The sequence below is a fragment of the Salmo salar genome, chromosome 07 (genome assembly GCF_965601325.2).
Source record: "Salmo salar chromosome 07, fSalSal1, whole genome shotgun sequence".
Classification (NCBI taxonomy): domain Eukaryota; kingdom Metazoa; phylum Chordata; class Actinopteri; order Salmoniformes; family Salmonidae; genus Salmo; species Salmo salar.
Genome location: NC_138297.1, coordinates 63,585,138 through 63,657,226, shown reverse-complemented (window position 1 = coordinate 63,657,226; position 72,089 = coordinate 63,585,138). Strand labels below are relative to the sequence as shown.

The 72,089-nt window shown below is 44.0% G+C and overlaps 3 protein-coding genes across 6 annotated transcripts in view; 2 read left to right on the top strand and 1 right to left on the bottom strand.

Moving 5' to 3' along the window:
* Positions 1-2,615, top strand: part of LOC106598438 (THAP domain-containing protein 5) — a 3,075-nt gene extending 460 nt beyond the window's left edge. For all 3 annotated transcript variants that reach the window (XM_014189479.3, XM_014189477.3, XM_014189478.3), the window contains exons 2-3: positions 109-295; positions 849-2,615. In XM_014189479.3, the coding sequence (XP_014044954.2) occupies positions 155-295; positions 849-1,676 (969 nt within the window). In that variant the 5' untranslated portion in view covers positions 109-154 and the 3' untranslated portion in view covers positions 1,677-2,615. The remainder of the gene's footprint in view (positions 1-108; positions 296-848) is intronic.
* An 8,921-nt stretch (positions 2,616-11,536) lies between these two features.
* LOC106593407 (arg8-vasotocin receptor-like) lies at positions 11,537-14,422 on the bottom strand. Its single transcript, XM_014184741.3, has 2 exons — positions 12,866-14,422; positions 11,537-12,495 (listed from the first exon to the last, which is right to left on the bottom strand). Exons 1-2 carry the CDS (start codon positions 13,719-13,721, stop codon positions 12,416-12,418), a joined length of 936 nt encoding a protein of 311 aa, XP_014040216.1. The 5' UTR covers positions 13,722-14,422; the 3' UTR covers positions 11,537-12,415.
* Positions 14,423-21,698: 7,276 nt separating this feature from the next.
* LOC106596512 (calcium-independent phospholipase A2-gamma) lies at positions 21,699-61,973 on the top strand. 2 transcript variants are annotated; one of them, XM_082977881.1, is made up of 9 exons: positions 21,699-21,787; positions 23,068-24,337; positions 24,543-24,692; positions 24,891-25,137; positions 25,986-26,157; positions 29,994-30,051; positions 30,570-30,764; positions 56,016-56,211; positions 60,408-61,973. In XM_082977881.1, exons 2-9 carry the CDS (start codon positions 23,276-23,278, stop codon positions 60,680-60,682), a joined length of 2,355 nt encoding a protein of 784 aa, XP_082834007.1. In that variant the 5' UTR covers positions 21,699-21,787; positions 23,068-23,275; the 3' UTR covers positions 60,683-61,973. The 2 variants fall into 2 exon arrangements, with proteins under 2 accessions (XP_082834007.1, XP_082834006.1); XM_082977880.1 differs by having other exon boundaries at positions 21,723-21,818.
* The last annotated feature ends 10,116 nt before the right edge of the window (positions 61,974-72,089 follow it).

Here is a 72,089-nt window from a genome sequence, read left to right as displayed (position 1 = left end):
ATGCTTTGTATGTAATGTTGAGAATTTGGATGGGGCTGACAAATCGAATTAGGGCATGTCAACAATGTAGCTGTCTTAACAACACGTTCGTATTGTCTCCTCCCACAGGTTCCCCTTGCAAGATGAGGTCAGGCTGCAGATATGGGTAGACAACATGAAGCGAGAGGAGTGGACCCCCAGCAGACACCAGTACCTGTGTAGTGAACATTTCACTGAGGACTGCTTTGACCTGCGATGGGGGATCCGGTACCTGAAACACACAGCCTTCCCCACCATCTTCCCTCACACACACCATGTAAGTAGACAGACACCCTTCTATGACACACAACACAATTAGCAGAAGTCTTAATGCACATTTCAATAATAGTGACTGATATTAGAGTTTCACATTAGTTTGATCATGCATTTTACACTGATCGTCATTGCAGTGTACAAAGCATTGTGTTAGGATATTTTCAGGAATTTATTTTAATTTAAAATTCAACAATGGAAAAAAAGTTTAGAAATAAATAGCTTCTACTCCTCAGTTTATTGAGAAGTCATTGAAAATAGATGCTGTTTTTTCACATTTTGAATTGTTATTTAAGTTTACCTGAATTGACTGCCTTGATTTTGAATTGAACCATCCCTGGAATTTGTTAAAGTGCAACATCAAATTGTATTGGTCGTGCAGCATATTTTGCAGCGAAACACTTTAATTTCTAGATCCAACTATGCAGTACACCTAATAATACAAAATAATACACACAAATCCCCCAAATAAAAATAAAGAAATTACAGCACTATACATGGCTATATTATGATAGCATGATTTCTGTTTGTGTTTTACCATCACTCTTTCCCCTCAGGATGAAGATAAAGCAGTTTCCACCAGTAAGAACACCACCAAGCCCAAAACCAGGATATGCGACTCCAACATTGAACTCATCCGCTCCCCCTCCCCTCCTGGCAAGAATACACCTCTGATTCTGAAAAGGACTGTCAGAGTGGAACCAGTCGTGGTGAGTGTCACTCCTGTCCCTAACCCTGAGGATGCCAGTGAATCTACGGTCACTACACTGTTATATGAAAGACCGCTTGTTTCAGACACAGAGGCCTCTACTCCTAGTGAAATGGTCCTGGGAGAGCTGATGCTCTCAGAGACCCAGGCTGCAGTGTGTGAGGTGAACAGAGAACTATCTGGAGACAGTGGTGGGATACTGACAGCCTCATGCTTGAACCTGTCTGGTGAGACACAGACACTGCAGCAGCTGGATACACTGGACTCCACTGTGACCGTGCTCTGCTGTGAATCCGTCGTCCCTGTCGGCCATTTCTCTGAATGTGAAGCCACGGTGGACGCCCTCCATGTGGCCCTCGGTCAGACGTTTAGGATCTTCCCTCTGGAGCTGCGGAGGGAGGAGTGGGTGGGAGACCGGGAGGAGGGCCCCGGGGAGGGGGAACACATCTCTGTGTACGAGCACTCCTACTCCAAACAGGACACGGACAAGGAACAGCTGTGGAGGAAGATAGCCAGCCTCCACACCAAGATCATGGAGCTGGATAGGAGAGAGGAAAGCACCATGGCTAAAATACGATCGCTTGAGAGCGAGATGGCACATCTGAAGAAGAGCAACATTGTTTTGAAAGAAGAGCAGAAATTACTAGAGGACTATATTACTTCTGCGTTGCTCTGATGTCTTAACCGTAGTGCTTTGTTTCCATTAACAACCGTCTTTCTAATGAGATGGATTTTGTGTAGTTATTACAGGGTTATTACAGTCTCAATCACTTGTACTTATTTATTATCTGTTTACATGTTTCACAAGAGTTATATTACTTACTTGTAGTGAGGCCCTTCTCAAAGAGCGTTCTAGGCAGGGGCTCCCTGTCCTTCCATTTGTCTCCGCTAGGTGGCACTGTGTCTTTAGGATAGGCCCTGGCGCTCTGCACTACTGTTGCCTGTTTAGACATCACTGACTGACATAGATTGTCAGTATAAGTGGTGTAATTTGGAGCGTTTTAAGGTAAGTGATATTCCCTATTCTTGTGCTACAGATGGCTGCTTGTTTTATTCAATGATATAGTATATCATATCAAATCTACTGTGCGGTCATACAGATCCTTACTTTGCTTGTTATTAATGTATAAAAAGGCATGTGTTTTTCACTAATGTTTTATATCTGAGTAATTGAGACGATTACACCGTTTTAGGTGTATCTTCTTGGTTCTAATTAAATGGTTCAATAGGAAAAGGTGCAATGCTTGATCACTATTCAAAATATATTTTATTCAAGCAACTATTAAAAGCTTGATGTTTCGGACTTCATCAATGGCCTTCATCAGAACAGGTTCTGATGAATAAACAGGTTCTGATGAATAAACAGGTTCTGATGAATAAACAGGTTCTGATAAATAAACCGGTTCTGATGAATAAACGGGTTCTGGTGAATAAACAGGTTCTGATAAATAAACAGGTTCTGGTGAATAAACAGGTTCTGATAAATAAACAGGTTCTGATGAATAAACAGGTTCTGATAAATAAACAGGTTCTGGTGAATAAACAGGTTCTGGTGAATAAACAGGTTCTGATGTATAAACCGGTTCTCATGAATAAACAGGTTCTGATGAATAAACCGGTTCTGATGAATAAACAGGTTCTGGTGAATAAACAGGTTCTGGTGAATAAACAGGTTCTGATAAATAACCAGGTTCTGATGAATAAACCGGTTCTGATGAATAAACCGGTTCTGATGAATAAACAGGTTCTGGTGAATGAACCGGTTCTGATAAATAACCAGGTTCTGATGAATAAACCGGTTCTGATGAATAAACAGGTTCTGGTGAATGAACGGCGGTGTGCCGGTCGGTGAATAAACAGGTTCTGGTGAATAAACAGGTTCTGATGAATAAACAGGTTCTGATGTATAAACCGGTTCTCATGAATAAACAGGTTCTGATGAATAAACCGGTTCTGATGAATAAACAGGTTCTGATAAATAAACAGGTTCTGGTGAATAAACAGGTTCTGATAAATAAACAGGTTCTGATGAATAAACAGGTTCTGATAAATAAACAGGTTCTGGTGAATAAACAGGTTCTGGTGAATAAACAGGTTCTGATAAATAACCAGGTTCTGATGAATAAACCGGTTCTGGTGAAGGCCGAAACGTCAAGCTTTTAATACTTAAATAATATAATATATTTGAATGTTAAACAAGCTTTGCACCTTTTTGATGATGTAACTGTTTGGCTGCTCCTTGACTCCCATTGGTTGGGCGTCCTCTACTTCTTTCCACAATGTAATTAAATGGTCAACTGATTTCTCATCAATGAAATGCAATACTGCGGTCCTCTTTCTTGATGGAAATGGCGTACATTACAAGCAACCCTTTTATCAATGCACTGGCAATGATATCACACGTGTCATGATGAAACTGATGGTGCTTTCAAGACAACTGGGAACTCGGGGGGACGAGGTCAAATCATCACGTCAGTGATCTTCATGATGGAGCTTTATGCAGCTGGGGGGGGGGGGACTGGGGGGAAATCTAGCTCCGACTGGAAAAAATAGAATTCCAGAATTCCAACTTGGAAACTCGGGCTTCTTTCTGGAGCTCCGACCTTCCCACCTGTAGATCGCTGACATGATTTGACCTTATATTTGATGGAGTTCCCGGGCATCAGAGGCCCGAGTTCCCGACTTGGAATTCCGAGTTGAACGACCGTTCAAAACTACTTTTCCCAGTCGGAGCTCGTTTTATTCCGAGTTCACAGTTGTTATGAACGTGGCGTAACCTCGAACCAGAACTGACCGTTTCAATTCTCATCACTTGTAGTGAAACATAATGTGAGCAACCACTAGAATTCCATAGGAGCAATAGTAGAGAGATAAATAGCAGCTACATAAAGCACAACAGCATTGATAAAAGGGCTGCTTGGAGGCTATTGTGAGATGAAGGAAGGTCTAGTCCCAGTGTAGACTACATGCTGTTATTTTGACCTGAGATCTATAAGAGAAACGTCACACGCCTCACAGAGCCACTCTGAAGACAAACTTACCACATTGTCACTTTCCCAGTTTATTGATCTCAGGTAAAGAGAACAGCATGTATACTGAGATGACTGATTGATTACTAGTCTGCAATGCTACAAAGTGAACTTCACAGCAATTGTATTGATATCCGAGAAGACCTTTTGAGCAGTAATGAAGAAGATGGGGGACTTCACTGACGATTTCAAATCATATAGGTTGACTTTGATAATGTAAAGATAGGCCTGTAGGTCGTGTCTTTGGCTCTAGATGATTGGCCCACACCCTTGTTCTGTGTCTGTCCAATAGAATGTAGCAGCAGCACAAATACAAGGACACACACAACACCCAATCATGTCGGTCATAGGAAAACAATATTTATTCAATTACAGATGTTAATTGCTGTGCTTGTGTGTTTCAATGCAGTACCTTTGTGCTCGCAACACATCTAATGAACTTTATATTACATTAGAACATGGCCCTCAAAATGGCGATCTGAGTTTGCTCCTCACTCTGCCTTTAGGCTCTCTCCTAGTCATCTGACTGCAGCTCTGTCTGTTGCCAAGTGATAGTCTAATCCTGTTTGCATTCTGCATAGGATCTAGGATTCAAACTGCCATGGGGCAGGCTTTATGTCTGCACTGCACCAACCCAGTGGGTATTTCAGGAAGCAGGATTATTAACTTAGCCAGCTAACTTTGATTAGCAGCCACATTTAACTATTGATGTTCTGGTTGATTAAGAAAGCAATTTTTTTATTGCTTGTTTTTATTGGAAATATTGTTTTTATTGGAAACTTCAGAACTATGAAGTTATTTCAGGCAGTTTTGGACAGTTAGCTGGCTAACTCCTTGATCCAGGTTTCTGGAGCAGCAGCCTATTCACAGTTTGTGTGGATACAGGAATAACTCCAGTTATGGTTGAGCTGAACATCTAAGCACTGACTTTTGCCTTAGAAAAGCACTTACTTTAATTGTACCCGTAGTCATAACAAAAGACAAGTGGTTGTTAGGTGCTACTGTCTAGACCATTTCAACTGGGGGGGCCAAGCTGGGGCCAGTTGTACTGTTAGAGGGGCCAGTTACATTAGACGTTATTGTTGTCATATCGTTGTCTTCACTGCATTGCAGGCATTAGCAGGCAAAATACCATGTTTATAATCATTAGTGTTCCGCGTTGCCACTGTCAATAACGGATGTAAAAAAAGAACGATAGCAAAAATTAGTTATGTAAAAATTATTTCATACTCCACATTTAGGGGGGGCCACAAGGGGGTCCAAAATTGTTGTCACAGGGGAATCGCCCCCCCCCCCCCCCCCAGAACCACTAGTGCTACTGCCAGTCCATTTTCTTCAATGATAATTATATGCTGATGCATTCATCATAACTGACCTTTATAAAGGCTATCATTAGATGCCAAATGTTCACTTAGTTTCCCGTTGATATCACTGCATGACTACGTCAACATGTTAGGATTCACCCCTGCATCTTTCTGCAGCCAGAAACGCTTTCCATCCCTAGGAACCGAGGCCCTGGCTGCTTCCCAAAGGGCACCCTGTATAATACACTACTAGGGCCCATTTGGAACGCTCTCCCTGACTGCACTTGCCTGAACGACTCATATGAATGAATGAGGTGTTTAGCATGATTCCAACGCATTAGTCAAGACTCTAAACAAACAGACTTCATGGGGCCATTGTTTGTTCTGTACTTAGAGTCTAATTTCATTTCAGAGTAATAAGATTCTTTTGATGGTATTATTATTGTTGTTTGTGAAAGGCTAATGCTAAATGAAGCATCCATTCCCTGTGTTATGTCCATTCAAAGATAGAGTATACTTCTAGTAATTGAAGGCAAGCTACTAATCACCTTGAGTCTAAAGTATTAACATGCATTATGCATGGTATTGTCAGAACAGGTCAGTAGTTTCTGCTTTTCATTTGAGAAAAATGACTCCAGAAAGAAAAAACGTGTTTCCTGGAAGTATTTACACAATCATTATTGGTTTAATTGAGTCACATGGTGCTGTTCCACGTGTATCGTTTCTCTCTTTCTGGTCCTGACGAGAAAAATGTCGGGGAGGTTCACTTCTGCACTGTTGAACCAATCCAACTAAAGAAGGGTCTGAGGACCACTACAGTCTCTCTCTCTCTCTCTCTCTCTCAGAGGGACTAAAGAATGGTCTGAGGACCACTACAGTCTCTCTCTCTCTCTCAGAGGGACTAAAGAAGGGTCTGAGGACCACTACAGTCTCTCTCTCTCTCTCTCTCTCAGAGGGACTAAAGAAGGGTCTGAGGACCACTACAGTCTCTCTCTCTCTCTCAGAGGGACTAAAGAAGGGTCTGAGGACCACTACAGTCTCTCTCTCTCCGAGGAACTAAAGAAGGGTCTGAGGACCACTACAGTCTCTCTCTCTCTCAGGGGACTAAAGAAGGGCTGAGGACCACTACAGTCTCTCTCTCTCTCTCAGAGGGACTAAAGAAGGGTCTGAGGACCACTACAGTCTCTCTCTCTCTCTCAGAGGGACTAAGAATGGTCTGAGGACCACTACAGCCTCTCTCTCTCTCTCAGAGGGACTAAAGAAGGGTCTGAGGACCACTACAGTCTCTCTCTCTCTCTCAGAGGGACTAAAGAAGGGTCTGAGGACCACTACAGTCTCTCTCTCTCTCTCAGAGGGACTAAAGAAGGGTCTGAGGACCACTACAGTCTCTCTCTCTCTCTCTCTCTCTCTCAGAGGGACTAAAGAAGGGTCTTATGACCACTACAGTCTCTCTCTCTCTCTCTGAGGAACTAAAGAAGGGTCTTAGGACCACTACAGTCTCTCTCTCTCTCTCTCTCTCTCTCTGAGGAACTAAAGAAGGGTCTTAGGACCACTACAGTCTCTCTCTCTCTCTCTGAGGAACTAAAGAAGGGTCTTAGGACCACTACAGTCTCTCTCTCTCTCTGAGGAACTAAAGAAGGGTCTTAGGACCACTACAGTCTCTCTCTCTCTCTGAGGAACTAAAGAAGGGTCTTAGGACCACTACAGTCTCTCTCTCTCTCAGAGGGACTAAATAAGGGTCTAAGGACCACTACAGTCTCTCTCTCTCTCAGAGGGACTAAAGAAGGGTCTTAGGACCACTACAGTCTCTCTCTCTCTCTCTCTCTCTCTCTCTCTCTCTCAGAGGAACTATAGAAGGGTCTTAGGACCACTACAGTATCTCTCTCTCTCTCTCTTTCGCTCTTGCTCGCTCACAAGCACACTTAGAACCACTACAGTGTCAACAGGGAGGAGTGGCCATAACCACTCCCAAGACATACTAATATAGCTTAGCCTACAATTGCCATAGAGACACAAAAACCCCACAGTAACCACTCTGATCCATAAAAGCCAACGAGGAGTCCAAATTGAGTGTTTGTTTGCAGTACAAGATGAGCCAAGTAAACAAACCTGTGGTTACTGACAGGTGTTCCCACCATTGTTCATTAGAAATCATCTATAATTGGGGCTGATTGGCTGGGAGAGAAGTCTCTTAATTGATTTTGTATTGAATGATCAGTAGGTGTCCATCAATGCTAATTAAGGCTTGTTCATCAAGTAAATGAACAACATGTTCTTCAGTTAATTATATAAATTCAGGGGAATGACAGGCGGGGTAATCTAACTGTAACTTGTAGAATAAACCCAACAGTACAGCACATACAGTTCCATGTAGGACTCATGTCTTTGGAACAGTGGGTCTTTAAAAATCTGCAGTTCAAACTATAACAAAGCGGCACCCCACCACTGTTTTGGTAAAAAGCTAAGGGATAACTATATTTTTAACCATGTTTTGAGGCTATACACTGTTTACAATTGCATTGTTTACAAATATTGGAGTAAAACAAGCTTTTCGATTGGGTTCTGATAGGGTACGACAGTTAAACTAAACTCATGGGGCATTAATAAGTAATATTCTTCAAGAATCTATGGGTAGATATAATTAATTTCAAAGTCCAAAAATGGATGTAGGAAACGCAGACTGCCCCCTTAAAGACAAAGTACAGTAATTATGTGAATGCAGGTAATGGTTATGAAACCTGTTGGACAAGCCATACTACATATACTATATTGGCATGAGGGGGTGTGGTATATGGCCAATATACTACGGCTAAGGGCTGTTCTGAAGCGCAATGCACAACAGAGTGTCTGGATACAGCCCTTAGCCGTGGTATATTGGCCATATACCACACACTTGCTTAAGTATGATAATAGCTTTCAAAGTGAACATGAAAGGAATTTCCCTTCCTCACAGGCAATTTGCAATCAAGTCCTTTGTTCTTTTGTCTGAATGTTTGCAAGATGGATAAACATTTGTGAAGAGAATAGATCGTCTTGTGTTTTTGTCATTTCATGGTCTGTTATTCAGGCAGTCTGAAATTCACATTAAGTGACAATGAAGCAAACCACAGCCAGGAGCAATCATAACAACATTGTTATAAAGGAGTTATTGTCAACTCATACGATTAGTTATAAGGCATTTGTTAATGGTTGATTAATGGTTTGACTCACCATTTATATACATATTTATCAATGTATTTATATACAGTAGCAGTCAAAAGACTACCTCATGAAGCTGGTTGAGAGAATGCCAAGAGTGTGCAAAGCTGTCATCAAGGCAAAGGGTGGCTACTTTGAAGAATCTCAAGTATAAATTATATTTTGATTTGTTTAACACTTTTTTGGTTACTACATGATTCCATATGTGTTATTTCATAGTTTTGATGTCTTCACTATTATTCTCCAATGTAGAAAATAGTAAAAATAAAGAAAAACCCTTGAATGAATAGGTATGTCCAGACTTTAGACTGGTACTGTATGTTACTGTGTTTAGTTAGCCAAGACTCAACTTGAAGTTCAGTCTGCCTTCAAGTCAAAACTGTCCTATTCCAATATGCTTTCACCGCAGTGACGGATGAGGGATATGGCTTGAAACACGTATGTCAATCCGTGAATAGAAGGTGTTGCTTGTACTCCTAATTATCCCATTATCCAAGCCACAAAACCGAGAAGATTTAAATACTGCTCGTTTTTCATTAAACTGCTTTTTTTCGTCAGCATGCTAGGCTAGGTAATGCTAAAGCAACACATTGGATTCACAACATTTATTATATTACAGTTTATTAATAATTAGTAAATGGTTTATAAGGATCTAAATTAATCATCAACTGAGGTATTAGTAAGTAACTGTTCTCACATTTATAAATGTACTCATTAACCATGAATAAATATACCATTCATGACATACTGTATATAAATACATTTATAAATATGTAAATACATGCTGAGTCAAACCATTAATCAACCATTAACAAATACATTATCAATAATCTTATGTTGACAATAACTTATGTTGACAAATAAGTACATTAGTTGTATATTATTAATAATTTACAAATTGTTAACATACTATGATCAAACAATTTATGAAGGATCTCATAAATCATTAATAAATCATTTAAAATAACATTTATAAATGTGTAAATGACTATTTAGAGATTGCTTAATGACATTTACAAATGTAGGAATAATGATGAATAAGTGATAAGTAAACTCTTTCCAAACTGTTTATATTGTTTATTAAGGGTCCTTAATATAAAGTGTTACCACATTGTCAATAACATGCATGCAGGGTTAGGTAGCTTACTTTCTGAATGTAATCCATTAGAGTTACTAGTTGTCTGTCCAAAATTGTAATCAGTAATGCAACTTTGGATTGACCAAACTCAGTAATGTAATCTGAATACATTCCCTTTACGAGGCATTAGAAGAAGACAAAATGGATCCATCAAATGTGTGTTATCATAGTGGTCTCTGATTGGTGGTCATCATTTGGTGTGTCATCATAGTGGTCTCTGATTGGTGGTCATCATTTGGTGTGTCATCATAGTGGTCTCTGATTGGTGGTCATCATTTGGTGTGTTATCATAGTGGTCTCTGATCGGTGGTCATCATTTGGTGTGTCATCATAGTGGTCTCTGATTGGTGGTCATCATTTGGTGTGTCATCATAGTGGTCTCTGATTGGTGGTCATCATTTGGTGTGTCATCATAGTGGTCTCTGATTGGTGGTCATCATTTGGTGTGTCATCATAGTGGTCTCTGATTGGTGGTCATCATTTGGTGTGTCATCATAGTGGTCTCTGATTGGTGGTCATCATTTGGTGTGTCATCATAGTGGTCTCTGACTTGTGGTCATCATTTGGTGTGTCATCATAGTGGTCTCTGATTGGTGGTCATCATTTGGTGTGTCATCATAGTGGTCTCTGATTGGTGGTCATCATTTGGTGTGTCATCATAGTGGTCTCTGATTGGTGGTCATCATTTGGTGTGTCATCATAGTGGTCTCTGATTGGTGGTCATCATTTGGTGTGTCATCATAGTGGTCTCTGATTGGTGGTCATCATTTGGTGTGTCATCATAGTGGTCTCTGACTTGTGCTCAGACTTGCTCAGGTCGAACAAACTTGAATGTCTTTTTACAATTGAATGTCATTGAGAAAACAGAAAAGTGTCATAATGTATTTTATCACGCAAACATCCTTTCAGAATTTAAAAGTAATGGAAGACGTAACCATCTAGTATTTCAACAGCATCTGTAATCTGATTACAATATTTTTGCTGGTAACGTAACTGATGGTTATCAGATTACATGTAATCAGTTACTCCCCAACCCTGCCTGCATGTGTCATAATTACTTGGCTGGAAGGAAATCAGCTCTGAGAGTCTGCTATTGGAAAAGTATTTTCAAAGGAAAACCATAGGACTATTGTTGAATGTAACAATGGTCTTAATTTCTTTGAAATGTTTACCACGCGGTACCATTTTGTTTGAAGCTAGACGGGAGAGAGCCCAAGCATATGTAAGTCATTGGAGTTATTACTTTGATAGTGTGCTTTCCCAGAAAACACTGAATTATTTCACTTCCATATGGAACTTTTTATTTTACCTTTATTTAACCAGGAAAAGACAATTGAGACACAGAGTCTCTTTTGCAAGGGAGGCCTGGCCGAGAAGGCAGCAGCAATCAGCACAACAGAACAGTAATGTTAAACATGAAAAACAATCAGCACAACAGTACAGTAATGTTAAACATGAAAAACAATCAGCACAACAGAACAGTAATGTTAAACATGGAAAACAATCAGCACAACAGAACAGTAATGTTAAACATGAAAAACAATCAGCACAACAGAACAGTAATGTTAAACATGAAAAACAATCAGCACAACAGTACAGTAATGTTAAACATGGAAAACAATCAGCACAACAGAACAGTAATGTTAAACATGGAAAACAATCAGCACAACAGTACAGTAATGTTAAACATGGAAAACAATCAGCACAACAGAACAGTAATGTTAAACATGAAAAACAATCAGCACAACAGTACAGTAATGTTAAAAATGAAAAACAATCAGCACAACAGTACAGTAATGTTAAACATGAAAAACAATCAGCACAACAGAACAGTAATGTTAAACATGAAAAACAATCAGCACAACAGAACAGTAATGTTAAACATGAAAAACAATCAGCACAACAGTACAGTAATGTTAAACATGGAAAACAATCAGCACAACAGTACAGTAATGTTAAACATGAAAAACAATCAACACAACAGAACAGTAATGTTAAACATGGAAAACAATCAGCACAACCACATGACCCCAGCTACAGGAAACATTTACACTCCTCCTGAACAGAGTTTTGCACCAGGGTTTTAAAACAATGTGAGTATTAGTAGATAGATACATTCAGACTTGTTCAGGGAATTATTCAAATCATGTACAGACGTGTTTTATTGTTGCATTACACAAAACAGAGAAAATACAGATATATCTATGTAAAGATATGTCAAAGCTCAAACACATCAATAAATATATGGACCAGATAGTCATAATAAATATACATTATACTCACAAAGCAACCATTCGTTGTTCACTGATGCCCATATCCTTCCTCACAATAGTTTTTCTGGTAGATAATCAGTGATTGGTTTGGGCAGGAGCTCACCTGAACTGACTACCGCCACCTCAAATGTTCTACTGCTCGAGTTCCTGCACCTCTTATAGAATATTAGCTTGAAAGAATATACATTCAATTTGCTTACTGCTGAGAGCTAAAATGGTCGGCTTGACATACCAATCTTGATGTTGAATCAACGAGGATATTTACATGTGTCTAAACCATGGGTCTTCAATGACATCAAAGAAATGCTATATACAGTACAAGGTGAAGCAGTGGAGTTGGGGGAGTTTCCATATTGCCCATATGGTCCATCAATAGCTCTGGTCCATGGTGTTATGTGTGGCTTGCTGATGCTGAGCCTTCTGTGAAGCTGAAAGTAGCACCCTGGACCAGAGCTAGTCCAACATAGTGTCTCCTAGCTGTAGTAAAGATAGATCCAGGGGTTGGTACAGCTGTTCAGACTGGCAAGCAGCATGATGATGACAAACAGTGGACCTGAGAGAGAGAGAGAGAGAGAGAGAGAGAGAGAGAGAGAGACAGACAGACAGAGGATATGGCATGCTAAAAATAGCACTACAGGTTTCCACAGAAAGAATGGGAAAGGTCATGCAAATCAATGGAACTGGAGTCCAATCATTGTTATTAAACTAGATACCTGTGGCTTCTAGATACCTGTGGTGGCACAAGGGTATAAATGATTTATGTCATAACTGACAGTAAACCACATTGATTTCTAATCCCAAAGTGTATTGGTCGCGTACACAGTTTAGCAGATGTTATAGCAGGTGCAGCGAAATGCTTATGTTACTAGCTCTTAACAATGTAGTAAAATGACAAGCAGATACACAAATAAAATCTAATTTACCATTTGTGGGCGCTGTACTGGGACTCCATGCAGACCACAACTGGACCACAAAGAAGGGGCTCCAGCATATCGAGTAGACCATAATGATGACGAATGTCATTTTGACCGTCTTCAACATCGCGCTCGAGACCCCTTTGGTGCCCGTGCGCCCTTCGCTCGTGGAAGCCTGGAGCGCCTTTCTCTTCATGTTAAAGTATATCCCCGTGCATATTTTAATCTGGCAGTACAGCAAGATGATAACCGGGAGAACAAACACTGATAAAGTAATCCAGCTGATGTATATCTTAGAACCCCAAGGTTCAATAAATGTCGCCCAACAATCATACAGGTTGTCCTCTAGTTCTTGGAGAGAGAAGATGAAGAGTTGCGGAGTGCTGAAAGCCAGAGAGATCAGCCACGCTGCGCCTATGGCGACGTACCTCTTAAAGGAACCCTTCAAGAACGACACCATGGGTTTGCAGACCGCATGGTACCGATCAATGGTCATGGCCACTATCATGTATGTGGAGGCGAACATCCCAACCACCTGAAGATATTTCACCGACCTACAGACGAAATCTGAGCCGCGGAACCGGTGCGTAATCTCCATGCAGAGCTGCGGTAGGACTTGGAAGAAAGCGACCACTAGGTCCGCGAAGCACAGGTGCAGAAGGAACAGGTGGGTCCTTGTATTCATCTTGCGCTTCCTCCGAAGTGCACGTAGAAGACACAAATTCCCACATGTGGCTAAGACAAAAATCAATCCCAAAACTCCAGCTTTTAGAAGCGCAAAGTCGTGTTCACCTGTTTCATCAGTTCCTCCCGCGTCCTCCCGCTCTGAACTGCCATTGCCACTATAATTGAGTTGTAAACTCATTGTCCCTTACAAGATTTTTTTGGTTACTATTTGTTTTTTCATTGTTAATTATGTTCAGTAAATTAGGTCCAATACTTTCCTATTGGCAATTCGGCCACTATCTCTCGCCTATGATGCGCAGTAGCTCTGCGCAGCAGCAACAAGTGCTTTAGCTGGTAGTAGCGTCGTATTTGCCTGACGACTCAACCTGAATTTAATTTGCTGCTCCATTGATCGCAACATACCTTCAAGAAACGTCAGTTTGGCCGCCCGGCGCTATGTGGTTGGGTAGCCCTGCAAGCATCGTCTGACTGAGACATTTTGTACGGGCCATCAGCGTCTGAGAAAAGATGGGCTGCAACGACAGGTGCACCAGAGCTGTAGGCCTGTTTAAATATGGCTCTGGATGCACCAATGAAATCAGAATGTGCTGTATAGGTAGGTGCGCAGTGCGCATTCCCAGAGTGTAATGAACATCTAGGCTACATGTTCAATATGAACACCTCCCCTGGCTTCACACGTAAGTGCACATTCATTTCCTTCAATGTCCCTCATTTCCATTTCTTCTCAATATTAATTGGAGACATAGACCTGTACTTTGTCACCATCAGCCACATGGGCCTAATGGAAAGCCTTTCTTCCACAAAATACAAAAGGAACAGACTACATCCACCCCTAAACAAGACTCTTTCAAATGTAATCCATGTTGAATATGATTGATAAAAGTCAGGCATAAGGACTTGTATCCTTTACAATTTAATGTAAAAGAACATTGGTAGTGCATTTCTCCCTCAGCATCCATGTATCAATACGGCCCATGTTTACTTAAAAGCATCAAGTCAACAACTGTTTTGACTGGTCACGGCATATTCTTGGAGAAAGGGATTTTCTAGAGATTCAGACTGTGGTAAATGTCATATTGTGAAATGATGTGTTTATACCGTTACTCTGGCCTCTGTGAGAGCACTTCTCTGAGTCCTGTTTCACCTAGTGCCTTTGTGACAATCGTGAAGAAAAGGTCATTTGTACAGTACTTATCAGCAGGAAGGCACATATCTGAAAGGATGTATTGAATATTGAAGCTGAGATTTGTGTCTAGCAGTTTGCAGAGCCTTCTGAGTGTTACTGTGTGCTGAGTGCTGTTATTCATTATCCACCTTTCCACACCATGACTGTCTCCCAAATGGCACCCCATTCCCAACATAGTGCACTACTTTAGACCCTATGGGCCCTGGTCAAAAGTAGTGCACTATATAGGGAATAGGGTGCCATTTGGGATGCACACCACATCATGCTAGAATAAAAGGCTGTTTTGCTTCAGTGTGAGGACACACTGACACTGTTTATGGCGCTGTTAAGTACCACATAATAGTATTTTCCAACTATACAACTGCATATCTATTATGCAGTTCATGCCACCCGTTCATGCCACCCGTCCATGCCACCCACCCATGCCACCCGTCCATGCCACCCGTCTATGCCACCTGTCCATGCCACCCACCCATGCCACCCGTCCATGCCACCCGTCTATGCCACCCACCCATGCCACCCGTCTATGCCACCCGTCCATGCCACCCACCCATGCCACCCGTCCATGCCACCCGTCTATGCCACCCGTCCATGCCACCCGTCTATGCCACCCACCCATGCCACCCGTCTATGCCCCCCGTCATGCCACCCATCTATGCCAACCGTCCATGCCACCCGTCCATCAATCAATCAAATTTATTTATTTATAAAGCCCTTTTTACATCAGCCGATGTCACATAGTGCTGTACAGAAACCCAGCCTAAAACCCCAAACAGCAAGCAATGCAGATGTAGAAGCACGGTGGCTAGGAAAAACTCCCTAGAAAGGCTGGAACCTAGGAAGAAACCTAGAGAGGAACCAGGCTCTGAGGGGAGGCTAGCCCTCTTCTGGCTGTGCCGGGTGGAGATTATAACAGAACATGGCCAAGATGTTCAAACGTTCATAGGGTCAAATAATAATAATTACAGTGGTTGTCGAGGGTTCAACAGGTCAGCACCTCAGGAGTAAATGTCAGTTGGCTTTTCATAGCCGATCATTCATGCCACCAGTAATGCCACCCATCATGCCACCTATCCATGCCACCCATCATGCTCAGTGACAGAGAGCAATATGATCAGGGCAACATACATACAGACGTAATGTGCATACATTAGTGATGCTCTAAAGCTTGCTGTCGTAAAGCAAGTCAGAAATAGACCCTTTTAGATTATTCATCCAGTGTTTATTACGTTTCCATTGCTGCATCTTCTGTCTTCAGATATCAACTTTTACACAGCATGTACTCTATGCCTAAAATATATATATATAGTTTTTGTTTCCCAATGGCTCTTAGCTACACTGCTATATACTTTAAATGAATCTGGAGTGGTGCAGTAAAGCTGTATCTAGCTACGGTATACAGTAGATCTGAGCTACATTAGCCACTTTGAAATGATTCTGGAGTGACGCTGTAACACCACTTAGCAATAACTGCAATTTTGTCTTCTATGATCCCTTGGGATTCCCAATATCCCCACTCGGTGTGATTCATCTTTAGGTTGTGAAGCATCGTGCACTGTGTACGATAGACTTTAAAATGAATCTGGAGTCATACAGTAAATGAGTGTAATTGACTTCTATATGACCTCATGGGATTCTCTATATCCTCAGTCTCTGTGTGAATCATCTATCGGTTCCAAACATCTGACCATCTCACTCTGAGTCTTGTTTACCCCTATCATCAACCTTACCTATACGGTTCCAAACATCTGACCATCTCACTCTGAGTCTTGTTTACCCCTATCATCAACCTTACCTATACGGTTCCAAACATCTGACCATCTCACTCTGAGTCTTGTTTACTCCTATCATCATCCTTACCTATACGGTTCCAAACATCTGACCATCTCACTCTGAGTCTTGTTTACCCCTATCATCAACCTTACCTATACGGTTCCAAACATCTGACCATCTCACTCTGTGTCTTGTTTACCCCTATCATCATCCTTACCTATACGGTTCCAGGGAGCACGGTGCAAGACCCGGTTGCTATGGGGACTTGTCATGGTTAAGAGCGAAGGGCAACTTGAATTGGATTGCGCCACTAATATATGGAATTATCTGCTGCCCTTCATAGAAAGGAACATAATTTCAACAACGTTTACTATTGAGTCAGTTCAGAGCACTGTGACAGGAATCTGGATACAGTGTATAATCAGAGAATGCTTTTCTTCTATGGATGATAGAACAATATTGACATATGACATAATAATGACATATGACATAATAATGGGTTTGCTTCTGCTGTATGTTTTTGATTATCTCTATTAAAACTGTTATTACTGTTTGAATGGAACAAAGGGGAAGGGGTTTTGCTATAAAACATCCATACATACACAAACACAAAAATGTAATTGTGTTTAATTTTGGCAGCTAGGATCAACAGGAGTATCCAGCAGCACTGTGCCTCTGTGGGTTGTTACTGTGCTTCTCCAGCAGCACTGTGCCTCTGTGGGTTGTTACTGTGCTTCTCCAGCAGCACTGTGCCTCTGTGGGTTGTTACTGTGCTCCTCCAGCAGCACTGTGCCTCTGTGGGTTGTTACTGTGCTCTTCCAACAGCACTGTGCCTCTGTGGGTTGTTACTGTGCTCTTCCAGCAGCACTGTGCCTCTGTGGGTTGTTACTGTGCGTCTCCAGCAGCATTGTGCCTCAGTGGGTTGTTACTGTGCTCCTCCAGCAGCACTGTACCTCTGTGGGTTGTTACTGTGCTCTTCCAGCAGCACTGTGCCTCTGTGGGTTGTTGCTGTGCTTCTCCAGCAGCACTGTGCCTCTGTGGGTTGTTACTGTGCTCCTCCAGCAGCACTGTGCCTCTGTGGGTTGTTACTGTGCTCGCATGTTATTACACGCTGTACCAGAGAGTCATTTATTCAACTGGTCTATGCCCACTACTGGTGAAGCAGGCGTACTGTTTGTGTCATGTAATAGGGTGGAAATCCAATAAACACGTTGAGAACTCTATGGCCCTTTAGAGCGGGCACAGGGAACCGGCACAGGCACAGGAACAGACACAGGAACAGGAACAGACACAGGAACAGACACATGAACAGACACATGAACAGGAACAGACACAGGAACAGGAACAGACACAGGAACAGACACAGGAACAGGAACAGACACAGGAACAGGAACAGACACAGGAACAGACACAGGAACAGACACAGGAACAGACACAGGAACAGGAACAGGAACAGACACAGGAACAGACACAGGAACAGGAACAGGAACAGGCACAGGAACAGACACAGGAACAGGAACAGACACGGGAGCAGACACAGGAACAGACACAGGAACAGGCACAGCAACAGGCACAGACACAGGAACAGGCACAGGAACAGACACATGAACAGGAACAGACACAGGAACAGACACAGGAACAGACACGGGAACAGGCACAGGAACAGGCACAGGAACAGACACAGACACAGGAACAGACACAGGAACAGGCACAGACACAGGAACAGACACATGAACAGACACAGGAACCGGCACAGGCACAGGAACAGACACAGGAACAGACACATGAACAGAAACAGACACAGGAACAGACACGGGAACAGACACAGACACAGGAACAGACACAGGAACAGGCACAGACACAGGAACAGACACATGAACAGACACAGGAACAGACACAGGAACAGACACAGGAACAGGAACAGACACAGGAACAGACACAGGAACAGGCACAGACACAGGAACAGAAACAGACACAGGAACAGACACGGGAACAGACACAGGAACAGACACAGGAACAGACACAGGAACAGGCACAGACACAGGAACAGAAACAGACACAGGAACAGACACGGGAACAGACACAGGAACAGGAACAGGAACAGACACGGGAACAGACACAGACACAGGAACAGACACGGGAACAGACACAGACACAGGAACAGACACGGGAACAGACACAGACACAGGAACAGACACAGGAACAGACACAGGAACAGGCACAGACACAGGAACAGGCACAGACACAGGAACAGACACAGGAACAGAAACAGACACAGGAACAGACACAGGAACAGGCACAGACACAGGAACAGGCACAGACACAGGAACAGACACAGACACAGACACAGGAACAGACACAGGAACAGACACATGAACAGGCACAGACACGGGAACAGGAACAGACACAGGAACAGACACAGGAACAGACACAGGAACAGGCACAGACACAGGAACAGGCACAGGAACAGACACAGGAACAGGAACAGACACAGGAACAGACACAGGAACAGACACATGAACAGGCACAGACACGGGAACAGGAACAGACACAGGAACAGGAACAGACACAGGAACAGACACAGGAACAGACACAGACACAGGAACAGACACGGGAACAGACACAGACACAGGAACAGACACAGGAACAGGCACAGACACAGGAACAGACACAGGAACAGGCACAGACACAGGAACAGGCACAGACACAGGAACAGACACAGGAACAGAAACAGACACAGGAACAGACACAGGAACAGACACAGGAACAGGCACAGACACAGGAACAGGCACAGACACAGGAACAGACACAGGCACAGACACAGGAACAGACACAGGAACAGACACATGAACAGGCACAGACACGGGAACAGGACAGCACGGAACAGACACAGGAACAGACACAGGAACAGGCACAGACACAGGAACAGGCACAGGAACAGACACAGGAACAGGAACAGACACAGGAACAGGCACAGGAACAGGCACAGACACAGACACAGGAACAGGCACATGCACAGACACAGGAACAGGCACAGACACAGGAACAGGCACAGGAACAGGCACAGACACAGGAACAGGCACAGACACAGGAACAGGCACAGGCACAGACACAGGAACAGGAACAGACACAGGAACAGACACGGGAACAGACACAGACACGGGAACAGACACAGGAACAGGCACAGGAACAGGCACAGACACAGGAACAGACACAGGCACAGACACAGGAACAGACACAGACACAGGCACAGACACAGGAACAGACACAGGAACAGACACATGAACAGGCACAGACACGGGAACAGGAACAGACACAGGAACAGACACAGGAACAGACACAGGAACAGGCACAGACACAGGAACAGGCACAGGAACAGACACAGGAACAGACACAGGAACAGACACATGAACAGGCACAGACACGGGAACAGGAACAGACACAGGAACAGACACAGGCACAGACACAGGAACAGGCACAGACACAGGAACAGGCACAGGAACAGACACAGGAACAGGAACAGACACAGGAACAGACACGGGAACAGACACAGACACAGGAACAGACACGGGAACAGACACAGGAACAGACACGGGAACAGACACAGGAACAGGCACAGGAACAGGCACAGACACAGGAACAGGCACAGACACAGACACAGGAACAGGCACAGACACTGGAACAGACACAGGAACAGACACAGGAACAGACACAGGAACAGGAACAGACACAGGAACAGGCACAGGAACAGGCACAGACACAGACACAGGAACAGGCACATGCACAGACACAGGAACAGGCACAGACACAGGAACAGGCACAGGAACAGGCACAGACACAGGCACAGACACAGGAACAGGCACAGGAACAGACACAGGAACAGGAACAGACACAGGAACAGACACGGGAACAGACACAGACACAGGAACAGACACGGGAACAGACACAGGAACAGGCACAGGAACAGACACAGGAACAGGCACAGACACAGACACAGGAACAGACACAGGAACAGGAACAGACACTGGAACAGACACAGGAACAGACACAGACACAGGAACAGGCACAGGCACAGGAACAGACACAGGAACAGACACAGGAACAGACACAGGAACAGGAACAGACACAGGAACAGACACAGACACAGGAACAGACACAGGAACAGGCACAGGCACAGACACAGGAACAGGCACAGACACAGGAACAGGCACAGACACAGGAACAGGAACAGGCACAGGAACAGGCACAGACACAGGAACAGACACAGGAACAGGCACAGGCACAGACACAGGAACAGGCACAGACACAGGAACAGGCACAGACACAGGAACAGGAACAGGCACGGACACAGGAACAGGCACAGACACAGGAACAGGCACAGACACAGGAACAGGAACAGGCACAGGAACAGACACAGGAACAGGTTCCATTTGGGACACATCCAGACAGTGGTTTTACATTGAGGTTTGAGAGAATTCGTGGGCACCCCATTGTGAGATTTGAATGGACCTTGTCCAATTACCTTTGTTGAAATCATAGAAAACAATGTTCCTCCCAACCATGTTGTATCAAGATAAGAGACAGGCAAAAACCACTGAGCTCATTTGACATTTGCACACCTTCATGACGTTTCACACTGCATGTTGTTGAATGAGACTGCACGGAAGAATCCATAGTAGAGATAGATAAATCCTCAATGGGATGATCAATGAATGATCTCTAAATCATCCATATTTAATTTGCATCACATGTTGATATTGTATTTTATCAATTGAACAATCCTCCTCTTGTGATTGGGTTAACAACAAAAATAATAATGTTATTGCTAAGCCATTAGCTACTTTCGGTGGTGGGCTGTATGTGGCAATGCCGCTCTCCATGATGCTGGAATGTTGTAGATTACAATCGGATGCACACTCCATCTAGATTTTATCAAATCATTAGTTCATACTCAAATTGGTGAAATAAACATTTGTGCCAAACATAAATAATACAAATGAGTCATGCGGAATGATTTTTCGCCTATTTAAATTCAATGAAATACTGTAGCTGTTCCAGAATGAAATCTAATGATTCACACAGGGAGGATGATCTCACATAAAATGCTGCCCTCTAGTGTTAGAGAGCAGTCAATGCATGCCCTCTCGTGGTTGGTGGTTAGCGGTTGACGTGCCTATGAAACAGCCAATCGAGAAGCAGAGCACCGTAACGTGATCTATTGTATATTTACACATTTCCTGTTTTCCTAAGCGAGCAGATCTGTCAATGAAACGCTGATTATTCTGGTAATTTCCTTGGATGACATGTTACATTTGTGTAGGTTTTATCATAATTTACAAAACACCTTTTGAAATGGGCTGTCGTAAACTCAATGATGATTAGCGAGCTGATGCTGCATTGCTAGTTAGCTAACCCAGCGTAGCAGGCGTAAAATACATTAACGTTAGGTACTAGCTGCTGGGTTGTATCGCTAGTTAGCAAGCTAAGCTAGCTAGCAAAAAACGACCGAGTTGTTGTAAAACAAATATCTATGCTGATATGTTTTTTTCCAACTCTTCACAGTGAAGGCAGTGGTCCCTTTATTGATACAAGTCCATGTAAAGACTCGTGTGTTCCCCTTTGGCCTGGATATGTGCTCGCTAGGTAACGTTAGGTGTCTCGAGATGAATATTCGCCACAGAAACGTTAGCAATGTAAACATTGGAATGGACAGCTAAAAGTCTACAGTATTCTGGAGCAACGTTTTGCTCTCGATTACGTCTTTCAACCACTTCTCCCTGAACCTCGTTTGCCCTGGCCTGTGTGTCAGCCTGTTCGACTCCACTAGAAAGTACACCTCCACGGGCAAAGTCTGAGGTTTGATCTTGGAAATCACAATGACAAAGTAGACACAGGCAGTCGCCTTGGGGATCGGGGTGCGTCGGGTGGGGATGCTCCATTGTGCCCGGTAGTGGTACTGTTTGTGAAACTCGTGATCCGTCTCCTGGAGGAATACTAGGCTAAAAAGCCAGCTGGTGTGCACCTCCCATGTGTGGATGTACTCCTCGATTCGCAGTTTCCCCAGTTCAATTGTAAAGTCCTTGCAAGTGATCCATTCGATGTTTCTAAACTCGTATTCGGTGGAGTCTTCCACCTCTTGCTGGTGGCCGAGGGCACCGCGTGCGTTCTCCAGTACATTTTTCACGATTTCAGATGCTCTCAAGCTTAGGTTTGATGAAGGCCGCTCATCCATCTTGTTTCTCTTCGTATATCAAAACTTACTTTGAGAAAGTATTTGGAAACCCGTAGATATCATAAGTTTACTACACTGGAAAACGAATGTTGTTGTTTTGAAGGGTTTCCATGGCTACCATGGAACAGAAGGAACATCCGGGTAATTGATAGGGTTTGAATGGCCAACCAGTGCTATCTATTTTTTTTGTGTGGGCCAATACCTTTGTTCATTCTAATGAGGGGCTGTTTCGCTCCATTGTGGTTTTACTTTAGACTAAATGGTATGTTTATTTAGCTAGATTTTGCACAAAGTCCTCTGACATCCATTAGCTTTCTTTCTCGGATATTCTAGGAGGCAGCTTCATTCCTAGATGACCTGTGCTGGACCAGAGCCAAGAGGACTGACCCAGTCTCCAGAGCTTGTCCTAACTGAACACAGACCACACAAGTGAAGGAGATGACCCATCAAGGCCTATTCCTGTATCAGCACTGGCACAAGCAAAGGCTGTAGTCCAGTCATACCATTTGAACTATCTCCTGTCTCTGGTGTGAGCTGACGCATGTCGCGGATCAGGAGCACGCTCAAAACTGTTACTAAAGCAGTAAGCGGCAGCGACCTCCTCTCCAAGATATCCCGCCTTAAGCCCAGTGCCGCAGCCGCCCATGCAGAGAAGGTACCGGCCGAAGCGGAGCCTCCGACTCCAACCCCGGCAGCTAGTGACGCTTCAGCTGCTGCAATAGCCATGAAGCCACAAGAGCAGGACCAGACAGTAGGACAGAACAATGGAGAGGAGGGGAAGGAGAAGGAGAATCAGGCTTTAGAGAAACCCTTCATGGCCAACGTCAAGCCCAAACATAGCCTCGCTGCGTCAGTGGCTATATCCACCGCTAGCTCCTCGTCAGCCATGGCCAAGCAGACGTTACAGCTGTTTCAACCAGAGGCCCTGTCCACCAACATGGACGAGACATACAGCACCCTGTCTCAACATGTCAACGACTACTTCGGGAGTAGTAGTAGTCTATCAACAGGAGATGACAAGAAGCCTCACCATCTAAATGACCATGCTCAAGCATCCACGTCCTCCAAGCCTGCTCTCAATCAACGCTACCGGAGTACTAAGAGGGGGGACCACATCCCCGGTTCAGTACCTGTGGCAGCTGAGACCAAGGCTATCCAGGGCGAGGCTGCTACCCCACCACCGACTCCTCCCCTGGAGGAGGTTAGCCCAACCTCGGGGGTTCCCACCCGAGAGAGCCCTGCCACAGACAGTACTTCCTCTGACCCAGTCACCCATACCTCCACTCCTACCCCCACCCTAACACCCTCTAAAAAAGGGGGGTTTGGGCGGTATCTGTCCGACCCTCGCCCCAATGTTCAGGCATTCTTTGGCAGCTACATAGCACCCTTGGTACCTAGTAAGTTCAGAGCTGACCCCAAGAGCGTCACAGCAGCAGTTAAAGAGAAGACCTCTGAGAAGACCATGGAGGAGGCTGTGAGGATGCCTGGAGAGAAGAAGACCACTGAGGTGGCTATGAGGAAGCCTGGAGAGAAGATAGAGACTGAGGAGGAGAAGAACGCTGAAGAGGGGGCCAAGAAACTACTGCTGAGCCAGAGAGAGAAGGTACTGAAACTGATTCATATACATTAATGATTCTCTGCCATGTGAATGAATTAAAATGAACTTTTAATACCCTGTCAGTTTGAAGTTCATGTTCAATGATCTGGGACAGAGGGAAAACATTACACACAATGCTTACCTTATATCTAATTTTGATATTCATTTTTAAAAAAGGATCCTGGATATGTTCTGTGCCCTCCCATCCCAGATCATAGCCCGGGTGAGTATGGACAACAGGACCAGAGCCTTGGTGCAGGGCATCCAGAAAGCCACAGACATGAATATCCACACCAGCCGTGTGGAGGAGCTTAGCCTACATCTACTGGAGTACCCTGAGACACGCGGCGTGGCCGTCAAGGTGTGGGGCTGTTTTTGGAGACAATGTCAACTTCAATCCTTGTAGATATACTGTGGGTATATTTACATTCATATAGCAGAAGCTCTCATAGACCAACTTCCAATCAGTGCAATCAACTAAGGTAGGTACATGTAGAAGTGTGTGAATTTGCTGAAGTGAACCTCCACCTGTCTCCCTTACCCCCCCCCCCCCCCCCAGGAGAGGGTGATCCCGTGCCTGTTGCGTCTGAGGCAGACCAGAGACCCCAGGCTCCAGGCTGCAGTGAGAGAGGCCCTGGCCCTGGTGGGATACACAGACCCTGTGAAGGGCCAGGGTATACGGATCCTGGCCATCGATGGAGGGGGGACCAGGGGACTGGTAGCCCTGCAGACCCTACACAAACTGCAGACCCTGACGGGCAAACCCATCTACCAGTTGTTTGACTACATCTGTGGGGTCAGCACAGGTAGGCTGTTTCACCATGCTGTGTTTTCTACAACACTACTAGAGCTGGTTTCCCAGACAGATCAGGCCTAGTCCTGGCAACATAACCCATTGAGCATTCTTTTTAGGCCAAGACTAGGTTTCATGTATGTCTGAGAAACCAGTCACCTATGTTTAATGAAAGGCACTATACAGTCCAGTCTTAAAATCAAAAAGTCAGGGCCTCCCAAGTGGCGCAGCACTTGAGGCGTCATTACAGACCGGCCATGACTGGGAGACCCATGAGGCGACGCACAATTGGCCCAGCGTCGTCCGGTTTAGGGGAGGGTTTGGGCCGGCCGGGATGTCCTTGTCCCATCGCGCTCTAGCGACTCCTGTGGCGGGCTGGGAGCATGCACGCTGACACGGTCGCCAGCTGTACGGTGTTTCCTCTGACACGTTGGTGAGGTTGGCTTCCGGGTTAAGCGAGCTGTGCGTCAAGAAGCAGTATGGCTTGGCGGGGGCGTGTTTCGGAGGACGCATGGCTCTCAACCTTCGTCTCTCCCAAGTCCGTACTGGAGTTGTCGCGATGGGACAAGACTGTAACTACCAATTGGATATCACGACATTGGGGAGAATAATTTAAAAAAGTAAATCTGAAAGTCCTGTTTGGCACGTGGCATCCTAACACGATGAACCCCTACCTAACACGATGAACCCCTACCTAACACGATGAACCCCTACCTAACACGATGAACCCCTACCTAACACGATGAACCCCTACCTAACACGATGAACCCCTACCTAACACGATGAACCCCTACCTAACACGATGAACCCCTACCTAACACGATGAACCCCTACCTAACACGATGAACCCCTACCTCGCAGGTGCGATCCTGGCCTTCATGTTGGGGGTGTTCCAGATTCCTCTGGATGATTGTGAGGAACTCTACAGGAAGCTGGGTTCTGATGTGTTCAAACAGAACGTCATCGTGGGAACCGTCAAGATGGGCTGGAGCCACGCCTTCTACGACAGCCAGATCTGGGAGAACATCCTCAAGTGAGTACAGTACCCTGCTGCTCCGTCTAGGATACTGTCATGTCAGTACCCTGCTGCTCCGTCTAGGATACTGTCATGTCAGTACCCTGCTGCTCCGTCTAGTATACTGTCATGTCAGTACCCTGCTGTTCCGTCTAGTATACTGTCATGTCAGTACCCTGCTGCTCCGTCTAGTATACTGTCATGTCAGTACCCTGCTGCTCCGTCTAGTATACTGTCATGTCAGTACCCTGCTGCTCCGTCTAGTATACTGTCATGTCAGTACCCTGCTGCTCCGTCTAGTATACTGTCATGTCAGTACCCTGCTGCTCCGTCTAGTATACTGTCATGTCAGTACCCTGCTGCTCCGTCTAGGATACTGTCATGTCAGTACCCTGCTGTTCCGTCTAGTATACTGTCATGTCAGTACCCTGCTGCTCCGTCTAGTATACTGTCATGTCAGTACCCTGCTGCTCCGTCTAGTATACTGTCATGTCAGTACCCTGCTGCTCCGTCTAGTATACTGTCATGTCAGTACCCTGCTGCTCCGTCTAGTATACTGTCATGTCAGTACCCTGCTGCTCCGTCTAGTATACTGTCATGTCAGTACCCTGCTGCTCCGTCTAGTATACTGTCATGTCAGTACCCTGCTGCTCCGTCTAGTATACTGTCATGTCAGTACCCTGCTGCTCCGTCTAGGATACTGTCATGTCAGTACCCTGCTGCTCCGTCTAGGATACTGTCATGTCAGTACCCTGCTGCTCCGTCTAGTATACTGTCATGTCAGTACCCTGCTGCTCCGTCTAGTATACTGTCATGTCAGTACCCTGCTGCTCCGTCTAGTATACTGTCATGTCAGTACCCTGCTGCTCCGTCTAGTATACTGTCATGTCAGTACCCTGCTGCTCCGTCTAGGATACTGTCATGTCAGTACCCTGCTGCTCCGTCTAGTATACTGTCATGTCAGTACCCTGCTGCTCCGTCTAGGATACTGTCATGTCAGTACCCTGCTGCTCCGTCTAGGATACTGTCATGTCAGTACCCTGCTGCTCCGTCTAGGATACTGTCATGTCAGTACCCTGCTGCTCCGTCTAGGATACTGTCATGTCAGTACCCTGCTGCTCCGTCTAGTATACTGTCATGTCAGTACCCTGCTGCTCCGTCTAGGATACTGTCATGTCAGTACCCTGCTGCTCCGTCTAGTATACTGTCATGTCAGTACCCTGCTGCTCCGTCTAGGATACTGTCATGTCAGTACCCTGCTGCTCCGTCTAGTATACTGTCATGTCAGTACCCTGCTGCTCCGTCTAGTATACTGTCATGTCAGTACCCTGCTGCTCCGTCTAGGATACTGTCATGTCAGTACCCTGCTGCTCCGTCTAGGATACTGTCATGTCAGTACCCTGCTGCTCCGTCTAGGATACTGTCATGTCAGTACCCTGCTGCTCCGTCTAGGATACTGTCATGTCAGTACCCTGCTGCTCCGTCTAGTATACTGTCATGTCAGTACCCTGCTGCTCCGTCTAGTATACTGTCATGTCAGTACCCTGCTGCTCCGTCTAGTATACTGTCATGTCAGTACCCTGCTGCTCCGTCTAGTATACTGTCATGTCAGTACCCTGCTGCTCCGTCTAGTATACTGTCATGTCAGTACCCTGCTGCTCCGTCTAGTATACTGTCATGTCAGTACCCTGCTGCTCCGTCTAGGATACTGTCATGTCAGTACCCTGCTGCTCCGTCTAGTATACTGTCATGTCAGTACCCTGCTGCTCCGTCTAGTATACTGTCATGTCAGTACCCTGCTGCTCCGTCTAGGATACTGTCATGTCAGTACCCTGCTGCTCCGTCTAGGATACTGTCATGTCAGTACCCTGCTGCTCCGTCTAGTATACTGTCATGTCAGTACCCTGCTGCTCCGTCTAGTATACTGTCATGTCAGTACCCTGCTGCTCCGTCTAGGATACTGTCATGTCAGTACCCTGCTGCTCCGTCTAGTATACTGTCATGTCAGTACCCTGCTGCTCCGTCTAGGATACTGTCATGTCAGTACCCTGCTGCTCCGTCTAGTATACTGTCATGTCAGTACCCTGCTGCTCCGTCTAGGATACTGTCATGTCAGTACCCTGCTGCTCCGTCTAGGATACTGTCATGTCAGTACCCTGCTGCTCCGTCTAGTATACTGTCATGTCAGTACCCTGCTGCTCCGTCTAGGATACTGTCATGTCAGTACCCTGCTGCTCCGTCTAGGATACTGTCATGTCAGTACCCTGCTGCTGATACTGTCATGTCAGTACCCTGCTGCTCCTACTAGGATACTGTCATGTCAGTACCCTGCTGCTCCGTCTAGTATACTGTCATGTCAGTACCCTGCTGCTCCGTCTAGGATACTGTCATGTCAGTACCCTGCTGCTCCGTCTAGTATACTGTCATGTCAGTACCCTGCTGCTCCGTCTAGGATACTGTCATGTCAGTACCCTGCTGCTCCGTCTAGGATACTGTCATGTCAGTAGCCTGCTGCTCCGTCTAGGATACTGTCATGTCAGTACCCTGCTGCTCCGTCTAGTATACTGTCATGTCAGTACCCTGCTGCTCCGTCTAGGATACTGTCATGTCAGTACCCTGCTGCTCCGTCTAGGATACTGTCATGTCAGTACCCTGCTGCTCCGTCTAGGATACTGTCATGTCAGTACCCTGCTGCTCCGTCTAGGATACTGTCATGTCAGTACCCTGCTGCTCCGTCTAGGATACTGTCATGTCAGTACCCTGCTGCTCCGTCTAGGATACTGTCATGTCAGTACCCTGCTGCTCCGTCTAGTATACTGTCATGTCAGTACCCTGCTGCTCCGTCTAGGATACTGTCATGTCAGTACCCTGCTGCTCCGTCTAGTATACTGTCATGTCAGTACCCTGCTGCTCCGTCTAGTATACTGTCATGTCAGTACCCTGCTGCTCCGTCTAGGATACTGTCATGTCAGTACCCTGCTGCTCCGTCTAGGATACTGTCATGTCAGTACCCTGCTGCTCCGTCTAGTATACTGTCATGTCAGTACCCTGCTGCTCCGTCTAGGATACTGTCATGTCAGTACCCTGCTGCTCCGTCTAGGATACTGTCATGTCAGTACCCTGCTGCTCCGTCTAGTATACTGTCATGTCAGTACCCTGCTGCTCCGTCTAGTATACTGTCATGTCAGTACCCTGCTGCTCCGTCTAGGATACTGTCATGTCAGTACCCTGCTGCTCCGTCTAGGATACTGTCATGTCAGTACCCTGCTGCTCCGTCTAGGATACTGTCATGTCAGTACCCTGCTGCTCCGTCTAGGATACTGTCATGTCAGTACCCTGCTGCTCCGTCTAGGATACTGTCATGTCAGTACCCTGCTGCTCCGTCTAGGATACTGTCATGTCAGTACCCTGCTGCTCCGTCTAGGATACTGTCATGTCAGTACCCTGCTGCTCCGTCTAGTATACTGTCATGTCAGTACCCTGCTGCTCCGTCTAGGATACTGTCATGTCAGTACCCTGCTGCTCCGTCTAGGATACTGTCATGTCAGTACCCTGCTGCTCCGTCTAGTATACTGTCATGTCAGTACCCTGCTGCTCCGTCTAGGATACTGTCATGTCAGTACCCTGCTGCTCCGTCTAGTATACTGTCATGTCAGTACCCTGCTGCTCCGTCTAGGATACTGTCATGTCAGTACCCTGCTGCTCCGTCTAGGATACTGTCATGTCAGTACCCTGCTGCTCCGTCTAGGATACTGTCATGTCAGTACCCTGCTGCTCCGTCTAGGATACTGTCATGTCAGTATATAATTTTGTCGGATTTGATAATGAAGTGGTGACTGTTTTGTGTGTAACAGGGAGAGAATGGGAGAAGGCCTCATGGTCGAGACAGCCCGGGATCCAAAATGCCCAAAGGTAAGATTTGATCTATACATCACTTTAAACAACCATATGCTTCCACAGGGAACAAAGACTTAATAAACTCCCTATAGACGGGTTGGCTGACAACGTCACCAAAATGATAGGTACGCATCGATACGGCCGGAAGGCCTGCGTTGTTACGATCCTGGATGGTCAGATAGCAACAAGGACCAGAAGCTGCATGTAGGGAATCCTAGGTTACTCATTTAGTCTCATTGTGTCTTGTTCTTGATAACATGTCTTGTTTTCAGGGGTTTTGACTCATGTCATGTCAATGCTAATATGGATCAAATTCGCTAGCTAGCTAACCAACAACTGTAACGACGCATTTAAGAGACAACAAGTGCTCATTGTGCAAATGTATTTCTGTTTTCAATAAAGATGGGAGGCTAAATATCGTTTATGTTGTTAACAATCTAAGCCAACCTGTCGGTTTTGTTGCTAAACAACCAACCCATCCATTCTCTCATGAACACGTCTTCATTTAGTTCATGCCTCTGTTCCTCCTCCAGGTGTCAGCAGTGAGCACCATAGTGAACAGGGGTCTACCTCTGAAGGCCTATGTGTTCAGGAACTACAGCCTGCTACCAGGGGTCAGGTCCCACTACATAGGAGACTGTAAACACAAGATGTGGCAGGCCATCAGAGCCTCCTCTGCCGCCCCAGGGTACTTCCAGGAGTATACACTGGGAAAAGACCTGCACCAGGTAACCAATTCATCTGTCTCTGGATGTGTAGCTTTAGTACTCTCTCTACCTCAACCCCTCTCAAATCATCTGTCTCTGGATGTGTAGCTTTAGTACTCTCTCTACCTCAACCCCTCTCAATTCATCTGTCTCTGGATGTGTAGCTTTAGTACTCTCTCTACCTCAACCCCTCTCAAATCATCTGTCTCTGGATGTGTAGCTTTAGTACTCTCTCTACCTAAACCCCTCTCAATTCATCTGTCTCTGTATGTGTAGCTTTAGTACTCTCTCTACCTCAACCCCTCTCAATTCATCTGTCTCTGGATGTGTAGCTTTAGTACTCTCTCTACCTCAACCCCTCTCAATTCATCTGTCTCTGGATGTGTAGCTTTAGTACTCTCTCTACCTCAACCCCTCTCAATTCATCTGTCTCTGGATGTGTAGCTTTAGTACTCTCTCTACCTCAACCCCTCTCAATTCATCTGTCTCTGGATGTGTAGCTTTAGTACTCTCTCTACCTCAACCCCTCTCAATTCATCTGTCTCTGGATGTGTAGCTTTAGTACTCTCTCTACCTCAACCCCTCTCAATTCATCTGTCTCTGGATGTGTAGCTTTAGTACTCTCTCTACCTCAACCCCTCTCAATTCATCTGTCTCTGGATGTGTAGCTTTAGTACTCTCTCTACCTCAACCCCTCTCAATTCATCTGTCTCTGGATGTGTAGCTTTAGTACTCTCTCTACCTCAACCCCTCTCAATTCATCTGTCTCTGGATGTGTAGCTTTAGTACTCTCTCTTTCTCTACCTCAACCCCTCTCAATTCATCTGTCTCTGGATGTGTAGCTTTAGTACTCTCTCTACCTCAACCCCTCTCAATTCATCTGTCTCTGGATGTGTAGCTTTAGTACTCTCTCTACCTCAACCCCTCTCAATTCATCTGTCTCTGGATGTGTAGCTTTAGTACTCTCTCTACCTCAACCCCTCTCAATTCATCTGTCTCTGGATGTGTAGCTTTAGTACTCTCTCTACCTCAACCCCTCTCAATTCATCTGTCTCTGGATGTGTAGCTTTAGTACTCTCTCTACCTCAACCCCTCTCAATTCATCTGTCTCTGGATGTGTAGCTTTAGTACTCTCTCTACCTCAACCCCTCTCAATTCATCTGTCTCTGGATGTGTAGCTTTAGTACTCTCTCTACCTCAACCCCTCTCAATTCATCTGTCTCTGGATGTGTAGCTTTAGTACTCTCTCTTTCTCTACCTCAACCCCTCTCAATTCATCTGTCTCTGGATGTGTAGCTTTAGTACTCTCTCTTTCTCTACCTCAACCCCTCTCAATTCATCTGTCTCTGGATGTGTAGCTTTAGTACTCTCTCTACCTCAACACCTCTCAATTCATCTGTCTCTGGATGTGTAGCTTTAGTACTCTCTCTACCTCAACCCCTCTCAATTCATCTGTCTCTGGATGTGTAGCTTTAGTACTCTCTTTTTCTCTAGCTCAACCCCTCTCAATTCATCTGTCTCTGGATGTGTAGCTTTAGTACTCTCTCTTTCTCTAGCTCAACCCCTCTCAATTCATCTGTCTCTGGATGTGTAGCTTTAGTACTCTCTCTTTCTCTAGCTCAACCCCTCTCAATTCATCTGTCTCTGGATGTGTAGCTTTAGTACTCTCTCTTTCTCTAGCTCAACCCCTCTCAATTCATCTGTCTCTGGATGTGTAGCTTTAGTACTCTCTCTTCTCTTTCTCTAGCTCAACCCCTCTCAATTCCATTTCAATTCAAATTTAAGGGGCTTCGTGGTCATGGGAAACTTATGTATACATTGCCAAAGCAAGTGAAATAGATAATAAACCAAAGTGAAATGAACAATAAAAAATAAACAGTAAACATTACACTCACAAAAGTTCCAAAAGAATAAAGACATTTGTCTATATACAGTGTTGTAACGATGTGGAAATAGTTAAAGTACAAAAGGGAAAATAAATAAATATGGGTTGTATTTACAATGGTGTTTGTTCTTCACTGGTTGACCTTTTGGCAACAGGTCACAAATCTTGCTGCTGTGATGTCACACTGTGGTGTTTCACCCAATAGATATGGGAGTTTATCAAAATTGGATTTGTTTTCAAATTCTTTGTGGATCTGTGTAATCTGAGAGAAATATGTGTCTCTAATATGGTCATACATTTGGCAGGAGGTTAGGAAGTGCATCTCAGTTTCCACCTCATTTTGTGGGCAGTGTGCACACTTCTCTTGAGAGCCACATCTGCCTACGGCGACCTTTCTCAATAGCAAGGCTATGCTCACTGAGTCTGTACATAGTCAAAGCTTTCCTTAAGTTTGGGTCAGTCACAGTGGTCAGGTATTCTGCCACTGTGTACTCTCTGTTTAGGGCCAAATATCATTCTAGTTTGCTCTGTTTTTTTGTTAATTCTTTCCAGTGTATCAAGTAATTATCTTCTTGTTCTCTCATGATTTGGTTGGGTCTAATCCTGTTACTGTCCTGGGGCTCTGTGGGGTCTGATTGTGAACAGAACTCTCACTTCAAACACACACATGAAAGACTGAGCCCCCCGTGATGGAGAAGGGTTCCTGTAGGTGCTGCTGTCTGTAGGGGAATGGGAGGAGACAGAGAATATCTGATGGAGAGCCAACCCTCTGTCAGGTTGTACCTCAACAGCCTGTTTGTTTGTCAGACTTTTCCAGCTAAACAAAATGGTATTTGACCTGTGTAATTTGGATGCCACTCCGTTGACCTGCTTTAGATTTGTTTGGTTGTAGACTGTACACCTGCGTCATAGATCGAAGGCTATTTCCTGGATGTTAGTTGGTTTCAGGAAGTAGGAAATCAGAGCTAACTGCAAAGCAAGCTCTCTTCTCAGAGCCTTAGAATATTCACTGGTTGCCATGGAGATTTCTATCTACCCGACCAAGTGGGTTTGGGCCTCCCTCCATCCCTCCATCTGGGCAGAGCCCTCACACAGCCGTTCTTTAACCTTTACCCAGTGTGAAAGGAGAGGTAGCTGCCTGCCTGCCTGCCCTACAGTCCCTTTGATCAGCCATTCACAATGGAGCACTGCCCTGCCACACACACTCCCATCATTTATTGATATTTAAACACGTACCGCACACACACGCCACAGGGTTAGTCGGTGTGAGATCTGTGTGTGTGTGGAGAGAGATGGATGATTTGGTGACATGCTTTATTTACTGTGTGCCACTGTGTTTTGGCCCTGTTTCCCTCGTTTCAAAAGCTTCACAACAGACCAAAGAGGAGAGTGTAGACTAGAGATGTATTCAAAGTCCGCAGCTCTTGACTCGCCTCTTCAGAGAGCTGCGTTGTTTTGGGAGTTTTCTCTGCTGTTCAATGGACATATTTAGTTGTTTTAATGTGCCAGTAATCATTTGAATCCTTAGTTTGTCATGAGACTTGGAGGTTATCTTGGATGAAGCTCCTTTTGATCATTGAACTTCCTGCTTCAACATTCTGATAAGGCTAAGTCCATTTCATGACACAGGGCTTTCATTATCATAATGTCCCTTCAGCTCTCTCTCTTCTCTGACAATGCTACATACCCAGTGGACAGGCCTAACTAATATGCTATTACATAGTCAATAGACTCTTATCACTAATCCCTTTGTGTGTGTGTGTGTGTGTGTGTGTGTGTGTGTGTGTGTGTGTGTGTGTGTGTGTGTGTGTGTGTGTGTGTGTGTGTGTGTGTGTGTGGATTAAAATGTAAGTAGCAGCTGTAGCTCTTGGCTGAGAAAGCGGTTGACAGCTGAACTCCCTCTGCTCTCAGTCAGTCCGGATGGAGATGCCCGTCCATAATAAATCAGTGTTTTAAAGGGGAATGAAAACACTAGGCTTTAGAACACCAGCTAACTGCTCTGAAATGTACTCAGTCCATGACCTCTGCATGCATTAATAAGATACATTTGCTGGTGTCAAACCATATATGAAAACATGATACATATTTTGAAAGCTGAGAAACAGCCCTTTCAAATGATATGAGAAATTGGCACCACAGCCATCAAATGGTAATCAGTCAAGAAAACACACGTTTCTTTCCCAAACAACTGCCACACAACTTCCTAATGAAGATGGAGAAAAACTTAAGGCATATTGAGTGTTCCGTGTTCTGTAAGGATTGATCATCTGAAATCACAATAGTAATACCTTTTACTGTGAATGAGTTAGACGTTTTAGGGACCAGTGGTATTTTCTAGAATTCTATGGAATGTTCTGTGACATTTTCCTATCTGGATAGTATATTAAGCACATACAGTACCAGTCAAAAGTTTGGACCTACTCATTCAAGGGTTTTTCTTTATTTGGACTATTTTCTACATTGTAGAATAATAGTGAAGACATCAGAACTATAAAATAACACATATGGAATCATGTAGTAACCAAAAAGATTCTTCAAAGTAGCCCTGCTTTGCCTTGATGACTGCTTTGCACACTGAGTCTAAGCTTTCAAAAGGGTCATTATCTAGCTGGCTTGGTTAGCTATCATCATCATTTATTTATTTAACTAGGAAAGTCAGTTAAGAACACATTTTTATTTACAATGATGGCCTACCTCGGCCAAACCCTAACCTGGATGACACTGGGCCAATTATGCGCCGCCCTATGGGACTCCCAATCACGGCCGGTTGTGATACAGCCTGGAATCGAACCAGGGTCTGTAGTGATGCCTCCAGCACTGAGATGCAGTGCCTTAGACCGCTGTGCCACTCAGGAGCCCATAACGGTTAGGCTTCAGGTTTAGGCTAGATTCATTATTGAGATCAACAGGCTAAGCTACTATTTTCAGGAATCATATCGCAGATAAACAGACACCTCCTAATGAGATATCTAGCTATGTAGCTAGCTAATAATTATAGCTAAGGGGATCCTAGCTAGCTTATCTACATTTTACTTGTAAAATATTTCTGTTTATCATAGTTAGTCTTTCATTTTAAGAACAACTACACTGTAGAAAAGTAGCCTACACATTAGTCAAAGCGCTGTCTGGTGATCCAATGATGACAGCGAAGATATTTCATCCAGTGGAGAAGTGCAATTGAAGCACGAAATTAGTCCTTTTACATTCATGATTTGGCGTGAACCCTGACTGAAGCCGAGCAGAATTTACAACAACAATAATTTGAGTCCTGCGCTAATGCGACCACACACTCACACAGGGCCAGTTTTAGCCTTTTGTGGACCTAAGCAAGATTTTAGGGGCCTCCCTCTTGACAGCAGAGAGAAAAACATTTATGTTTTAAAGTAAGTTTTCTGTAATTCTACACATGTTGCCATGGGGTGTAGAGAACATGTTGCTGTTTTAAAGTATGTTTACTGCAGTTCTATACCTGTTGCCAAGGGGAAGAGTTTTTTGTTGTTGCAATTCTACCCATTTTGCAATGGGTTAGAGAGATTGTTTCAGTTTTAAAGCAAATGTCCTGCAATTTTACTTTCTACACATTTTTCCACAACTCATGCCATGTTGATGATATCTGAGTGACTAACAAAATCAATGGGTGCCCCCTGGCGATCAGGGCCCCTGGGTACGTGCCATGCCTGTCCAGTCGGTAATTCGACCATGATTACTACAAGTTTAGATAGCTGGCTAGACTAACTTTAAAATAAAAAAAATTGTTAGTTGACATGGCAAACTGTGACTGACATAAGAAAAGATAAATTGCTGATGCACAACCACATTTATCATCTTGTGTATTCTACTATTCATATCTCAACAGTAAATTGAGACACCGACTGAGTTCCTGTTTTGGGGGTCTGGGGCCCCCTAGTGGCCTGGGACCCTAAACGTCTGCTTATGTTGCCTATGCCCGGAGCCGGCCCTGCACACACACATTGCGGATGGGTGCCACGGTAATGGTCGTAATGTCCAACTCCGTCCCTCCACTCTGTCAGTAATAACATGGACCAGTGCCCTGGGTTGGCATCAGTCCATTGACCCAAGCCAAAGCTCTTAGATTGGCCAAGCAGAATCATCCTAGGAACCTCACAATCAGAGAGTGGTTTATTTATTTGACCTTTATTTAGCCTTGAATAAAGACTTGGGAGTGTCTGTATGGAACCGCTAGACCAACTTTGATTTAACCAAGCAACAACTAAAAAAGGTACATTTCCTGAAGACATTGTGTGTGCTTGCTTCAGCTGTAGTTTTATGGTAGTGGAAGTAGTAGAAGGCTGATGTGTATTTCCAGTGACCACCTGGAGAGAGCAGGCAGGGAGGAGTTGATACTTCTCTGTGCTGTTCTCTACATTCCCCTTGGAGCTGAGTAATGTTCTATTGGCCGTTTGACCCGACATTGTCATTCAGGACTCCAGATTCTCACTCTCCCTCTATTCTTCAACACCACAGATGCCATTTCTCAAAGATCATCTGCCAGACAGAGTTTGACTGAGGCAGTGGAGTTGACCTGTTTCTCACTGTGTCTACCATCCTTACACAGTAAATAAAATCTAAGTTTATTGGTTGCGTACACATAATACCTAGCAATACACACAAACATCCAGAAAAAAATGTAATAATAGTTAGGATGAGCCATCGCTAGAATACAGTATAAAGTGGGTGAAACAGTATGTAAACATTTATTAATGTGACCAGTGTTCAATGACTCTATGTACCAAGGGCAGCAGTCTCTAAGGTGCAGGGTAGAGTACTGGGTGGAGGATGGCTAGTGGTGACTATTTAACAGTCTGATGGCCTGGAGATAGGAGTTTCTAAGTCTCTTGGTTCCAGCTTTGATGCACCTGTACTGTCTCCACCTTCTAGATGTTAGCAGGGTGAACAGGCTGTGGATCGGGTGGCTGAGGTCCTTGATGATCTTCTTGTCCTTCCTGTGACACCGGGTGCTGTAGATGTCCTGGAGGGCAGGAAGTGTGGCCCCGGTTAATGCGTTGCGCTTACCGCACCGCCTGCTACGGTTGTATAGTACTGGTTCTATAGTAGATCCATGGTGAACTAATACACAGTGATCTGGTATATTTAAACATGTAGCTAGTCTGGCTCGGTTGTATAGTACTGCTTCTATAGTAGATCCATGGTGAACTAATACACAGTGATCTGGTATATTTAAACATGTAGCTAGTCTGGCTGGGTTGTATAGTACTGGTTCTATAGTAGATCCATGGTGAACTAATACACAGTGATCTGGTATATTTAAACATGTAGCTAGTCTGGCAAGGTTGTATAGTACTGGTTCTATAGTAGATCCATGGTGAACTAATACACAGTGATCTGGTATATATAAACATGTAGCTAGTCTGGCTCAGTTGTATAGTACTGGTTCTATAGTAGATCCATGGTGAACTAATACACAGTGATCTGGTATATTTAAACATGTAGCTAGTCTGGCTCGGTTGTATAGTACTGGTTCTATAGTAGATCCATGGTGAACTAATACACAGTGATCTGGTATATATAAACATGTAGCTAGTCTGGCTCGGTTGTATAGTACTGGTTCTATAGTAGATCCATGGTGAACTAATACACAGTGATCTGGTATATTTAAACATGTAGCTAGTCTGGCTCGGTTGTATAGTACTGGTTCTATAGTAGATCCATGGTGAACTAATACACAGTGATCTGGTATATTTAAACATGTAGCTAGTCTGGCTCGGTTGTATAGTACTGGTTCTATAGTAGATCCATGGTGAACTAATACACAGTGATCTGGTATATTTAAACATGTAGCTAGTCTGGCTCGGTTGTATAGTACTGGTTCTATAGTAGATCCATGGTGAACTAATACACAGTGATCTGGTATATATAAACATGTAGCTAGTCTGGCTCGGTTGTATAGTACTGGTTCTATAGTAGATCCATGGTGAACTAATACACAGTGATCTGGTATATTTAAACATGTAGCTAGTCTGGCTGGGTTGTATAGTACTGGTTCTATAGTAGATCCATGGTGAACTAATACACAGTGATCTGGTATATTTAAACATGTAGCTAGTCTGGCTGGGTTGTATAGTACTGGTTCTATAGTAGATCCATGGTGAACTAATACACAGTGATCTGGTATATTTAAACATGTAGCTAGTCTGGCTCAGCCATGTGCAGTTTAGTTCACTGGTGTTTGTTTTACTGGCATTAGCATGAATGTTGTTCCGTCATAAATACACTGTGACAGAGAGGATACGTCCCAAATGCCACCCTATTCCCTATATAGTGCACAACCTTTGACCACAGCCCTATAGTAGTGCACTACATAGGGAATAGGGTGCTATTTCTGGGACACCCAGAGTCTAGAGGGGAGATGAGCAGAGCGTGGCTCCCAGTTCGACCTCCCCAGTGTTCATGAGGCAATGGGACAGAAAATGGGATCTCTTCTGCCTCAGCTGAATGCAACATATCCTCTCTCCCATTCCCTGTCATCTGCCCATCTGGACACAGATAAACAATGAGACGAGAGCCAGTACATCCATTTTGTGCTAGTGTTGTGTTAGGATATCATGCATGAAGAGAAGCTGAGAAGCCTCAGTCAGGGACTCTCAGGTTGGATTTAAATGAGCAGGTGTGTTTGTTATAGCTAGCTAAATGACCTGCTGTTATGGGGATTTAAATGAGCAGGTTTGTTTGTTATAGCTAGCTAAATGACCTGCTGTTATGGGGATTTAAATGAGCAGGTTTGTTTGTTATAGCTAGCTAAATGACCTGCTGCTGTTATGGGGATTTAAATGAGCAGGTTTGTTTGTTATAGCTAGCTAAATGACCTGCTGCTGTTATGGGGATTTAAATGAGCAGGTTTGTTTGTTATAGCTAGCTAAATGACCTGCTGTTATGGGGATTTTGTCACGTTGCGCCAATTCGAATCTGGTATTAGGATATAAACAAACCATGCAACTTAGTTTTGCAATGATTTATTTAATTCATAAATAGAATGATAGTACAAATGGAAAATATGATGTTCGTATATATATATATATATATATACGGTCTCGCTGTGACACCACGCAGGGCAAACAGAGAAGAGAGCGTCACATCCTATTGTTCTCTCTTATATACTATGACAGAGATAGTTCCCGCTCAATGCTGGCCTGTCAGGGCGAGGATGAGCGTGGTTTAAACTTGCTCATCCTAACGTCGGCGTGCAGGCAGGTCCCAGCCTAGTGACGCACTTCCTGTCGCCGGGTGTAGTTCTTGTCTTCAGCAGTTGACTTATCCGTAGTTTCTATACTTAATATTGTAGCATAGCTTCCCCGGTATATTATATAGGTTATGCAAACAAATAGCCAGTTCAACCCTAACAATTTAAATGAGCAGGTTTGTTTGTTATAGCTAGCTAAATGACCTGCTGCTGTTATGGGGATTTAAATGAGCAGGTTGGTTTGTTATAGCTAGCTAAATGACCTACTGCTGTTATGGGGATTTAAATGAGCGGGTTTGTTTGTTATAGCTAGCTAAATGACCTGCTGCTGTTATGGGGATTTAAATGAGCAGGTTTGTTTGTTATAGCTAGCTAAATGACCTACTGCTGTTATGGGGATTTAAATGAGCAGGTTTGTTTGTTATAGCTAGCTAAATGACCTGCTGCTGTTATGGGGATTTAAATGAGCAGGTTTGTTTGTTATAGCTAGCTAAATGACCTGCTGCTGTTATGGGGATTTAAATGAGCAGGTTTGTTTGTTATAGCTAGCTAAATGACCTACTGCTGTTATGGGGATTTAAATGAGCGGGTTTGTTTGTTATAGCTAGCTAAATGACCTGCTGTTATGGGGATTTAAATGAGCAGGCTTGTTTGTTATAGCTAGCTAAATGACCTGCTGTTATGGGGATTTAAATGAGCAGGTTTGTTTGTTATAGCTAGCTAAATGACCTGCTGCTGTTATGGGGATTTAAATGAGCAGGTTTGTTTGTTATAGCTAGCTAAATGACCTGCTGTTATGGGGATTTAAATGAGCAGGTTTGTTTGTTATAGCTAGCTAAATGACCTACTGTTATGGGGATTTAAAAGAGCAGGTTTGTTTGTTATAGCTAGCTAAATGACCTGCTGCTGTTATGGGGATTTAAATGAGCAGGTTTGTTTGTTATAGCTAGCTAAATGACCTGCTGTTATGGGGATTTAAATGAGCAGGCTTGTTTGTTATAGCTAGCTAAATGACCTGCTGTTATGGGGATTTAAATGAGCAGGTTTGTTTGTTATAGCTAGCTAAATGACCTACTGCTGTTATGGGGATTTAAATGAGCAGGTTTGTTTGTTATAGCTAGCTAAATGACCTGCTGCTGTTATGGGGATTTAAATGAGCAGGTTTGTTTGTTATAGCTAGCTAAATGACCTACTGCTGTTATGGGGATTTAAATGAGCAGGTTTGTTTGTTATAGCTAGCTAAATGACCTGCTGCTGTTATGGGGATTTAAATGAGCAGGTTTGTTTGTTATAGCTAGCTAAATGACCTACTGCTGTTATGGGGATTTAAATGAGCGGGTGTGTTTGTTATAGCTAGCTAAATGACCTGCTGCTGTTATGGGGATTTAAATGAGCAGGTTGGTTTGTTATAGCTAGCTAAATGACCTGCTGTTATGGGGATTTAAATGAGCAGGTTTGTTTGTTATAGCTAGCTAAATGACCTGCTGCTGTTATGGGGATTTAAATGAGCAGGTTTGTTTGTTATAGCTAGCTAAATGACCTACTGCTGTTATGGGGATTTAAATGAGCAGGTTTGTTTGTTATAGCTAGCTAAATGACCTGCTGCTGTTATGGGGATTTAAATGAGCAGGTTTGTTTGTTATAGCTAGCTAAATGACCTGCTGTTATGGGGATTTAAATGAGCAGGTTTGTTTGTTATAGCTAGCTAAATGACCTGCTGCTGTTATGGGGATTTAAATGAGCAGGTTTGTTTGTTATAGCTAGCTAAATGACCTGCTGCTGTTATGGGGATTTAAATGAGCAGGTTTGTTTGTTATAGCTAGCTAAATGACCTACTGCTGTTATGGGGATTTAAATGAGCAGGTTTGTTTGTTATAGCTAGCTAAATGACCTGCTGCTGTTATGGGGATTTAAATGAGCAGGTTTGTTTGTTATAGCTAGCTAAATGACCTGCTGTTATGGGGATTTAAATGAGCAGGTGTGTTTGTTATAGCTAGCTAAATGACCTGCTGCTGTTATGGGGATTTAAATGAGCAGGTTTGTTTGTTATAGCTAGCTAAATGACCTGCTGCTGTTATGGGGATTTAAATGAGCAGGTTTGTTTGTTATAGCTAGCTAAATGACCTGCTGTTGTTATGGGGATTTCAATCCAAGCTCATGGCCATATTATCTTACTTGTGAAATTATGACATTGCCTTTTTCTTTGTATACGTAAACTAAAATTCCAATTTTCCTTGTTGAAAAGCAATGACAACATGAGAATTTAATTGTTTTTTTTTTAGTTTACTTCCTGACTCCAACACAGATATAGGCCAAGAATGTTGACTTGTTGTGATTGGAAAAAGGTATATAGTGATTGGAAGGTTGACCCTCATTAAGGCTATGTGACCATAGAGGTCAGGGAATAGAACCAGCTGCCGTAATGAAATACTGTGGCGAGGAGACCTTTGGATCAACACTCACTACCAGGACTATTATAGGGGGAGTGGTTGGCTCAGTCATGAAGAAAATAGACAAGCATATTCCTAGCATTGTTTATTTGAATAATACTAACAAGTATAATGGGGAACAGGATGCCTAAGCAGTTATTTTAGTGTTTAGTGTCAATAGTGTTTTGGTCATTTGTGGGCTATGGAGAAGGACTGTGAGATTCAGGTGAAAGTTTCATCTACAGTGGTAATTAACTGTGATGTTAAGGTGTGGCCAGGTTCCAACCACACTGTGGCTTTATCTCTCTGTGAGAAGCTGGAAAGGATTCCCAAATTAGCCCAATCACTAGGTGACCAACGTACGAGAAAATCATTGACCTTTTATAATACTAATAATAGCCCAGGAACTCCAGATTAAAATGGGCTATCTAGCTAAATCTGGTGCAGTGGCATGTTGTACATGGCCCTTGACAAATAAACAAATAAATAAATAAATAAACAGGAAGGGCCCAATGCTGTGTTCTCTCTCTGTAGCTGTGTGTGGATGGATCTATACTCAGTCAATATTAACCTTCTCTCAGACTTCCTAGACATTCAGACCTCCTCTGTTTGCTCTACCATGCCAACTCTCCCTTGTCAACATATTTTTCTCATTTCTCTCTTTTTCTCATTTCTCTCTTTCTCTCTATCTCTCTCTCGTGTGTTGTAATTGGTTCACAGCCTACTCCAATCCAGTTAAAGAGGGCTCTGTCCCTGTCTGTCTTACTGAGAAACAGAGGATTCCCAGGACCATTGATCAGGTCCTCATGTGTAATTGGGGCTTTCCTCTCAGCAGTTTACCCTCTTCTCCTCAGCTGGAGTCATTGCAAGACAATTGGATCAGCCGTTAAAAGGGTTTTGGTGATAAGTTAATATGACCTTTTTGACAGGTTGTCCTTGCAAAGCAGAATATGTTCTCACTTGTATAAATAACGTTATTTTTTTATTTTTTTGTCTTGTATATGTTTTCTTTGTCTTGTATATCATTTGAAAATGACAGTTTCCTGTCTGTACTTCCTGGTAATAATTGTAAGGTGCCCACATGGATAGATAGAGATATCTTTATATATGTGCCATTATGGTGTCTGTGAGTGCACAGGCAGCGCCATCGAGGCCATCTCCATTTTGAAGCAGTCCATTTTCTTCTACTACTTCTATGATTTAGCTAACAAACTGAAAGTGTCCACACCTCATGAGTATAATTCATTCGCTGATCCCTCCTGATGACCCAGATGGAATCATGTGATCCTTCCTTAACCCATAGGAAGTCCCACCCAGACTTCTTTAAAATTGTGGAAGCCCGCAATGGCCATGCCAACACGAGTTTTATCCATCTAGAGTCCTCTAACTCTAAGGTACCAGAACAAAGCTTGGTTGTTATTTTGACAGAGGCACTGAACAGCACTGTACTGTGGTTCTATAGAACTTCCTTCACAGCTTGTGTGCTAGTTACCTTGTTACCTTCAGCATGTTAGTTTGCCAGGGACATACTGTATCATGATAACATAAAGACCAGGGATCTGGTCACACTGTACCAGGGTCATACTGTACCAGGGACATACTGTATCATGATAACATAAAGACCAGGGATCTGGTCACACTGTACCAGGGACATACTGTATCATGATAACATAAAGACCAGGGATCTGGTCATACTGTACCAGGGACATACTGTACCAGGGACATACTGTATCATGATAACATAAAGACCAGGGATCTGGTCATACTGTACCAGGGACATACTGTATCATGATAACATAAAGACCAGTGATCTGGTCACACTGTACCAGGGTCATACTGTACCAGGGACATACTGTATCATGATAACATAAAGACCAGGGATCTGGTCACACTGTACCAGGGACATACTGTATCATGATAACATAAAGACCAGTGATCTGGTCACACTGTACCAGGGACATACTGTATCATGATAACATAAAGACCAGGGATCTGGTCACACTGTACCAGGGACATACTGTACCAGGGACATACTGTATCATGATAATATAAAGACCAGGGATCTGGTCACACTGTACCAGGGACATACTGTATCATGATAACATAAAGACCAGTGATCTGGTCACACTGTACCAGGGACATACTGTACCAGGGACATACTGTATCATGATAACATAAAGACCAGTGATCTGGTCACACTGTACCAGGGACATACTGTATCATGATAACATAAAGACCAGTGATCTGGTCATACTGTACCAGGGACATACTGTATCATGATAACATAAAGACCAGTGATCTGGTCACACTGTACCAGGGACATACTGTATCATGATAACATAAAGACCAGTGATCTGGTCATACTGTACCAGGGTCATACTGTACCAGGGACATACTGTATCATGATAACATAAAGACCAGTGATCTGGTCACACTGTACCAGGGTCATACTGTACCAGGGACATACTGTATCATGATAACATAAAGACCAGGGATCTGGTCACACTGTACCAGGGACATACTGTATCATGATAACATAAAGACCAGTGATCTGGTCACACTGTACCAGGGACATACTGTATCATGATAACATAAAGACCAGTGATCTGGTCACACTGTACCAGGGTCATACTGTACCAGGGACATACTGTATCATGATAACATAAAGACCAGGGATCTGGTCACACTGTACCAGGGACATACTGTATCATGATAACATAAAGACCAGTGATCTGGTCACACTGTACCAGGGTCATACTGTACCAGGGACATACTGTATCATGATAACATAAAGACCAGTGATCTGGTCACACTGTACCAGGGTCATACTGTACCAGGGTCATACTGTATCATGATAACATAAAGACCAGTGATCTGGTCACACTGTACCAGGGACATACTGTATCATGATAACATAAAGACCAGTGATCTGGTCATACTGTACCAGGGACATACTGTATCATGATAACATAAAGACCAGTGATCTGGTCACACTGTACCAGGGACATACTGTATCATGATAATATAAAGACCAGGGATCTGGTCACACTGTACCAGGGACATACTGTATCATGATAACATAAAGACCAGTGATCTGGTCATACTGTACCAGGGACATACTGTATCATGATAACATAAAGACCAGGGATCTGGTCATACTGTACCAGGGACATACTGTATCATGATAATATAAAGACCAGTGATCTGGTCATACTGTACCAGGGACATACTGTATCATGATAACATAAAGACCAGTGATCTGGTCATACTGTACCAGGGACATACTGTATCATGATAACATAAAGACCAGTGATCTGGTCACACTGTACCAGGGACATACTGTATCATGATAACATAAAGACCAGTGATCTGGTCACACTGTACCAGGGTCATACTGTACCAGGGTCATACTGTATCATGATAACATAAAGACCAGTGATCTGGTCACACTGTACCAGGGACATACTGTACCAGGGACATACTGTATCATGATAACATAAAGACCAGTGATCTGGTCACACTGTACCAGGGACATACTGTATCATGATAACATAAAGACCAGTGATCTGGTCACACTGTACCAGGGACATACTGTATCATGATAACATAAAGACCAGTGATCTGGTCATACTGTACCAGGGTCATACTGTACCAGGGACATACTGTATCATGATAACATAAAGACCAGTGATCTGGTCACACTGTACCAGGGTCATACTGTACCAGGGACATACTGTATCATGATAACATAAAGACCAGGGATCTGGTCACACTGTACCAGGGACATACTGTATCATGATAACATAAAGACCAGTGATCTGGTCACACTGTACCAGGGACATACTGTATCATGATAACATAAAGACCAGTGATCTGGTCACACTGTACCAGGGTCATACTGTACCAGGGACATACTGTATCATGATAACATAAAGACCAGGGATCTGGTCACACTGTACCAGGGACATACTGTATCATGATAACATAAAGACCAGTGATCTGGTCACACTGTACCAGGGTCATACTGTACCAGGGACATACTGTATCATGATAACATAAAGACCAGTGATCTGGTCACACTGTACCAGGGTCATACTGTACCAGGGACATACTGTATCATGATAACATAAAGACCAGTGATCTGGTCACACTGTACCAGGGACATACTGTATCATGATAACATAAAGACCAGTGATCTGGTCATACTGTACCAGGGACATACTGTATCATGATAACATAAAGACCAGTGATCTGGTCACACTGTACCAGGGACATACTGTATCATGATAATATAAAGACCAGGGATCTGGTCACACTGTACCAGGGACATACTGTATCATGATAACATAAAGACCAGTGATCTGGTCATACTGTACCAGGGACATACTGTATCATGATAACATAAAGACCAGGGATCTGGTCATACTGTACCAGGGACATACTGTATCATGATAATATAAAGACCAGTGATCTGGTCATACTGTACCAGGGACATACTGTATCATGATAACATAAAGACCAGTGATCTGGTCATACTGTACCAGGGACATACTGTATCATGATAACATAAAGACCAGTGATCTGGTCACACTGTACCAGGGACATACTGTATCATGATAACATAAAGACCAGTGATCTGGTCACACTGTACCAGGGTCATACTGTACCAGGGACATACTGTATCATGATAACATAAAGACCAGTGATCTGGTCATACTGTACCAGGGACATACTGTACCAGGGACATACTGTATCATGATAACATAAAGACCAGTGATCTGGTCACACTGTACCAGGGACATACTGTATCATGATAACATAAAGACCAGTGATCTGGTCACACTGTACCAGGGACATACTGTATCATGATAACATAAAGACCAGTGATCTGGTCACACTGTACCAGGGACATACTGTATCATGATAACATAAAGACCAGTGATCTGGTCACACTGTACCAGGGTCATACTGTACCAGGGACATACTGTATCATGATAACATAAAGACCAGTGATCTGGTCATACTGTACCAGGGACATACTGTATCATGATAACATAAAGACCAGTGATCTGGTCACACTGTACCAGGGACATACTGTACCAGGGACATACTGTATCATGATAACATAAAGACCAGGGATCTGGTCACACTGTACCAGGGACATACTGTATCATGATAACATAAAGACCAGTGATCTGGTCACACTGTACCAGGGACATACTGTATCATGATAACATAAAGACCAGGGATCTGGTCACACTGTACCAGGGACATACTGTATCATGATAATATAAAGACCAGTGATCTGGTCACACTGTACCAGGGTCATACTGTACCAGGGACATACTGTATCATGATAACATAAAGACCAGTGATCTGGTCATACTGTACCAGGGTCATACTGTACCAGGGACATACTGTATCATGATAACATAAAGACCAGTGATCTGGTCACACTGTACCAGGGACATACTGTATCATGATAACATAAAGACCAGTGATCTGGTCACACTGTACCAGGGACATACTGTATCATGATAATATAAAGACCAGGGATCTGGTCACACTGTACCAGGGTCATACTGTATCATGATAACATAAAGACCAGTGATCTGGTCATACTGTACCAGGGACATACTGTATCATGATAACATAAAGACCAGTGATCTGGTCACACTGTACCAGGGTCACACTGTACCAGGGACATACTGTATCATGATAACATAAAGACCAGTGATCTGGTCACACTGTACCAGGGACATACTGTATCATGATAATATAAAGACCAGTGATCTGGTCACACTGTACCAGGGTCATACTGTACCAGGGACATACTGTATCATGATAATATAAAGACCAGGGATCTGGTCACACTGTACCAGGGACATACTGTATCATGATAACATAAAGACCAGTGATCTGGTCATACTGTACCAGGGACATACTGTATCATGATAACATAAAGACCAGGGATCTGGTCACACTGTACCAGGGACATACTGTATCATGATAATATAAAGACCAGTGATCTGGTCACACTGTACCAGGGACATACTGTATCATGATAATATAAAGACCAGTGATCTGGTCACACTGTACCAGGGACATACTGTATCATGATAATATAAAGACCAGTGATCTGGTCACACTGTACCAGGGACATACTGTATCATGATAACATAAAGACCAGTGATCTGGTCACACTGTACCAGGGACATACTGTACCAGGGTCATACTGTATCATGATAACATAAAGACCAGGGATCTGGTCACACTGTACCAGGGACATACTGTATCATGATAACATAAAGACCAGTGATCTGGTCACACTGTACCAGGGACATACTGTACCAGGGTCATACTGTATCATGATAACATAAAGACCAGTGATCTGGTCACAGTTTAAATGCAAACAGGCAAGGTTTTATTTGGCTAGTTTAGTGTTTAATCATGAGGCCTGCAGCGAAGTGTCAAGACGCATTAAGGTGCCATGAAATCTCTGCTTAGTCACGATGATGCACAACAGGAGAATCACTTTGGCTTGTTGGTTAACAGGTCTCAAGAGCCTGAGGAACAACAAATAATCACCTAATTAAAAAACAACAGTTAGCACTGAGAATTGTCTTGTAATATGTTCACTATCACTGTTGACTGACATTTCCTCTAGATTGAAAGCCCAAATAGTGACACTTTCATGCCAGTCAGGGCCCACTTCCTTATTCCAATTCCTGGAGTGTTTTTAGAAGAGGCAGTGCTGGATATAACGCCATGGCAACACTGGAGACTCATTGTGTTGTTTCTCTTTAGTGTCTCTGTAGTGAGAAGCCAGTGAGGTTGTTGAGAGAGAGGCTTAGCCCAGGGAGCTGTTGTAGCTCCGACCCCCACAGAGTGGAAATGACCTTTGACCTGCAGTCAGCAGGAGTCAAGGCCTTATTGTGAGCCACACTCTCTCCCACAGTTCACCATGAGTAGATCATTGTTTTAGCAGTTTAATCCTATCCAAACAGCCCAGTTTGAAAACCCTTCACCCAGACTGCATTCCAAATTACACCCTATTCCCTATGTAGTGCATTACTTATTACCAGGGCCCATAGGGCTCTCAGAAGTAGTGCACTATATAGGAAATAGGGTGCCATTTTGGACGCATACTTAGTGGATGAAGTCCCAGAGTAAGTGGACTTGGAGAGGGTAGCTAAGAGAGAGGGAAGAAATAAGTAAAAAGACTAAACCTGGCCTTGCCAAGACAAGGTCACTGCTCAGCTAGTGTCTGGAGCACACAGAGTAGCCTGACACACACACTCTCAAGTAAGTGTGTGTGTGTGTGTGTGTGTGTGTGTCTGTGTGTCTGTGAGTGAGAGAGAGCCCTTACTTAGCCTCTGTCTGGCTAATCTTGTCTGTCTGCAGCCGCTGACATTCACAACTGCTTCTGGAAATGAGACGTGAATAATTAATTGTACCGTCTCAAAGCCTCTTTATACTGTGGAGCACCGACTCTGTTGAGGTGATTGTACAACATTGAGGTAATTGAGCTATCCTACCCTGTATGTGTAATACACTTGTTGTTTCCCTTTTGTTGGCCTGGTCAGAAAGACATTTCTACCATACGTTTAACTCCTTGTTATTCAGACCACTATCACCCTACAGGCAAGCAGACTCTATTCATCTCTGGGGTGTATTCGACTGTGTACCACTTCTCACCAGCCCTGGAGGGGTCGCTAGGAACGTGTTTCCACAAGCCTGGTGGGCCAGTAGAACAGCCTCGTAGTCCCAGGTCAGGCAGCTTAAACAGGCCTGGTGTTTAGATGCAGAGCAGCATTGATCAGGGCCTGGGGCGTTTCATTAAACAGACCTGGTGTTTAGAAGCAGAGCAGCATTGATCAGGGCCTGGGGCGTTTCATTAAACAGGCCTGGTGTTTAGATGCAGAGCAGCATTGATCAGGGCCTGGGGCGTTTCATTAAACAGACCTGGTGTTTAGAAGCAGAGCAGCATTGATCAGGGCCTGGGGCGTTTCATTAAACAGACCTGGTGTTTAGAAGCAGAGCAGCATTGATCAGGGCCTGGGGCGTTTCATTAAACAGACCTGGTGTTTAGAAGCAGAGCAGCATTGATCAGGGCCTGGGGCGTTTCATTAAACAGACCTGGTGTTTAGATACAGAGCAGCATTGATCAGGGCCTGGGGCGTTTCATTAAACAGACCTGGTGTTTAGATACAGAGCAGCATTGATCAGGGCCTGGGGCGTTTCATTAAACAGACCTGGTGTTTAGATACAGAGCAGCATTGATCAGGGCCTGGGGCGTTTCATTAAACCTTGACCTCACATGACTCTGGAAACGAGCTGCTGGAGGACTGCTGACAAGGAGAGGAGACACACACATTCTCTATCACTCAGTAACTCCAGGTATACCTCAGGGTAATTGGCACACTTCAAGGCAGCTGTGGAAGCTGTATTCTGGTCACTCCTCCCCCTGAAGACATGCTTGATGCTAAACCTATTTTTCACATCTTCTAGCGTGCGCTGGTTTGTAATGATGCATGCTTGTCTATTGGAGTCATAAAGACACATTATGTACTAGGACATGGTGATGATTTACTATGTTCTACCTCAGACATTATGTACTAGTGACATGGTGGTGATTTACTATGTTCTACCTCAGACATTATGTACTAGGACATGGTGGATGATTTACTATGTTCTACCTCAGACATTATGTACTAGGACATGGTGGATGATTTACTATGTTCTACCTCAGACATTATGTACTAGGACCATGGTGGATGATTTACTATGTTCTACCTCAGACATTATGTACTAGGACATGGTGAGTGATTTACTATGTTCTACCTCAGACATTATGTACTAGGACATGGTGGTGATTTACTATGTTCTACCTCAGACATTATGTACTAGGACATGGTGATTTACTATGTTCTACCTCAGACATTATGTACTAGGACATGGTGGTGATTTACTATGTTCTACCTCAGACATTATGTACTAGGACATGGTGGTGATTTACTATGTTCTACCTCAGACATTATGTACTAGGACATGGTGATGATTTACTATGTTCTACCTCAGACATTATGTACTAGGACATGGTGATGATTTACTATGTTCTACCTCAGACATTATGTACTAGGACATGGTGGTGATTTACTATGTTCTACCTCAGACATTATGTACTAGGACATGGTGGTGATTTACTATGTTCTACCTCAGACATTATGTACTAGGACATGGTGGTGATTTACTATGTTCTACCTCAGACATTATGTACTAGGACATGGTGATGATTTACTATGTTCTACCTCAGACATTATGTACTAGGACATGGTGATGATTTACTATGTTCTACCTCAGACATTATGTACTAGGACATGGTGGTGATTTACTATGTTCTACCTCAGACATTATGTACTAGGACATGGTGATTTACTATGTTCTACCTCAGACATTATGTACTAGGACATGGTGGTGATTTACTATGTTCTACCTCAGACATTATGTACTAGGACATGGTGGTGATTTACTATGTTCTACCTCAGACATTATGTACTAGGACATGGTGGTGATTTACTATGTTCTACCTCAGACATTATGTACTAGGACATGGTGGTGATTTACTATGTTCTACCTCAGACATTATGTACTAGGACATGGTGGTGATTTACTATGTTCTACCTCAGACATTATGTACTAGGACATGGTGATTTACTATGTTCTACCTCAGACATTATGTACTAGGACATGGTGGTGATTTACTATGTTCTACCTCAGACATTATGTACTAGGACATGGTGGTGATTTACTATGTTCTACCTCAGACATTATGTACTAGGACATGGTGGTGATTTACTATGTTCTACCTCAGACATTATGTACTAGGACATGGTGATGATTTACTATGTTCTACCTCAGACATTATGTACTAGGACATGGTGATGATTTACTATGTTCTACCTCAGACATTATGTACTAGGACATGGTGGTGATTTACTATGTTCTACCTCAGACATTATGTACTAGGACATGGTGGTGATTTACTATGTTCTACCTCAGACATTATGTACTAGGACATGGTGGTGATTTACTATGTTCTACCTCAGACATTATGTACTAGGACATGGTGATTTACTATGTTCTACCTCAGACATTATGTACTAGGACATGGTGGTGATTTACTATGTTCTACCTCAGACATTATGTACTAGGACATGGTGGTGATTTACTATGTTCTACCTCAGACATTATGTACTAGGACATGGTGGTGATTTACTATGTTCTACCTCAGACATTATGTACTAGGACATGGTGGTGATTTACTATGTTCTACCTCAGACATTATGTACTAGGACATGGTGGTGATTTACTATGTTCTACCTCAGACATTATGTACTAGGACATGGTGGTGATTTACTATGTTCTACCTCAGACATTATGTACTAGGACATGGTGATGATTTACTATGTTCTACCTCAGACATTATGTACTAGGACATGGTGATTTCCTATGTTCTACCTCAGACATTATGTACTAGGACATGGTGATTTACTATGTTCTACCTCAGACATTATGTACTAGGACATGGTGGTGATTTACTATGTTCTACCTCAGACATTATGTACTAGGACATGGTGATTTACTATGTTCTACCTCAGACATTATGTACTAGGACATGGTGGTGATTTACTATGTTCTACCTCAGACATTATGTACTAGGACATGGTGGTGATTTACTATGTTCTACCTCAGACATTATGTACTAGGACATGGTGATTTACTATGTTCTACCTCAGACATTATGTACTAGGACATGGTGATTTACTATGTTCTACCTCAGACATTATGTACTAGGACATGGTGATTTACTATGTTCTACCTCAGACATTATGTACTAGGACATGGTGATGATTTACTATGTTCTACCTCAGACATTATGTACTAGGACATGGTGATGATTTACTATGTTCTACCTCAGACATTATGTACTAGGACATGGTGGTGATTTACTATGTTCTACCTCAGACATTATGTACTAGGACATGGTGGTGATTTACTATGTTCTACCTCAGACATTATGTACTAGGACATGGTGGTGATTTACTATGTTCTACCTCAGACATTATGTACTAGGACATGGTGGTGATTTACTATGTTCTACCTCAGACATTATGTACTAGGACATGGTGATTTACTATGTTCTACCTCAGACATTATGTACTAGGACATGGTGATTTACTATGTTCTACCTCAGACATTATGTACTAGGACATGGTGATGATTTACTATGTTCTACCTCAGACATTATGTACTAGGACATGGTGGTGATTTACTATGTTCTACCTCAGACATTATGTACTAGGACATGGTGGTGATTTACTATGTTCTACCTCAGACATTATGTACTAGGACATGGTGGTGATTTACTATGTTCTACCTCAGACATTATGTACTAGGACATGGTGGTGATTTACTATGTTCTACCTCAGACATTATGTACTAGGACATGGTGGTGATTTACTATGTTCTACCTCAGACATTATGTACTAGGACATGGTGGTGATTTACTATGTTCTACCTCAGACATTATGTACTAGGACATGGTGGTGATTTACTATGTTCTACCTCAGACATTATGTACTAGGACATGGTGGTGATTTACTATGTTCTACCTCAGACATTATGTACTAGGACATGGTGATGATTTACTATGTTCTACCTCAGACATTATGTACTAGGACATGGTGGTGATTTACTATGTTCTACCTCAGACATTATGTACTAGGACATGGTGGTGATTTACTATGTTCTACCTCAGACATTATGTACTAGGACATGGTGATTTACTATGTTCTACCTCAGACATTATGTACTAGGACATGGTGATTTACTATGTTCTACCTCAGACATTATGTACTAGGACATGGTGATTTACTATGTTCTACCTCAGACATTATGTACTAGGACATGGTGGTGATTTACTATGTTCTACCTCAGACATTATGTACTAGGACATGGTGATTTACTATGTTCTACCTCAGACATTATGTACTAGGACATGGTGGTGATTTACTATGTTCTACCTCAGACATTATGTACTAGGACATGGTGGTGATTTACTATGTTCTACCTCAGACATTATGTACTAGGACATGGTGGTGATTTACTATGTTCTACCTCAGACATTATGTACTAGGACATGGTGGTGATTTACTATGTTCTACCTCAGACATTATGTACTAGGACATGGTGGTGATTTACTATGTTCTACCTCAGACATTATGTACTAGGACATGGTGGTGATTTACTATGTTCTACCTCAGACATTATGTACTAGGACATGGTGGTGATTTACTATGTTCTACCTCAGACATTATGTACTAGGACATGGTGGTGATTTACTATGTTCTACCTCAGACATTATGTACTAGGACATGGTGGTGATTTACTATGTTCTACCTCAGACATTATGTACTAGGACATGGTGGTGATTTACTATGTTCTACCTCAGACATTATGTACTAGGACATGGTGGTGATTTACTATGTTCTACCTCAGACATTATGTACTAGGACATGGTGGTGATTTACTATGTTCTACCTCAGACATTATGTACTAGGACATGGTGGTGATTTACTATGTTCTACCTCAGACATTATGTACTAGGACATGGTGATGATTTACTATGTTCTACCTCAGACATTATGTACTAGGACATGGTGATGATTTACTATGTTCTACCTCAGACATTATGTACTAGGACATGGTGGTGATTTACTATGTTCTACCTCAGACATTATGTACTAGGACATGGTGATTTACTATGTTCTACCTCAGACATTATGTACTAGGACATGGTGATTTACTATGTTCTACCTCAGACATTATGTACTAGGACATGGTGATTTACTATGTTCTACCTCAGACATTATGTACTAGGACATGGTGGTGATTTACTATGTTCTACCTCAGACATTATGTACTAGGACATGGTGGTGATTTACTATGTTCTACCTCAGACATTATGTACTAGGACATGGTGATTTACTATGTTCTACCTCAGACATTATGTACTAGGAGATGGTGGTGATTTACTATGTTCTACCTCAGACATTATGTACTAGGACATGGTGGTGATTTACTATGTTCTACCTCAGACATTATGTACTAGGACATGGTGATGATTTACTATGTTCTACCTCAGACATTATGTACTAGGACATGGTGGTGATTTACTATGTTCTACCTCAGACATTATGTACTAGGACATGGTGGTGATTTACTATGTTCTACCTCAGACATTATGTACTAGGACATGGTGATTTACTATGTTCTACCTCAATATTATTAGACATTTACCAGTACATTTACCAAGCTTAATGTCATGTACCTTTTACATACAAGATAAGAATGCAGACATAAACATTAAATCAAATCAGATTGTATTGGTCACATTAGCAGATGTTATTGCAGGTGTAGCTAAATGCTTGTGTTCCTAGCTTCAATAGTGCAGTAATATCTACCAATAAACACAAACCTAAAAGTAAAATAATGTAATTAAGGAATATATAAATATTAGGAATGAGCAATGTCGGAGTGGCATAGACTAAAATACAATAGAATATAGTATATACATATGAGATGAGTAAAGCAGTATGTAAACAGTTTAACAACTTAGCGGTCTGTCTAAAGTCCTTGTGGTATTTTCTAAAGTCAGATTGTCTCTGTGTTTCCAGGATGGTGGTCTCCTCATCAACAACCCCACAGCGTTGGCCATCCATGAGTGTAAGCTGCTGTGGCCCAACACCCCAGTGCAGTGTGTTGTCTCCCTGGGTACGGGTCGCTATGAGACCGTCAACAAGAACAACACCACCTCCACCAGTCTCAAAGCCAAGATCACCAACGTCATCAGCAGTGCTACAGACACAGAGGGTGGGTCACACAGAGGACCATGGAGTGTGTGTGGTGTGTGTAGTTGGTGTGTGTATAGTTTGTCCACTGTCCACATCTGTCCTTTGACAGGGATGAAACCACATTAGGTTATTTCTAACATCAGATTAAAGTCAGCCAACCAGTCAGCCAGCCAGTCAGCCAGCCAGTCAGCCAGTCAGTCAGTCAGTCAGTCAGAGACGTGCTTCACTAAAACAGACACTGCATGTAGTTGGATGTCAATTGTTTTCTGTGAATCTCATTAAGTGAATCATTCGCTGCATGTAGTCCCTGTTAGGGGGTTGGAAGACCATTGTTTTGTCTCATGCTGTATTTCAGTCACTCCTTCAATGATTTCATTTTGACCTACACATCTCAGCACATCAAGTTCATCAGCTCCCCAGTACTTGACCTCTCTGATTCCTCTCATTCATCAGCTCCCCAGTACTTGACCTCTCTCTGATTCCTCTCATTCATCAGCTCCCCAGTACTTGACCTCTCTGATTCCTCTCATTCATCAGCTCCCCAGTACTTGACCTCTCTGATTCCTCTCATTCATCAGCTCCCCAGTACTTGACCTCTCTGATTCCTCTCATTCATCAGCTCCCCAGTACTTGACCTCTCTGATTCCTCTCATTCATCAGCTCCCCAGTACTTGACCTCTCTGATTCCTCTCATTCATCAGCTCCCCAGTACTTGACCTCTCTGATTCCTCTCATTCATCAGCTCCCCAGTACTTGACCTCTCTGATTCCTCTCATTCATCAGCTCCCCAGTACTTGACCTCTCTCTGATTCCTCTCATTCATCAGCTCCCCAGTACTTGACCTCTCTGATTCCTCTCATTCATCAGCTCCCCAGTACTTGACCTCTCTGATTCCTCTCATTCATCAGCTCCCCAGTACTTGACCTCTCTGATTCCTCTCATTCATCAGCTCCCCAGTACTTGACCTCTCTCTGATTCCTCTCATTCATCAGCTCCCCAGTACTTGACCTCTCTGATTCCTCTCATTCATCAGCTCCCCAGTACTTGACCTCTCTGATTCCTCTCATTCATCAGCTCCCCAGTACTTGACCTCTCTGATTCCTCTCATTCATCAGCTCCCCAGTACTTGACCTCTCTGATTCCTCTCATTCATCAGCTCCCCAGTACTTGACCTCTCTGATTCCTCTCATTCATCAGCTCCCCAGTACTTGACCTCTCTCTGATTCCTCTCATTCATCAGCTCCCCAGTACTTGACCTCTCTGATTCCTCTCATTCATCAGCTCCCCAGTACTTGACCTCTCTGATTCCTCTCATTCATCAGCTCCCCAGTACTTGACCTCTCTCTGATTCCTCTCATTCATCAGCTCCCCAGTACTTGATCTCTCGCTGATTCCTCTCATTCATCAGCTCCCCAGTACTTGACCTCTCTCTGATTCCTCTCATTCATCAGCTCCCCAGTACTTGACCTCTCTGATTCCTCTCATTCATCAGCTCCCCAGTACTTGACCTCTCTGATTCCTCTCATTCATCAGCTCCCCAGTACTTGACCTCTCTCTGATTCCTCTCATTCATCAGCTCCCCAGTACTTGACCTCTCTCTGATTCCTCTCATTCATCAGCTCCCCAGTACTTGACCTCTCTGATTCCTCTCATTCATCAGCTCCCCAGTACTTGACCTCTCTGATTCCTCTCATTCATCAGCTCCCCAGTACTTGACCTCTCTCTGATTCCTCTCATTCATCAGCTCCCCAGTACTTGACCTCTCTCTGATTCCTCTCATTCATCAGCTCCCCAGTACTTGACCTCTCTCTGATTCCTCTCATTCATCAGCTCCCCAGTACTTGACCTCTCTCTGATTCCTCTCATTCATCAGCTCCCCAGTACTTGACCTCTCTCTGATTCCTCTCATTCATCAGCTCCCCAGTACTTGACCTCTCTCTGATTCCTCTCATTCATCAGCTCCCCAGTACTTGACCTCTCTGATTCCTCTCATTCATCAGCTCCCCAGTACTTGACCTCTCTGATTCCTCTCATTCATCAGCTCCCCAGTACTTGACCTCTCTGATTCCTCTCATTCATCAGCTCCCCAGTACTTGACCTCTCTGATTCCTCTCATTCATCAGCTCCCCAGTACTTGACCTCTCTCTGATTCCTCTCATTCATCAGCTCCCCAGTACTTGACCTCTCTGATTCCTCTCATTCATCAGCTCCCCAGTACTTGACCTCTCTGATTCCTCTCATTCATCAGCTCCCCAGTACTTGACCTCTCTCTGATTCCTCTCATTCATCAGCTCCCCAGTACTTGACCTCTCTGATTCCTCTCATTCATCAGCTCCCCAGTACTTGACCTCTCTGATTCCTCTCATTCATCAGCTCCCCAGTACTTGACCTCTCTGATTCCTCTCATTCATCAGCTCCCCAGTACTTGACCTCTCTCTGATTCCTCTCATTCATCAGCTCCCCAGTACTTGACCTCTCTGATTCCTCTCATTCATCAGCTCCCCAGTACTTGACCTCTCTGATTCCTCTCATTCATCAGCTCCCCAGTACTTGACCTCTCTGATTCCTCTCATTCATCAGCTCCCCAGTACTTGACCTCTCTCTGATTCCTCTCATTCATCAGCTCCCCAGTACTTGACCTCTCTCTGATTCCTCTCATTCATCAGCTCCCCAGTACTTGACCTCTCTGATTCCTCTCATTCATCAGCTCCCCAGTACTTGACCTCTCTGATTCCTCTCATTCATCAGCTCCCCAGTACTTGACCTCTCTGATTCCTCTCATTCATCAGCTCCCCAGTACTTGATCTCTCTGATTCCTCTCATTCATCAGCTCCCCAGTACTTGACCTCTCTCTGATTCCTCTCATTCATCAGCTCCCCAGTACTTGACCTCTCTCTGATTCCTCTCATTCATCAGCTCCCCAGTACTTGACCTCTCTGATTCCTCTCATTCATCAGCTCCCCAGTACTTGACCTCTCTGATTCCTCTCATTCATCAGCTCCCCAGTACTTGACCTCTCTCTGATTCCTCTCATTCATCAGCTCCCCAGTACTTGACCTCTCTGATTCCTCTCATTCATCAGCTCCCCAGTACTTGACCTCTCTCTGATTCCTCTCATTCATCAGCTCCCCAGTACTTGACCTCTCTCTGATTCCTCTCATTCATCAGCTCCCCAGTACTTGACCTCTCTCTGATTCCTCTCATTCATCAGCTCCCCAGTACTTGACCTCTCTGATTCCTCTCATTCATCAGCTCCCCAGTACTTGACCTCTCTCTGATTCCTCTCATTCATCAGCTCCCCAGTACTTGACCTCTCTGATTCCTCTCATTCATCAGCTCCCCAGTACTTGACCTCTCTGATTCCTCTCATTCATCAGCTCCCCAGTACTTGACCTCTCTCTGATTCCTCTCATTCATCAGCTCCCCAGTACTTGACCTCTCTCTGATTCCTCTCATTCATCAGCTCCCCAGTACTTGACCTCTCTCTGATTCCTCTCATTCATCAGCTCCCCAGTACTTGACCTCTCTGATTCCTCTCATTCATCAGCTCCCCAGTACTTGACCTCTCTCTGATTCCTCTCATTCATCAGCTCCCCAGTACTTGACCTCTCTCTGATTCCTCTCATTCATCAGCTCCCCAGTACTTGACCTCTCTCTGATTCCTCTCATTCATCAGCTCCCCAGTACTTGACCTCTCTCTGATTCCTCTCATTCATCAGCTCCCCAGTACTTGACCTCTCTCTGATTCCTCTCATTCATCAGCTCCCCAGTACTTGACCTCTCTGATTCCTCTCATTCATCAGCTCCCCAGTACTTGACCTCTCTCTGATTCCTCTCATTCATCAGCTCCCCAGTACTTGACCTCTCTCTGATTCCTCTCATTCATCAGCTCCCCAGTACTTGACCTCTCTCTGATGCCTACCTGTGTAGATGGTCAGTCTGAGTGATGTTTAGTCAGTGTGTGCGGGTGATGGCACTATTAACAACTTGATGGATCTCTATAAAGTAGGAAGTCATAATAAACCAGTGACATATGGACTAACTTTGTCTCCCTCATCAGAAGTCCACGTCATGCTCTCTCCTTCTCCCAGACAGCTGCTTCCTCTACCTCTAAACTAGCTACACTAACAACATGATAGCTATCAAGATATAAAATGATTTAACTGTACTCCAGCAACATGACCTAACCTCCCTCACCTCTTCTCTCCCCGTCAGAGGTCCACATCATGCTGGACGCCCTCCTTCCACCCAACACCTACTTCCGTTTCAACCCCTACATGAGCGAGGACATCCCATTGGACGAGAGCCGCCCGGAGAGGCTCACCTTCCTGCAGGAGGAAGGAACTCGCTACCTGGAGAGGAACGAAGCCAAGCTGAACAAGGCAGCGTCGGTGCTGGCTCTGGAGAAGAGCGCCATCCAGAGGCTGGCTGAATGGTGCAAACTGAAGGCCGACATGTACGAGGGCTTGCCCTTAATCTCCAAACTGTAGGGGACGTCTAGAGGTGAAAGGTCAGACAGGCTGAGGGACACTAATTTAGACTGATTATGAAGATAATATAGGAGCTGTAAAGGTCTGACATGTACGAGGGCTTGCCCTTCATCCCCAAACTATTGGAAGAGACCTGCAGAGGTTAAAGTTCAAAAAGGCACTGCAGGCGGTAGCTGCTGAGAAACTCATTTCCACTTGAAAATAAACATAATGTGCTTTGATATGACTCCATCAGTGGAGGCTGGTGGAAGAAGCTATAGGAGGAAAGGCTCATTGTAATGGTTGGAATGGAATAAATGGAACCGAGTTAAATGTGGTTTCCATATGTTTGATTCCGTTCCATTTTTTCATTCCAGCCATTACAATGAGCCTGTCCTCCTATAGCTCCTCCCACCAGCCTCCTCTGGACTCCATATCTGCTTGATGTAGATCATGTGATATGACTGCGGTCCATTTGAATTTCTGCAGCTCAGGCAGGATGTTGTTGCCTTTGAGCTGTGAGAGGTGGTACAGAAGGATCTGTTGTAGTGTTTATGAAAGGGGTTTGGCTGGTAGGGGTTTGGCTGGTAGGGGTTTGGCTGGTAGGGGTTTGGCTGGTAGGGCTGAAGGAATCAACCTTTTGACTGCTCCTAAATAAAGCACCACTGTGCACCACTGTGATGAGAACATAGGCTGTTTACACAGGCAGCCCAATTCTAATATTTTGCCCCCCCTAAAAATCAGATCAAATCTTTTGCCAATAATTGGGCTAAATACCTGAATTGGGCTGCCTGTGTAAACAGCCATAATGGTGTGAATGGTAGACAGGCACAGCCATTTACTGTTTTGATTTAAGAGTGCAGGTTTTGCAGGGAAGGTGTTTTTGACAACTACTGACTTAACATGTACTGCTATGTCAGATATCCAGGGTCTGTTATTAGCAACTCATTCTTGTAATTACTGTAAATATGAATGTAAGTAACTGACATTGGTGTCACCTCATTCCCATGTTCAGTAACTTTAAATGCTTCAAACTTGAACTAGGCATGTGAAGTAGAATGGAATAAAACATGTAATTATGCCTTTTTTCACAGATTAATGAAATCATGCACTTTGTAAATTGTCACATTGTTCTTATCTTAAGAGCTCTGTAAGGGATCAAATGTAAATGGTTTGATATGTGGTTTTGAATAATATTTCATTGAAGAGTTCATGGTATTAGCTTTATAATGAATCAGAACCACCTAATTCCTTTCTCCTGCAGCGGCCCTGTAGGTGGACTGTGTAAGAATGAAAATGTCATTGAAACAGGTTTCTGTTGTTGTGTTGTCTATTGAAGCTGTGTCTCATAACTACACTATATACATGATCATATCATCTGATCTGTACTGATGTCTATTAAAGCTGAAGTGATAGTCTACGACAACCTTAAACCCCCCACACACACAACACACACAGAGGTCTATAATAGAGGTTTCATGGAAGAATGAGGAGTGTCCTCTGTGATGAATAGTTTTTTCCAATTGCAGAATTGATTTGTTACGTTGTTGTTTATCCCCATTGAGTCCTGACCTTCCATGACGACACTCCCTCCTCCCAGTCAAATGAGAATCACCCCAATCAACCCTACCCACGTAACACAGCGGTATACGGTTGTCTCTCAAATGGCACCCTATACCCTATTAGTGCACTACTTTTGACCTGGTTCCATAAGGCTCTGGTCAAAAGTAGTGCACTATATAGGGAATAGAGTTCCATTTGCATAGTAGTATGTCAGAGGACACATTATAGCCTCATACAAGAACAACTGAAATGGTCACCAGAACCAAACACATGAGGAATCAGGCATAGTTGATGGAAGAATATTGGGGGATTGTCTGAGGTTGCTTGTGACGTTCCCTGAACCCTAACCATGACCCACTGTGGGTTGGAGGTGTGTAAATTTTATGCAAGGATTCTCAACCCCACAATGCCTCAATTCTTGGGTGGGGGGGGTGCTGAGATTGCATGTGTTCCCTAACCCCAACCATGACCCTATTGTTGGGTTGGGGGGGGAGTGACTGAGATTGCATGTGTTCCCTGACCCCAACCATGACACTATTGTTGGGTTGGGGGGGAGTGACTGAGATTGCATGTGTTCCCTTACCCCAACCATGACCCTATTGTTGGGTTGGGGGGGAGTGACTGAGATTGCATGTGTTCCCTTACCCCAACCATGACCCTATTGTTGGGTTGGGGGGGGAGTGACTGAGATTGCATGTGTTCCCTAACCCCAACCATGACCCTATTGTTGGGTTGGGGGGGGAGTGACTGAGATTGCATGTGTTCCCTAACCCCAACCATGACCCTATTGTTGGGTTGGGGGGGAGTGACTGAGATTGCATGTGTTCCCTTACCCCAACCATGACCCTATTGTTGGGTTGGGGGGGAGTGACTGAGATTGCATGTGTTCTCTAACCCAACCATGACCCTATTGTTGGTTGGGGGGGAGTGACTGAGATTGCATGTGTTCCCTGACCCCAACCATGACCCTATTGTTGGGTTGGGGGGGAGTGACTGAGATTGCATGTGTTCCGTATTTAGATCATTACCCTGTGTGAGTGGATTGTGTGGTATCACACTGTGAATTGTAACCATACCACTGTTGTTAGGTGTGTGTGATTGCGTGTGCAGTGATCATTCATCCTGTCGGGCTGAGTTTTAACCTGGCCTGGTCTCACTCTGGAATGTTCCCTATTTCTCTCTCTGGAGAAATACAATGGATGGCATTACACATCCTACAGGAGCGCGTGAAGCAGTGGAGGCTGCTGAGGGAGGACGGCTCATGATAATGTCTGGAATGGAGTGAACTGAATGGTATCAATTCCGTTCACACCATTCTGGCCATTATTATGAGCTGTCCTCCACTGCTGTGAAGTGATATGTGTCTGTCTGTGTGATGGCATGACAAATCCTACAGGAGCGTGTAAAGGGAACATGAAAGCAGCGGTGGTGGGGTGTTAGGGTTTGGTGGGGGTGTTAGGGTGTGGATAGAGGTTTGGTGGGGGTGTTAGGGTGTGGATAGAGGTTGGTGGGGGTGTTAGGGTGTGGATAGAGGTTGGTGGGGGTGTTAGGGTGTGGATAGAGGTTTGGTGGGGGTGTTAGGGTGTGGATAGAGGTTTGGTGGGGGTGTTAGGGTGTGGATAGAGGTTTGGTAGGGGTGTTAGGGTGTGGATAGAGGTTTGGTGGGGGTGTTAGGGTGTGGATAAAGGTTTGGTATGGGTGTTAGGGTGTGGATAGAGGTTTGGTATGGGTGTTAGGGTGTGGATAGAGGTTTGGTATTGGTGTTAGGGTGTGGATAGAGGTTTGGTGGGGGTGTTAGGATGTGGATAGAGGTTGGTGGGGGTGTTAGGGTGTGGATAGAGGTTGGTGGGGGTGTTAGGGTGTGGATAGAGGTTTGGTGGGGGTGTTAGGGTGTGGATAGAGGTTTGGTGGGGGTGTTAGGGTGTGGATAGAGGTGGAGGGGGTGTTAGGGTGTGGATAGAGGTTTGGTATGGGTGTTAGGGTGTGGATAGAGGTTTGGTATTGGTGTTAGGGTGTGGATAGAGGTTTGGTGGGGGGTGTTAGGGTGTGGATAGAGGTTTGGTGGGGGTGTTAGGGTGTGGATAGAGGTTTGGTGGGGGTGTTAGGGTGTGGATAAAGGTTTGGTGGGGTGTTAGGGTGTGGATAGAGGTTTGGTGGGGGTGTTAGGGTGTGGATAGAGGTTTGGTGGGGGTGTTAGGGTGTGGATAGAGGTTTGGTAGGGGTGTTAGGGTGTGGATAGAGGGTTGGTGGGGGTGTTAGGGTGTGGATAAAGGTTTGGTATGGGTGTTAGGGTGTGGATAGAGGTTTGGTGGGGGTGTTAGGGTGTGGATAGAGGTTTGGTGGGGGTGTTAGGGTGTGGATAGAGGTTTGGTGGGGGTGTTAGGGTGTGGATAGAGGTTTGGTGGGGGTGTTAGGGTGTGGATAGAGGTTTGGTGGGGGTGTTAGGGTGTGGATAGAGGTTTGGTAGGGGTGTTAGGGTGTGGATAGAGGTTTGGTGGGGGTGTTAGGGTGTGGATAGAGGTTTGGTGGGGGTTGCACAAATGTCGATTCTGTATTTACACTGGGTGATCCCATTAGAAATGTATTTTTCAAGGGAGACCTGTCTGTCTAATTCTGGAAGAGCACTCTGAGAGCAACCTACTACAACACCCCAGCCAGATACCGTCAGTACACACACTAACACAGATGTCAACAACAGAGCTCTGAGTCTGATAAAGGGCCCAGCAGCAGTATTCTAAAGTTCAGGATGTACATATCTAATGTTCTTCTCTGAGTCTGAACGATGCCTCACTTAGTGACAGGACTATGCCCTACATGTTATGAATGAACTGTGTTGTCAAGGGTTACACATGAGAACTAGACCTAATGAGGTAATACAGATGAATGTTTCTGCCTTAGCCACATTCTGACAGTTGTTTCCTGTAATTGGGGGCCAGTGCAAAGGTCAAAGTGTGAAGGTTAACTGATGTCTGTCTCACGTTGTTTACAAGTTGGAGATGCAACTAATGATTCTGGTCCAGACGGTACCGCTACACCGCCAGGATCCTAATTAATGGACTCATCAGCTGTGAGGAATACTGTGTTGTCTCCTGATGGTGTTGCCTAGCAACCACCTCTCCTCCACAATGTTCTGCTGGTGTGCATCGTTATGTTCTCCACATTCTCCTGATCAGAACTAAATGTGTTATGCAATCGGCTCAGTGTTGTGCAGTTTATTGTGTGCCTTTTGTTCTACGTGAACGTTTTAGTCATTTGGCCGATGCTGCAGAGCCACTTACAGGTCGTAAAGTTAGTGCATTCATCTTAAGATGCCTCGGTGAGACAACCACACAGGCATAGCCTTCAATTCTTACCAATGCATTTGAATTGGGCAAATTATACATGTTTGCAGCTTAAATTGAATGGAGGGAGGCTAGAATTGGATTCCAACTGGTATTCATGACCTTTTGGTTTAGTCATCAATATCAGTCTAATTGCTTCTCTAGTTTAAATCAATGATAGTCCTCTGTAGAAAGTAGGATAGAGAGAAAGCCACACTTCCTTTCAGTCTTTTAAGACTGGGGCTATTAGGCTACAGGATACCCTCAGCTCACTGAAACATTTCTGTGTTTTCACTCTCGTGGTCTCCCCTTGTTTTGGTTTTCTTTATCTTTTGTGTTGTGAGAAGACCGGAGCAGAGCATTATCAGATCAGTATCAGAATCAGATCAGATCAGATCAGAATCAGATCAGTATCAGAATCAGATCAGTATCAGAATCAGATCAGTATCAGATCAGTATCAATATCAGATCAGTATCAATATCAGATCAGTATCAATATCAGATCAGTATCAATATCAGATGCAGTAGTCAGAGGTATCAGATCAGTATCAATATCAGATCAGTATCAATATCAGAGCAGTATCAAGTATCAGATCAGTATCAATATCAGAGCAGTATCAGATATCAGAGCAGTATCAGATCAGAATCAGAGCAGTATCAGAGCAGTATCAGTATCAGAGCAGTATCAGATCAGTATCAATATCAGATCAGTATCAGAGCAGTATCAGTATCAGAGCAGTATCAGAATCAGATCAGTATCAATATCAGTATCAGATCAGTATCAATATCAGATCAGTATCAATATCAGATCAGTATCAGAGCAGTATCAATATCAGATCAGATCAGAGCAGTATCAGACAGATCAGATCAATATCAGAGCAGTATCAGTATCAGATCAGTATCAGAGCAGTATCAATATCAGATCATATCAGAGCAGTATCAGTATCAGACAGTATCAGAAGTACAGAGCGTATCAGATCAGTATCAATATCAGATCAGTATCAGAGCAGTATCAGTATCAGAGCAGTATCAGTATCAGATCAGTATCAGAGCAGTATCAGAATCAGAGCAGTATCAGAGCAGTATCAGATCAGTATTAAAATCAGAGCAGTATCAATATCAGATCAGTATCAGAGCAGTATCAATATCAGATCAGTATCAGAATCAGAGCAGTATCAATATCAGAGCAGTATCAGATCAGTATTAGAGCAGTAGCAGTATCAGGGCAGTATCAGTATCAGAGCAGTATCAGTAGCAGGGCAGTATCAGTATCAGTGCAGTATTAGAGCAGTATCAGAGCAGTAGCAGTATCAGAGCAGTATCAGAGCAGTATCAGTACCAGGGCAGTATCAGTATCAGAGCAGTATCAGGCCAGTATCAGTATCAGAGCAGTATCAGGCCAGTATCAGTATCAGAGCAGTATCAGTAGCAGGGCAGTATCAGTATTAGAGCAGTATCAGTATCAGACCAGTATCAATATCAGAGAGTATCAGAGCAGTATTAGAGCAGTATCAGTATTAGAGCAGTATCAGTATCAGAGCAGTATCAGTAGCAGGGCAGTATCAGTATTAGAGCAGTAGCAGGGCAGTATCAGTATCAGTGCAGTATTAGAGCAGTATCAGAGCAGTAGCAGTATCAGGGCAGTATCAGTATTAGAGCAGTATCAGTAGCAGGGCAGTATCAGTATCAGTGCAGTATTAGAGCAGTATCAGAGCAGTAGCAGTATCAGAGCAGTATTAGAGCAGTATCAGTACCAGGCCAGTATCAGTATCAGAGCAGTATCAGGCCAGTATCAGTATTAGAGCAGTATCAGTAGCAGAGCAGTAGCAGGGCAGTATCAGAGCAGTATCAGGCCAGTATCAGTATCAGAGCAGTAGCAGTATCAGGGCAGTATCAGTATCAGAGCAGTATCAGAGCAGTATCAGAGCAGTATCAGGCCAGTATCAGTATCAGAGCAGTATCAGTAGCAGGGCAGTATCAGTATCAGAGCAGTATCAGGCCAGTATCAGTATCAGTATCAGTAGCAGGGCAGTATCACAAGCAGTATCAGAGCAGTATCAGAGCAGTATCAGAGCAGTATCAATATCAGAGCAGTATCAATATCAGAGCAGTATCAATATCAGAGCAGTATCAATATCAGAGCAGTATCAGAGCAGTATCAATATCAGAGCAGTAGCAGGGCAGTATCAGTATCAGAGCAGTATCAGAATCAGATCAGAATCAGAGCAGTATCAATATCAGATCAGTATCAGATCAGTATCAATATCAGAGCAGTATCAATATCAGATCAGTATCAATATCAGATCAGTATCAATATCAGAGCAGTATCAATATCAGAGCAGTATCAATATCAGTATCAATATCAGATCAGTATCAATATCAGAGCAGTATCAATATCAGATCAATATCAGAGCAGTATCAGATCAGAATCAATATCAGAGCAGTATCAGATCAGAATCAGAGCTGTATCAGTATCAGAGCAGTATCAGAGCAGTATCAGAGCAGTATCAGAGCAGTATCAGATCAGAATCAGAGCAGTATCAGAGCAGTATCAGTATCAGAGCAGTATCAGTATCAGATCAGTATCAATATCAGATCAGTATCAGAGCAGTATCAGTATCAGAGCAGTATCAGAATCAGATCAGTATCAGAGCAGTATCAGAGCAGTATCAGAGCAATATCAGATCAGTATCAGAGCAGTATCAGTATCAGAGCAGTATCAGAATCAGATCAGTATCAGAGCAGTATCAGAATCAGAGCAGTATCAGAGCAGTATCAGATCAGTATTAAAATCAGAGCAGTATCAATATCAGATCAGTATCAGAATCAGAGCAGTATCAATATCAGAGCAGTATCAGATCAGTATTAGAGCAGTATCAGGCCAGTATCAGTATCAGAGCAGTATCAATATCAGAGCAGTATCAGAGCAGTATTAGAGCAGTATCAGTAGCAGGGCAGTATCAGAGCAGTATCAGGCCAGTATCAGTATCAGAGCAGTATCAGTAGCAGGGCAGTATCAGTATTAGAGCAGTATCAGTATCAGACCAGTATCAATATCAGAGCGTATCAGAGCAGTATTAGAGCAGTATCAGTATTAGAGCAGTATCAGTATCAGAGCAGTATCAGTAGCAGGGCAGTATCAGTATTAGAGCAGTATCAGTAGCAGGGCAGTATCAGTATTAGAGCAGTATCAGAGCAGTAGCAGTATCAGGGCAGTATCAGTATTAGAGCAGTATCAGTAGCAGGGCAGTATCAGTATCAGTGCAGTATTAGAGCAGTATCAGAGCAGTATCAGTATCAGAGCAGTATTAGAGCAGTATCAGTAGCAGGGCAGTATCAGTATCAGAGCAGTATCAGGCCAGTATCAGTATCAGAGCAGTATCAGGCCAGTATCAGTATTAGAGCAGTATCAGTAGCAGAGCAGTAGCAGGGCAGTATCAGTATCAGAGCAGTATCAGGCCAGTATCAGTATCAGTATCAGAGCAGTATCAGTAGCAGGGCAGTATCACAAGCAGTATCAGAGCAGTATCAGAGCAGTATCAGAGCAGTATCAGGCAGTATCAGAGCAGTATCAATATCAGAGCAGTATCAGAGCAGTATTAGAGCAGTAGCAGTATCAGATCAATATCAGAGCAGTATTAGAGCAGTATCAGTAGCAGGGCAGTATCAGTATCAGAGCAGTATCAGAGCAGTATCAGGCCAGTATCAGTATCAGAGCTGTATCAGTATTAGAGCAGTATCAGTATCAGAGCAGTATCAGTATCAGTGTCAGAGCTGTATCAGTGTCAGAGCTGTATCAGTATTGTATCAGTATCAGTATCAGAGCAGTATCAGTATCAGAGCAGTGTCAGATCAGTATCAGAGCAGTATCAGAGCAGTATCAGTATCCGTATCAGAGCAGTATCAGTATCAGTATTAGAGCAGTATCAGTATCAGTATTAGAGCAGTGTCAGATCAGTATCAGATCAGTATCAGAGCAGTATCAGTATCAGAGCAGTATTAGAGCAGTATCAGTATCAGAGCAGTATCAGAGCAGTATCCGTATCAGAGCAGTATCAGTATCAGTATTAGAGCAGTGTCAGATCAGTATCAGATCAGTATCAGAGCAGTATCAGTATCAGAGCAGTATCAGTATCAGAGCAGTATCAGTATCAGGGCAGTATCAGAGCAGTATCAGTGTCAGAGCAGTATCAATATCACAGCAGTATCAGTATCAGAGCAGTATCAGTATTAGAGCAGTATCAGAGAAGTATCAGTATCAGGGCAGTATCAGAGCAGTATCAGTATCAGGGCAGTATCAGTATCAGGGCAGTATCAGTATCAGAGCAGTATCAGTATTAGAGCAGTATCAGAGAAGTATCAGTATCAGGGCAGTATCAGAGCAGTATCAGTATCAGGGCAGTATCAGTATCAGGGCAGTATCAGTATCAGGGCAGTATCAGTATCAGAGCAGTATCAGAGCAGTATCAGTATCAGAGCTGTATCAGTATCAGAGCAGTATCAGTATCAGAGCAGTATCAGTATCAGAGCTGTATCAGTATCAGAGCAGTATCAGTATCAGAGCTGTATCAGTATCAGAGCAGTATCCGTATCAGAGCTGTATCAGAGCTGTATCAGTATCAGAGCTGTATCAGTATCAGAGCTGTATCAGTCGTCCACAAGTGTCATATAGGCCATGCTGTGACCGTTCCCACCCAATGTTACTGCTGCCAATGTAAACAACCACTTACTACCATTACCAGAAACATCAGCCAAACTAAATGATCCAGGAATAGAACTACAGTACATCACGTCTGTGTTGACTAACCATATGATTATCAAACGCTTCATTACATGTTGCTTCAATGGATGCAATTGAATCAGCAAATATGTCCTATAAGGGATGAGCAAGGAAAACAATTCTAGAAACTCGCCTCACTGGATGAGGAATTTAAACGTTCCAGAGATTCTCACAGTTTCTTGCATCAGGAGATATTTGCCGGAGGACTCCAGAAGAGGCAAGAAGAGGAGCCCATGTGATAGATAGTAATGAAATGAGGCAGAATGAAGATTTTCTCCATGTTCTCTCTCACACACACAGTAAGTATGTATGAAAATAGACAGGTCAAAAATACCCTGTGCTGTGTCTCTGGCTGCAATGCCACACTGTAAAACATCTGTCAGGGTTGTCATGCCACCACATTGTGAAGGAGTGACTGAAGTTCTCTCACATGGCCGTTACCCTCGGCAACAGAGCAGTGCCTGGCTATAACACACACTCCCTGAGTGACACACACACGTTCACCATTTACAGTTCACTTCCTGGAATATACTAAAGCACCAGGTCAAGGTCTTAGACTCCCAGCTGACTCACCCCCCATCCCTGGGCCGCTATAGGAGAGTCACACACGGTCAAGGTCTTAGACTCCCAGCTGACTCACCCCCTCCATCCCTGGGCCGCTATAGGAGAGTCACACACGGTCAAGGTCTTAGACTCCCAGCTGACTCACCCCCCCATCCCTGGGCCGCTATAGGAGAGTCACACACGGTCAAGGTCTTAGACTCCCAGCTGACTCACCCCCCATCCCTGGGCCGCTATAGGAGAGTCATACACGGTCAAGGTCTTAGACTCCCAGCTGACTCACCCCCCATCCCTGGGCCGCTATAGGAGAGTCATACACGGTCAAGGTCTTAGACTCCCAGCTGACTCACCCCCCATCCCTGGACCGCTATAGGAGAGTCACACACGGTCAAGGTCTTAGACTCCCAGCTGACTCACCCCCCCATACCTGGACCACTATATCACTAAGCTAAGGACCCTGGGACTAAACACCTCCCTCTGCAACTGGACTTCCTGATGGGGCGCCCCCAGGTGGTAAGGGTAGGTAACAACACATCCGCCACGCTGATCCTACAGGAAAAGGAGGACCGAGCACGCCCCCGTTCTCATTGACAGGGCTGTAGTGGAGCTGGTTGAGAGTTTCAACTTCCTTGGTGTCCACATCACCAACAAACTAGAATGGTCCAAACACACCAAGACAGTCGTGAAGAGGGCACGAAAAGCCTCTTCCCCCTCGCGAGACTGGATAGATTTGGCATGGGTCCTCAGATCCTCAAAAGGTTCTACAGCTGTACCATCGAGAGCATCCTGACTGGTTGCATCACTGCCTGGTACGGCAACTGCTTGACCTCCGACCACAAGGCTCTACAGAGGGTAGTGCGAACGTTCCAGTACATCACCGGGGTCAAGCTTCCTGCCATCCAGGACCTCTATACCAGGCGGTGTCAGAGAAAGGCCCTAAAAATTGTCAAAGACTCCAGCCACCCCAGTCATAGACTGTTCTCTCTGATTCCGCACGGCAAGCGATACCGGAGCGCCAAGTCTAGGTCCTAAAGAATTCTTAACAGCTTCTAACCCCAAGCCATAAGACTCCTGAACAGCTAATCAAAGGGCTTTCCAGACCCCTCTTTTATGCTGCTGCTACTCTCTGTTTATAATCAATGCATAGTCACTTTAATAACGTCGTGACCCACCATTAACAGGAACGCGACCCACTCTAGAAACG

Coding starts and splice junctions, on each gene's coding strand:
- LOC106596512 (XM_082977881.1), top strand. CDS start 23,276: ATGTCGCGGATCAGGAGCACGCTCAAAACTGTTACTAAAGCAGTAAGC. Junction 24,338..24,542: donor TGCTGAGCCAGAGAGAGAAG/GTACTGAAACTG, acceptor CTCCCATCCCAG/ATCATAGCCCGGGTGAGTAT. Junction 30,765..56,015: donor TGGGAAAAGACCTGCACCAG/GTAACCAATTCA, acceptor CTGTGTTTCCAG/GATGGTGGTCTCCTCATCAA.
- LOC106593407 (XM_014184741.3), bottom strand. CDS start 13,721: ATGAGTTTACAACTCAATTATAGTGGCAATGGCAGTTCAGAGCGGGAG. Junction 12,496..12,865: donor CAGTACAGCGCCCACAAATG/GTAAATTAGATT, acceptor TCTCTCTCTCAG/GTCCACTGTTTGTCATCATC.